General features: G+C 34.4%; 7 protein-coding genes across 11 annotated transcripts; 3 read left to right on the forward strand and 4 right to left on the reverse strand.

Moving 5' to 3' along the window:
- The first annotated feature begins 62 nt into the window (after nucleotides 1–62).
- On the forward strand, nucleotides 63–443 carry LOC116017754. The gene has a single exon (XM_031258384.1). The coding sequence runs from the start codon at nucleotides 63–65 to the stop codon at nucleotides 441–443; it is 381 nt and encodes a 126-aa protein (XP_031114244.1).
- Nucleotides 444–10,734: 10,291 nt separating this feature from the next.
- On the reverse strand, nucleotides 10,735–13,322 carry LOC116015256 (squamosa promoter-binding-like protein 8). Its single transcript, XM_031255285.1, has 3 exons — nucleotides 12,392–13,322; nucleotides 11,566–11,735; nucleotides 10,735–11,137 (listed from the first exon to the last, which is right to left on the reverse strand). The coding sequence occupies exons 1-3, from the start codon at nucleotides 13,054–13,056 to the stop codon at nucleotides 11,049–11,051; spliced, it is 924 nt and encodes a 307-aa protein (XP_031111145.1). The 5' UTR covers nucleotides 13,057–13,322; the 3' UTR covers nucleotides 10,735–11,048.
- Nucleotides 13,323–28,020: 14,698 nt separating this feature from the next.
- Nucleotides 28,021–30,569, reverse strand: LOC116017417 (malate dehydrogenase, cytoplasmic-like). Of its 2 annotated transcripts, none has more exons than XM_031258000.1 (7): nucleotides 30,368–30,569; nucleotides 29,628–29,780; nucleotides 29,328–29,503; nucleotides 28,844–29,124; nucleotides 28,625–28,760; nucleotides 28,412–28,523; nucleotides 28,021–28,275 (listed from the first exon to the last, which is right to left on the reverse strand). In XM_031258000.1, the coding sequence occupies exons 1-7, from the start codon at nucleotides 30,507–30,509 to the stop codon at nucleotides 28,181–28,183; spliced, it is 1,095 nt and encodes a 364-aa protein (XP_031113860.1). In that variant the 5' UTR covers nucleotides 30,510–30,569; the 3' UTR covers nucleotides 28,021–28,180. The 2 variants fall into 2 exon arrangements, with proteins under 2 accessions (XP_031113860.1, XP_031113861.1); XM_031258001.1 differs by having other exon boundaries at nucleotides 28,372–28,523.
- Nucleotides 30,570–32,223: 1,654 nt separating this feature from the next.
- On the forward strand, nucleotides 32,224–36,100 carry LOC116017416 (3-hydroxyisobutyryl-CoA hydrolase-like protein 1, mitochondrial). The gene is made up of 14 exons (XM_031257999.1): nucleotides 32,224–32,386; nucleotides 32,454–32,534; nucleotides 32,642–32,710; nucleotides 33,086–33,149; nucleotides 33,380–33,459; nucleotides 33,688–33,771; nucleotides 33,984–34,068; nucleotides 34,206–34,291; nucleotides 34,387–34,508; nucleotides 34,867–34,927; nucleotides 35,178–35,276; nucleotides 35,395–35,496; nucleotides 35,585–35,626; nucleotides 35,696–36,100. The coding sequence occupies exons 1-14, from the start codon at nucleotides 32,264–32,266 to the stop codon at nucleotides 35,813–35,815; spliced, it is 1,218 nt and encodes a 405-aa protein (XP_031113859.1). The 5' UTR covers nucleotides 32,224–32,263; the 3' UTR covers nucleotides 35,816–36,100.
- A 187-nt stretch (nucleotides 36,101–36,287) lies between these two features.
- LOC116016904 (elongation factor G-2, mitochondrial) lies at nucleotides 36,288–42,801 on the reverse strand. Its single transcript, XM_031257352.1, has 20 exons — nucleotides 42,294–42,801; nucleotides 41,751–41,972; nucleotides 41,151–41,272; nucleotides 40,900–41,050; nucleotides 40,367–40,438; nucleotides 39,693–39,788; nucleotides 39,503–39,591; nucleotides 39,324–39,390; nucleotides 39,138–39,176; nucleotides 38,830–38,890; nucleotides 38,584–38,693; nucleotides 38,393–38,467; nucleotides 38,226–38,294; nucleotides 38,020–38,141; nucleotides 37,734–37,859; nucleotides 37,485–37,605; nucleotides 37,177–37,277; nucleotides 37,015–37,075; nucleotides 36,791–36,844; nucleotides 36,288–36,664 (listed from the first exon to the last, which is right to left on the reverse strand). The coding sequence occupies exons 1-20, from the start codon at nucleotides 42,717–42,719 to the stop codon at nucleotides 36,560–36,562; spliced, it is 2,289 nt and encodes a 762-aa protein (XP_031113212.1). The 5' UTR covers nucleotides 42,720–42,801; the 3' UTR covers nucleotides 36,288–36,559.
- Nucleotides 42,802–44,377: 1,576 nt separating this feature from the next.
- Nucleotides 44,378–52,350, forward strand: LOC116017591 (probable helicase CHR10). Of its 4 annotated transcripts, XM_031258200.1 has the most exons (17): nucleotides 44,378–44,680; nucleotides 44,774–44,781; nucleotides 44,961–45,039; nucleotides 45,149–45,315; nucleotides 45,493–45,633; nucleotides 46,614–46,791; nucleotides 47,513–47,648; nucleotides 47,804–47,918; nucleotides 48,253–48,342; nucleotides 48,601–48,708; nucleotides 48,785–48,988; nucleotides 49,393–49,518; nucleotides 49,588–50,252; nucleotides 50,357–50,502; nucleotides 51,199–51,372; nucleotides 51,686–51,800; nucleotides 52,030–52,350. In XM_031258200.1, the coding sequence occupies exons 1-17, from the start codon at nucleotides 44,497–44,499 to the stop codon at nucleotides 52,058–52,060; spliced, it is 2,667 nt and encodes an 888-aa protein (XP_031114060.1). In that variant the 5' UTR covers nucleotides 44,378–44,496; the 3' UTR covers nucleotides 52,061–52,350. The 4 variants fall into 4 exon arrangements, with proteins under 4 accessions (XP_031114060.1, XP_031114059.1, XP_031114062.1 ...); XM_031258199.1 differs by lacking the exon at nucleotides 52,030–52,350 and having other exon boundaries at nucleotides 51,199–51,787; XM_031258202.1 differs by lacking the exons at nucleotides 51,199–51,372; nucleotides 51,686–51,800; nucleotides 52,030–52,350 and adding an exon at nucleotides 50,846–51,147.
- Nucleotides 52,351–59,445: 7,095 nt separating this feature from the next.
- On the reverse strand, nucleotides 59,446–60,624 carry LOC116015425 (ethylene-responsive transcription factor ERF034-like). The gene has a single exon (XM_031255487.1). It carries the CDS (start codon nucleotides 60,548–60,550, stop codon nucleotides 59,735–59,737), a length of 816 nt encoding a protein of 271 aa, XP_031111347.1. The 5' UTR covers nucleotides 60,551–60,624; the 3' UTR covers nucleotides 59,446–59,734.
- Nucleotides 60,625–62,240: the final 1,616 nt, after the last annotated feature.

Below are 62,240 nucleotides of genomic sequence, written 5' to 3' on the forward strand. Positions count from 1 at the left end.
ACTTCATCGACTACGACTTCTGCATCTCCGCCCTGCAGGCTCGGCCGGCGAGGGAATGCGCGATGCTGCTGCGCGTAGGGTGGACGTGCATCGACCTGGTGATAATGAGCAACGTGACGGACACGAGGCGCCACATCGGGGGCGTGTTGAATAGCGGGAAGGTGCAGCGCTGGGTGAGGCGGTGCGTGAGCGAGTGCTACAGCCTCTACGACAGGGCCCTCCTCCAAGCGGAAAGATTGTTGTGGGAGTACAATTCCATTGAATATGCAGCCATCCGCATCATGAATCATGCGGCGTTATGCGATGAATTGTTCGTGGAGGGCAGTCAAAGCATGCCGGTCCCCGGCTGCGGCGGCGGGGTGTCGCCGTTCTCGGCGAGAAATAACCACACTGTCCAGTTGTCTGGGATGGCGCTGGCCGTCATTCGTCTCGTGAAAAGCTAATTGCATGCCGTGATAGATAGAGTTGTCCAAACGGGCCCGTTAAAAAGCTCACCATCTGGCCGGGCCCAAAATATCAAAGCTTGCCCCACCAGGGTCCCGGTAGGCTAAGCTAGTTTTAATGGCTCTAGTATTGTAGCTACTTTCTCAATCTTCTGAAACACAAAGAGCCAACAGTTGCCTCCACAGAAGCTCGAACCCACTCCTATCATTTATGTGAGAGTATAAACTGGGACACCGGGTGTCACTAGACCACAAGGTCTTTGGCAATTGTCCCTCTAATATTCCTATAATTTTTTTGTTGAATTTTTCGGCCATCTATCCTCCCAAGTCTCAACAAACTCTCGATTGTAATGGACAGTTATATCCTTTTTTTTTTTTTTAAATCATATTTCAAAGTAATTTTTTTTGAATTATTGACCCTGTTACATGTAGTATCTGTCCATATACTTAAATCATATTTCAAAGTAATTTTTTTTAAACTCTCGATTGTAATGGACAGTTATATCCTTTTTTTTTTAAAAAAAAAATCATATTTCAAAGTAATTTTTTTTGAATACTATTGACCCAGTATCTGCCCACTTTCTCAACCTACTAAAACCCAACAAAGTCAACATTGCCCACACTGAGGCTCGAACCTATGACCTCCCACTTGGGAGAATCACTTCATGCCGCTTGACCACAAGGTCTTTGGCATATTTCAAAGTAATTTAACTTGGAAGAAATTCAACAAATACTGCTCCAAAAAAAAAATGAATAAAAAATAAATACCCTTCACAACAATAATTAATATAATCGAGTTTCAGTCAAATATAATTCTATTCACAAGAAGTTCTTTTAAGTGCGTTAGCATATATACATGAAAATAGTAGTAGCTATAGACCGTTCAGTTCAGCATCATTGGATTGTGATTTTAAACAAGACATACAAGAGGTTACATGTAACATGTTGGGTTTGCACTCTCTTTCAATGTATCAAAAAGTATAATAGTCATAAGTGTATAAATTTGTAGTTGCCAATATTGAATATCTTTTCTAATATAGGCATCAAGATTATATGGGGTCCGATTTTAATTTGACATATGTCACACTTCTTTCTAGTTGCATAATTCTTGTACCAGAAAATCTCAAGTTCAATTCTTGTCAATAACATCTTTGTCGAGCTTGTCGCACAAGGTATTTTGATAAATTATGCCTGTCCCACAAAGTTTTCATACTATGATTTACTGCTCTTGTGTAATTTATAAGCTATTATATAAGAACATGCTCAGATGATGGTTGCAGATTTTACACATTCAGTATATTTTAGCCCAAAAGCTGGTCAGTAGACTGTAAGAATTATAGTATTGCTTAAACCTTGACTCAAGGTCCAAAAAAAGTGCAAAATTGAGCCCAAAAGTATTACACTTGTAAATGTTATTTCTAGAAAGGTAAATAAAACAAAGTATAATGTGGGCTTCAACAGAAACTGGAGGACCCAAAAGTAACTTTTTATTGTAACTTGGATTTCTTTTATTGTAAGTTTAAAAACTTCAATTCATGACCCAAATTAAGCCCTAAATAGTGTCAATATTAATCATGTTATAATATGTTAGGCAAAGATTTAGAGGGCGAGTTGTCATTGAAATACGACGCTAACTGCTAAGCAAATATAAATAAATAAATTAATTAATTAATTAATTAAAAAAATTAATAAGTTTAATATAACTAAGTTGTTAATAGATAGTAGATTCTTTTTCCCTTAATATGGACTTGTTTGGAATTTAATTTGATTTTAGGAAATAAACTCATCGCGTTTTGATTTATAGACTATTATATTAATAATTGCGTTCAAAATCAACTAGATTTAGTTTTCCACTATAGAAGATGTGCAATATAGGGCGGCTCAACCATGTACGCGTTGACAAGAATCAAACATATAACCTTCTGATACAAGAATCAAGCCACGCCCCTTTAAACGCAAAAATGTAGTAACTTTTGTTGTAAAATGTGTCGCTTTAAATCGCCCAAATATCTAAAAGTCTTACATACATCTTTAATAAATTTGGAACATATCTAATCAAGTTTGAATTTAACCCTAAATTAAAAGAATATAAATTCTTTAATTTGATGCCCAAAAACACCTATTGACTTTGTTCCACTTTAATTTTATGCAAGGACAATGAAGATTCATATCTTAAGAATAAATACAGTTTTAACACATTAATAAACACTACATAAGTGGTCCCTCAATCCCTGCTATGAAGCTTCATTTTTGTGGTTTTCTTCTTGTCACAGTACTTGTACTTATTTTATTACGGAATATTATTATAATTATAATAATTATATATTTTTATTGCTATATGTTTCATTAAAAGAAGCAACATGTCATTAGGCTAGTAGCTTTGTTGAACATTAGATGCACATACGGTTATTGGGGAAGCAATTAATATATACTCCGTACTTAAATTGGTGTAGTGTATGTATATTTGTAAAAAACCAAAAAAAAAAAATCAAAATATTAAATTAAAACAATATGTAAACAACCCATTTTATGGTTAAAAATTGTGTTGATGGTTAAATTAGTGGGTTAGTACAAGTGTCCGGTTCTTTTAATTCAATCAAGTCTTGATCGGATCTCATTTGAAGACAATTCTTTTAAGAATGATATTTCATATAAATTGGTTTAAATTATGTATTTGAATTGGTGTATATGTATATTTGCCAAATAGGTTGTATACACATGAATTTCAACTCTTTGCCCTATAATCAAATAATATGATTTTTTTGCATTATTTACACAAGAAAAAAAAAATTATTGACGGATATAACTCAATCCATTATATATATATATATACACACATTTTAGGTCTCCATATATTTATTTTCTTTTATTTTTAACCAACTTGGTTGGCGTGAGTAATCGGACACTCTTATCCTTTAAGAGAAGTCGGGAGTGCACTTCTGAGTATGGTAATCTAACAAAATTTTTATTTTCTCCTCTTAAATTTATATAGTTTGCCGTATATAAAAATTAATAAAATCATAATTCCATCACATCCCCAGGGGAATACAAACACTACTTTGTCCTAATTTTGAGTACTTTCCTCATCCTGGGATCTGTTATTCTTGTTTAGGAATCAGTTCTGTCTCTTTAAGGAATCCAAACTATCACCTCCCCCTGAAAACGGAATTTGTGTTCTATAGAGAATCCAAACTATTTATAAATCCCTTTGATTTATATCCTATACTTGTTAAAATATATACACATAAAAATGGATGTTAAAATCTCAATTATTGATATTAGAAATTTCTTCATTATATTTAAAGGTATTTATAAAAGGGTTGACCTGCCTCTTATTAAGTGCAAATCGTACTTTTATATTAATTGCCTTCATCAAAATCAAAATATCCGTTAATAAATAAACTATTAAACTTTAAATTTTTAAAAAAGTACTCCGTACATAGTACCACAGATGTACAATTAGAATTCGAGGTGCAACTTAGTAATAAATTGTATTCATTTTAAACTGATAGACTTGGCACTAAATAAAGTACGAGATAGTAAGAGATTGGGGTAGGTGTTTTTTGAAAGCGATTATATAATATGGTAAAGCTTTGTATTACTTATTAATCATAAAAGTGATTTGAGATAAGCTAGAAGGATATCCATTATTATATATTCATCTTCTCGATTTTAATATCAATTTTAGTATTCTTTCACGTTCCTTGCAATTTAATTATCTAATTTTACCATGGGGGTGAGATAGAAAATTTATTTTTAAAAAATAGAAGAAGGAAGGAAAAGGAAAAATGAAAACCCCATTTTCACTACTGGCCAATAGACATTGCTAGCTGCCTATGTGCCTAACACAGCTGAGTACAACAACACCAATATCTATGGCCCTAAAACAAACCAATTTACTGCCGTTGATTATTTTAAGCTACACATATAGCTATAGCTATATGTTATATATATGTATATGTATGTATATAATTTTTTTAAATCCAATACATGTTAGCATATTGTACAAATGATGTGATTTATTCCGACCATAAACGAGTGGCTCATTGTTCATTTATATTGAGTTAATGTCATTTAATTTTGACCCACAAACATTTGAATAATCTCAAGATCGAGCAGTGGGGCTCATCCAGGAAAATGTGCCCTACTTGACTTGGTTAAACACGACCATCTTGAAAACATGAATGTCCATCATCAACATAAATGTGTCGGTATGGTATGAAATAGAGATTACCATCATCATATTCCCACCAAGACGATCTAGGATTGGAGTCCTTCTCTTCATTCTTAACTCTTTCTTTTTCTCTCATATCAACACTTACAGATAAACTTAACCTTCTTCCAGACGAAACACTCACCACATACCTTATTTCATTATTTACCCCAACTAAAACCAACAGTTACATGCATCAGATCAGAAATCGTATAAGTAAATGCATATGGAATAAATTTAGAGTCTGGCCCGACACAAAATTCGAAAATTGAGAGTGAGTAACTAAGCAAGTGGCTAGATAGTTTGAGTCGGTGACCAGACACCAAACTAGCTAGTGTATGTGAGGCCTAGCATTAGCGTAGTTTCACAGTTAAGAATTGAAAGCAATACATACATGCATACATGCAGAGTTCCTCTCAGAAAATCCCATCCCAAATCTTTCATATTCATGTCGTCCCCACCCCCCAACGCAAGGACACCCTACCCCTCCTCCAATCACGTGCCCCGCACGTGCCCCTGCAATCACTTTGTCAACACCATGCATGCAGGTGCAGCCCCACTTTGGCACCAATAACACCTCACAAATATCACCACGTGCCAAACCAGTTTAGTTGGTCTGAGGCACTGTGCACTCTTATTCTTAAAAGAAGTTGGAAGTTTTACGCCCCATCTCATATAAAAAATCAGTATGGTCAGCACTTTGCCTCTTAATTGAGCTACCCAGTATGAAAGATGATTAGTCTAAGTATAGTTATATACAGTGAAAATATTTTACCACGTACAAAATGAGCAAGATTTAAGGTTAAAAATAAGGTAAAAGAGAAACAAGGTCAAGCAGAAGTTCTTCAAAATAAATGAAAATTGAGCCGTGTCAGCTTTATAAATATTACAAATTTAAATATTTTTAATAATTATAAAATTGACCCATATATATTTTTTTACTAAAACTTTCAACCATTGATCAATTTTATAGACAACTGTAATCAGTTCTTACTTTTTACAAGAGAGTTGTTCTCATTTAAACTCACCCCTATACATTGTACCGTTACATACACCCCTCTCTCTATTGTCTCAGTCAACATTAATTAATTAGTTGCATTTATGGATAAAGAAATAGGGACCCCTCCCTCTCTTCTCCTTCATAGTTACTACAATAATAATTGCTAGCAGGTCTGGAAATCCAAACATAAACCATCAGACAATTTCGGACTTTGTAGACAAGTTTTAGTACGTATTGAAGTGAAAATCAAATCTATTAATGAATTCCAAACTCTTATATATGGTACAAAAAAACAGTATACAAGGAGAAAGAATGTAGTAGTTAAGTGATCCAATATCGTTTAGACGCGTGGAACTGCCTTGAAAGTGTTGATAATAACTGTCTAGTTTGGGTATATGACTTTTGATACCAACTGTAACATCCCATCCAAACTCACAGGAGGTTGTATAAACTGCCTCGAAAGTGCTGATAATAACTGTCTAGTGCACAGGAGGTTCTCGGAGTTTGTAATAAACTGCCTCGAAAGTGCTGATAATAACTGTCTAGTTTGGGTATATGACTTTTGATACCAACTGTTGTAACACCCCACCCAAACGCACAGGCTAAAAAAAGGTTTTAACCTACCATCCAAATCATTTATTCGTAGTCAATACTGTCCCCACTAAAACTCGACACATGACCTCCCATATGAGTGAGTCACTTTATTTGCACCACTAGATCACAGGGTCATTGGTAGATGGAACTGTAGAATTATACATTTTAATATATATATTTAAAAGACTATATATTGGCAGGAATGGACAAGAGAGTTATGGTGCTAATTACAGGAGGGGAGTGTGTAAACTAACCGACAAGAAGATAGAATGTGTGTTGTTAGTTATTTGCACGCAATAAGAAAGAAAGAAAGATAAGGAAGCATATATATATATATATGTTTGCATGTTTCATTATATCAATCGGAACTTGCCTTCCTTTGTCACATCCTTCGTCGTTACAAATTAACAGCATGGCCGGCGGGAAGTTGATTTCTTGATGGATTTTAGCGGGACGAATTATCGATCGAGTTGGCTGATTGAGAAATTTCAATTATCAAGATTTGATTCGCAAAACCTTGTCTTTGTCACATCCTTCATTGTTACGACGCAAATAAATTACATATATGACAACGTGGTTTTGGACATTAGTTTCCTTAGTTATTACTGTGAGGAATCGTCAATTGAGCTAGCTATTTGAGAAGGAGTCTCAATTGATCAAGATTCGATTCTCACCTCACGTACACCTACCTTTGTCACATCATTAATTATTACAAATTAATGAAATAAGATACGACAATATAACTTCAAGACGTGCTTTCCTTATATATACATGTTGTTAGTGTGCAAGTTCTTGGTCGAGTTGTGTGAATGGGAAGGAGTCTCCATGATCAAGATTCGATTCTCGCACTTGCTTTATCACATCCTTCATTATTACAAATAAATTAAATAAGATATGACAACGTAACTTTGTAACTTGCTTTCCTTATTTGTACTTGTTATTAGTGTGGCCAAATTCTCAATCGATCTAACTATTTGAGAAGGTTCTTTAACCATTACATTTACATTATTCGATTTTTTTGTTTCTTTTAAAAAACATATTAAAAAAATTAAAAATAATAATAAACATGTATAACGATTCAATAAATTCGTCGTATTTCGCAAATATGATTCAAAGAAATTGGTTTTCCGTCGTGGTTGTCGGGCCGGTGAGAGGGATGGGACTGGCCAAAAAGTGAAGGAGAAAGAGGAAAAGGCAAAGAGTCGGTCCAATTGATTAAATTTCGAGGAAGGAGGATTAACAAAATCATGTCACTATCCTTCTTCTGAAATTTCCCCTTATCCCCACTCCAACATAACAGACAATCATCACTAATTTTATATTTGAGATGCTCTTAAATTTGACTTCTTGTAAACATTATTTATTGGTCTTTTTTATGTGAACTGATCAATTATAGACAATTTATATCAATTTACATTTGATTGATTTTTTTTTATTAAAATTAAAAGACGGGTTTCAATTCACCTAAAACGTACATTCGAGTAAAATGATTAATGACAGACTTTCTCGTAATATAAGTAATTATATATACTTATATTTGAGGCCACATATAATAAAATGTTTAGTATTATAGAATACACTGAAATAAATTGAGCACAAAAAGGTGTAGCATCACTTTAAGAAAATCATTAACTAATATATTGCCAAATTAAAAACCAATAATTGTGGTTGCTTCTGCAAAAGAAATTTGTTTTTATTTTATGCATACTGCATTAGTATTTGCAATCTATAGGGTAAGATTGATCAAGTTGAGTCATGATCGAAAGACATTTGAGAGATAACTCTCTACAAAAATATTAATGTTCTATAAATATATGAGTTTAACATATTTAATTTTAAAGAATATTTCTAATTAACTTAAATATATAGATTTTATTTTTCTTGTTTAAGAGAAAATAAATTTATTTAATTTACGAAAAATTTTCAACCACCATTATTTAAATGTCTATTATGAATAAAGTCTGTCTTGTGACGTTAATTGATAAAAATTATTAAAAATAACTTAATATAAACTATTGTAAGGGATTAATTCAAGGTCAACAAGAAAAATAAATTTCTTATTCCTAAGGACTAAGGAGGGCCTAAAAATCGGAATAGGGATGCCACGAAATCGTTGATATGAAAGGTGGGTATTGATGTGGGCGGCAGAATATATAGATACATATATATAAAATGGAGTGTGTATATTGTATGTAATTAAGTGGTGGGCCCTCACTGCATAAAAACTTGATCAAAAATAGCCTCCAGGCAGGAGACAGCTTGACTCATCATGGACCTTCTTTCCACCATCACATTCACAAAACTTACTCTATTTACCACCGCTACATTTTATCATTTTTAACATTTCTATTACATCTTTAAATATTATTGTAAATGTAATTTTATCAGTCTTGTCCTAACTAAACCAATCTATTGTATCCTTACAAATATTAGGTAGTTATATTGATCAATAATAAAACTCTCCCTACAAATTCAATGTGTTTCTTTTCATGCCTTCCTTTTTACACAGTTGTTTTATAACTTTTACTCCATTTTACCGACAGTTAATGCTACCGACCAAGTTCCCACATGAATGAGCAAAACAAAAAAGGAAATTCCAAATTTCCAACTAAATAAGTCAGATAATTAGTTTGGTACTTATAAAATTTTAAATTTTAACTTTATGTACGAACTATCTATTGACTTTATTGATTTGAGCTAATAAGTTGTTAATAACATATGCTAGTTTACCTCCTTTTAGTCATTTGCTATCTAGGGTTACACAAAGCGCACATTCAAGTAACGTATGCGAGTTTTTTTGTAAATCAAAAAATAAAAGGAAAGAAAAACATGGTTATATTAATTGCTCTTTTTTTAATTTTCTTCTCGTTAACCGAATCAGACATATAAAATATGATACGAGTAATTTTTAAATTGATTTTTGTTTAATAATACTTTTGATGTAATTTTTAAATATTTAAAATTTATATACTAAGACTAATGTACTCAACTAATTAATAATTACAAACTATAGTTTTTAAATTGTAAATAATTTGAGTTAACCTCGTTAACCAACCAACATATAAAATGGGACAAGAAGTACATAAAATTGATAAAATGAGGCAAATAAAGTGCTAATTTAAGGTCACAACTTTTGTTACCATTTTATTTCATTATCATTCCACACTGCACTTACCTTTATTTATTAATAATAAATTGAAATAATAATAAATTGTAAATTTCTTGAGCTAATTCTCATTATTTAAATCGGACCAATAGAATAATACGAGAAATACATAAGATTGATAAAAACGAGACAAATAAAGTACATGTTTAGGTCACAACTTTTGTTACCCATTTACTTCATTACCAACCCTTCACTTACTTTTTTCCTCCCTTTAAGGAAAAATGATTACTTCGTGAAATATCAAAGTAGAAATGAATTGTAAATCACTTGAATTGAGTCTCATTAAACAAATGAATTACTTCAAGATAATCCAGGTTTTTCAGCTTCACTTAACCAGGTTTCCCAACTTCGCTTAATTTTGAGACTCAACATAAAACTATACACTATTACGCACATGAAATTCAACCAAAACCCAAACCTTCAAAATTCGTAACACGAACTGAACCCCATCTTGCCACAAACACGCTTAAAAACGAGTCTTAAGTGAGGCTTCACATATACACCAATGCCCGAGGTCAGTTTAGTCCACAACTTTAATTTTGTTACCCATTTACTTCGATTCATTCTCCTATCACCCTTTACTTACTTTAAAAAAAAAAAAAGATACTTCCAAAAAATATCGAAGAAGAAATAAAATATCGAAGAAGAAATAAATTGAAAACAACTTTATTTAAATATTGTTAATTAAATCATAGACATAACTTGCCTTTAAAAAAAAATAAAAATTGCACACATAACACACTATATGAAGTACATTTATAAAATTGATAAAATGACATAAATAAAGTACTAATTTAGGTCACAGCTTTTGTTACCCTTTTACTTCATTATCCTCCCACCCTTCCCAACTCACTTTATAGAAAAAGAAAAAGAAAAAAATTACTTTCAGCAGGAAATATGGAAGTAGAAGACAAAAGTAAATAATGCATTTCACCAACTAGAAATGGTAATAGAGTTGCATGAGCTAGCCTGCCATATCAACCCTTGTGGACAAGTAGAAACTGAGAGCACCAAACCTCATCCCCCACCACACATCACACCTCAAATTATTACAGTTCTCGAGAAAATCCTAACCAAGTTAATCGTTTGTCGGCTTACTAATCACAAAATTTTAAATTCAATTTTCAGTACACAAGTTAGTTTTATGAGTTTACCCAATGCATACTATCAGAGTATTAGATAGTGATTGCGATTTTCCTCATCGTCAAAAAGAAAAGAAGAGAATTATTACAGTTTTTTCCAAAATACATCATATATATTTATAACAATTAGTAAATGTTTTCACAGATTTAAGTTCATAGGTGGTGAAACACAAACGTAATTAATCATAAGAGTTAACATTAACATCATCAACCTAATTCGGAGATAATAACAATAATAATCATAATAATAATAATAATAATAGTGCTACCATTTATGTTATTACTAGTATGTAGCATGCAGTAGTAGCAGTACTACTTGTAGCTAGCTGATCTGAGGATCATTCATGGCTGAAAATCAGTCCCGCCGGCGGCCGGGGCTCTCGACGGCGTTATAACGGAAAAACTAAAACAAACCACCCATTCCAGAAAAAAGAGTGATCCGATCTGATGAGTTTAGCTTGCTGGCACCATCGCCGTCTCTCAGCTCCGTTTACCTGAAATAATCCAGTGAAATTCTCGGCGGTGAAACTGCCACCGTTACCGACGACATCGAATGCGCCCCGGAATCCGCCGGAGACCCTGCAATAGGACCGCTTAACTATCAGATAAATCACAATGACTCGACAGTCATCAAGCAAGATGACGAGTGCCTAGTCCCCACAAACAGCTCACCACAATGGCTCGATCTCGTGACGTCTTACCAATAATTTACTACCCAGAATCAATTAAGCTGTCCGTGTGTGTAAACAAAAAAACCGAAATTCTCCCACCCAGGATCCGAAATAGGAGAGAGGTAAACTACAATAACTCAACAGCAATCAGGCGGAATAACGAGCACCTAGTCCCCACAAACAACTCACCACATTAAAATAATTCTCACACTACTCAATCTTGTGATCTTTTATCCATAATTTACCACCCAGAATCAATTAAACTACCCGTGTGAGCAACAGTGTTAAGATAATGAAGTAAAAAAAAACCCTAAAAACAAGATTATTGGGGCATACTTGCAAAGCTATTGGCTGAAGAAGAAGTTGGAGGATTTTCAAGATGGTGGGGCTTGTTGGTACTAGGTTCTTGGTTTGGCTGCTGGTTTTTCCTCCTCCGCCGGTTGTGATCCGCCAGCCTTTTCCGGCAGCTTCTCTTGCCGTTATCAAACTCCGTCAACAGATGAAACCTATTCCAATATTATTGCATATATAACATATAATATGAGCAGTTTCCATATAAGAAAATGAAACAAAAGCAATTGTCTGGTACGTAAAGAATCCAAATCTGAAGATATAAAAACAAATTAAATTTCGAGTCTCTTTATGATATGTTTTGATTAAAAGGTTTAGTAATGTGTTGTTGTCTTATAGGAAACGGTGTTTTACTATAAGAAGGAAGGGTACGTAGGAGATGAAAACGGGGTAACAAATTTATGGGGGGAGACAATAAATATACGGACGCAAATGCCCTCGGGATCGCCCCCATGTACGTGTATTATGACAACCTTACCGGCCACGATCGACCAATGATTGCCCAGAAAACACTCCCCGAGGACATTTCCGTCTTTCCATTGCCGGGTTCGACCATTTCTGGTCTTGGTTACGAGGTACCGTACGAACGACCAAGATTGTTGGAATGTGAGGTGGTACAAGGGGAGGAGGAAGGAGGGGTATTATGGTCATTTTACAAAGAGTTCGACTCTCAAATTCTACCCATCAATTATACTCTCACGGCCATGGATATGATATTTTCATCTTCTAGGTCGAGAAAAAGTTGTTTACATTCGAGATTTATGAGTGGAGTAAAATTTGAAAGTACAGGTACTATTTTTCTTTTACGAACCTGCTGCATTGTTGGCAAAATCGCTGAGTCAACCCGGCGGCGATGACGGTGGCGGCTTTGGAGTGAAACTCACACACCTTGTGGCGGCGGTGGTAGTGTTTGGCGTGGGTGAGGTCAGCATTGCAGCCTTCGGCTTGGCATCTCGGCGCGTTAACGGCGCCGGGGTCCACGGCTCTGGACCGGCGGTAAAGCCGGTTCACGAAATCGTCCTCGGCGGAGGAGAAATAAGTCCGGCCGCCCAAATTCAGCCCAATCCGGCTGCTACTCCCGAACTCAATCCCCCCAACCATCGGCTCGCTCTTCGGCACCACCATGTAGCCGCCGGGAGCTGACGGCTCCAGAGACAACAACGGCGCATGAGCCGCCGCCGCCGCGTGTCCAAATGAAGCGCCGCCGTAAGCGCGTGGATCATAGTACGCCGCCATGTGATGATGATGATGATGCGCGTTGCCTTGCGCCGCCGCCGCCTGCGCGTTATGGAACTGGTGGTGTCCCGTCCCGAAATTCGCGTTTGAACCCACCACCAACGCCGCCGGATTGTCGTTGAAGGCGGTTTGCGCCGCCGCGTACGGGTCAAAATACTGGCGGTTCTGATCGGATTCATGCCCTGTTTCGTCGGAAAACATCACCGCCGCCGATTGGTTCCCCCATTCATAGTCCAACATCGCACCTTTTCCTCTGTTCTCTTGGCTAAACAAAGGGATAAACAAATATAGTCACACAACCCTTTTATTCTCTATCAAAAACATAGAAAAAAAACATCAAACAATTGTCGGAATGTTTTTTAAATTTTTTTTCTCTTTTTTTCTTTTCTTGTTTGGGAGGAAATCTGTCAGCTTTAAGGGAGAGAAGATTTTGTGGAGAAGAAAAGCTGCAGCTTCAAAGACTTTAGCTTTCAGTGATAGAGTTGAGGAGTTTTATAGAAGTAGTTAACATAATGCCCTCTTTTTCCTACTTTTTTTATTTTTTATTTTTTTTGGGTTTTACTGTACTGTTTAATATAATATATTTTTTTTTATAAAAAAAAAATATTTTTTTTTGAGGTTTTGGAATGGCTTTATGAGACATGTCGGATTACAGGGTTTCGTTTTCTTGATCCTAAATATCTTACGTTGTGGATTCCGAATGAATCATGTGAGGTGACATGAAAGGGATTAGGAATGAGAACCAGATTTGAATTGTGGGGTTAGTTTGAGATTAGGGTGGGATTAGGGTTGTATAATTGTTGTTAGATTTAGTTGGTGGGGTGGGTAGGGCGTAGGGGGTAGGGTGGGGATGGGGGGTTGCAAGAACTCATCAGATCAGATTGTCACAGACTCAGAGGGTGCAGTTAGAACTGAAAAAGAGTCATTAAAAAGACCTACTGGCTAGTGATACTGCACACTGCTCTGTTGTCCATTTCCTTGGGGGATCTGTGGTTGGGTGTTAAGTCCAACTTTTGGGTGGGGGTGGGGGGTGTTAGTTTCTCTTCCAAAAGTTGTATGGGACACAAATTAGTCAGACAATTGACTTAGTAATTATAAGTTTGACTATCTTAAAAATTGTCTATTTGTATTTTTAGTTTGAGTTAGTTAGCTATGAGCAATCTAACTAGACTGTTTTAATTTTTTAGATTCACAGTGTGAGTTTCACACAATATTCACATTTGGATAATGATTGTTGGTTTTTCTATAAATAAAAAAAAGACATGAGATTTCTGGTTTAATCTTGTGAATGGAGTACCATGTCTTAACGAAAATGCATTCAAATAGGGGTTCAATAATAATTTAATTTAGGATCATGATGCCTAAAAATGACTTGTTAGATTTTCAAAATTTCTTAAATATATACGCCTTTTTGTCTCATTTTGTGTATCAAAAAGATATAACTTTTATTTTATAATTAAATGTTTAAAATAAATACCACTTTTGATTTTGGCTGAGAAACTACCCACTCAAAGGTAACAAGCCATTTCTATTGAATTTGTGAGGGTGAGGATAATTAAAGTATGTGCTCCATCCAACTAAAAGCCTTCCTCATAGTTGGACCAAGCAACACGTGCCATAGTCTTCGAACCCATAACCTTTTGCATGGCTCTGATACCAAATTAAAGTAGGTGCTCCATCCAACTAAAAGCCTAAGCTGATAGTTGGACTACACATTTATGTTTATATTATATTTATGCTCAACAAGGATGATCTAAACATCTTGATATCATGTCTAATGGCGGGTCTTGTAGGATTTATATCACCTTTTTCTCATTTTATGTACCAAAAAATAAAATAAAATACTCCGTATAACTTTTATTTCATAATCTAATAAGAGTAAAACAAAAAATAAAAAATTTAAAACACTATATAACTTAATTGGAAAATTTTTAAATGTTGTGCACCACATTATACTAGGCGTTTGGTTGGAGGGAGATAATTAAGTGATAAAAGAATTGTAATTCTATGGGAGATGAATAATGTGAGAAGAAGGTGATAATTTAAATTGCAATGTTTGGTCTGTGAAATAGAATTAGTGGAAATTTCAATTCCAATTTTTGGTATATTATTATTATTATAAATCCAAAATGATCAAATTCCAAATTTCCTTTTGAAACTTTATATAACAAGTGTTAGTCAATGACCTTGTGGTCTAGTGGCAAGAAGTGGCGAGGTCATAGATTCGAGCCTTAGTGGGTTCGGTACTGACTCTCTGTGCTTTAGTAGGTTGAGAAAGTACTATGAAAAGATACTACATTGTAATAGAGACAGTAGTACTCAAAAAAATATATACCGATGTTAAAACATACGAGTATTTGATTGAGGTTGGCATACTAATTGGCATTCTATGTTGACGGGTAGAAAGAAGAAGCCACACTATAGGTCAAACATCAATTATAATTTAGGTTTAAAAAAAAAGAGGGATAATTTTGTCTCAAAGTTATATTTTTTCTTCCTAAAATCCATGGGATTAAAATACCAAAAGGGCATGGAATTTCTTCAAAGGGCATGAAATTCTAATTCAATGAAAATGAAGAAATTTTAATTATGCAGAATTGCAATTTCGTCCAAAAAACGAAGGAATTTGGTTACCTTCTGAATTATGTGGAATTAAGTGAAAATGGAATTGTAATTCCTTACAACAAAACGTCCCATTAATGTACATTAGTGGGTTATATATACTTTGTGTTTGAGGGTTGTACTTGAATGATAAATACAATCTAGCAAAACACAAAGTATATATAACTGCTTAATGCAGGTTAAAAATGTTGTGTATGCTATTTATTGGCCTCTAGTTAACAATCTCTTAACTACCGGTTGCTGAATTTGACCGTTCACTGATCTCCGTTCAACAAATCGTAGGGGATGACTCGATTATTTTGTCTGTGATCTCTGTTGTGATCAATCAATTCAAATCGTATAACTTTGGAAGAGTTAAAATATTATTTTTGCAATACAAATGACCAAATGGCATCTGCTCAATAATGGATGATATCTGATCTCTCTCTCTCTATCTCTATAGATATGTGTCTCTAGGTGATGAGCACTACTGAGGAGCAGAGGTCTGATAATGTTACTTATGAGGCGGCTTTGATCAGAGATTGGTTGTGCTAAGAGTGTGTGGTCGTACCTCCCATGTTTTACCAGTTTTACCCCAACAACACCCATCAAATTTCTTCAAACAAAAAGACACACATAAAATGTCTCCAGAAAAGTGATCGGGTATATAAAACATGATTATCGTGTTTAAAGATTACGAGTTTAATTTTTATAAATATTATTATAGTCGACTTAGTACGATTTATTTGTCTTTTTTAATTTACTGATTATTACACAAAAATATAATTTTACTTAATATACATTTTAAGATAGTGACTATAAATTTTCCCGTAAAATTAGAAAAAAGAAGAGGAAGATAAGATGATGAGGAGGATCTCAATGATCAATCAATCTGTATTGTAGGGTAGAGTGGTAACTGGAAAACGTCTTTTACACGGAAATCCACTGCCACCCCTCACCTCTCTAACTCTCTTTGTGCATTTCCAATCAAACAAAATCCCCTCTCTTTTTCATTTTCAACTTTAATTCCTTAACTCTTTTTCACTTCGTTTTCACCCAATAAAAAATAAAAAATAAAAACTCTTTTTTTTTTTTTTCATGCAAACAAGAATTGCATGAAATGGGACTAGACAATTAACTCTATCCATATTAACAAAGATAATTAATTAGCGAATGATGTTGTTGTCCAGTAACACTAAGTTAACTCGCTCATGTGAAAGGTTGTGGATAATTATGAACAGATATTGCATAGGGTCTCATTATTGTACAGAGAGATCCTACTAAGCACACTACCAATTTCATTATTGTATAACCTCTCATATCTCTAAGAAATTGATTATCAAAATTAATCACAACAGTTCACTTAGGGCGATATTTTATTTACCAATTCAATTAATTTAATCATTTTCTGCATAACATTAGCTCTATGCATGCTACAGTCATATAGACGTTTAGGCAATAATTAAATTGTCTTGGCATTAAAAGAAGTTTAATTTTAATTAACACACTTATTAATCGACACTTTCGAATTTTCTTCAATCATATTTAATTGAGCTAAAAGAAAAAAGAAAAATGTAACTCATTCATTGTACTAGAAGACTAAATAGCTCCAAGAAGTAGATTGGTGAAGTATCACTCTCAAGATCTTAAATATCATATGGTAAAATATCGAGCTACTATCCACAACTTCAATTCTAGCCCAACACGTTGAACTTGTTTATTCTAACCTTTAAAGTTTTTTTTAGTACTATCAACTCTATTAGAGTGTAGTATCTGTTAAATATATACTTTCCCAATCAGTTGTAGCCTAAAGAGTCAATACCCCACCATCGGAGTTAAATTCTATTCTTTTAAAGAGAGGAGCGGAGGTGTCAATTGAGCACAAAGTGTTTGATTAACCTTTAAAGTTAAATCTACTGTTTGAGTTATGCAAATTATACTCTGAACCACTAATATAGATTACTCGTCTTTTTTAATATATTATTAGTTCATTTTTAGTGTGTATATATATATGGTAGGTTTATATATGGTAGGTTTATTCAGTTGGGTTATTGACTTGATAACTCCAATAATGTTTCAAGCTCGCTTTCCCATGGGAGTAGCCTGTTAGTCTTATTGGTTTGAGCCAGACCACTCAGTTATAAGTAATCTAGGTTGGTTATTTCCTTGTGGTCATTTGACGGTTAGAGTCACAAGACGGGATTTACTCAGTGCACACCATCGAATAGTAGCTATAGGTTTCTCTTTACAAAAATAAAAATAAAAATTACAATATACTAAAATTGAATATATATCAAAATATAATGAACATACTAAAAATTAACGTTTAGTACAATACAAATAAATTTGTAATACATTAAAGTTGAACTTATATGTCAGTCATCTACTTTGCAATATGGATCCGCATACACAATATACGATTGTGTTTGAGCATAAGTTATGCTCAGCATAACCATATGTAAAATTCCAGTATAATATGTTCATGTTATCTTTTAAGTTTGGTTTTGTCAACTTAATGTATAAAGAGCAAGTCCAAAGTCTAGTACGTACCATCAGATATAAACTATTAAAAACTATACTATTAAGAAAATTCGGTACTGATGTCTTTCATATTATAAAATTTTTTAAAAATTGTTTGAATTGTATATGGTACTATGAATACATTTATATAAATAGTATACCATACAATTATGTATGCATTATGCATTTTTTGTTGTATTGGAACAAGAGAAACCAATACTAGTCGATACTTTTAATATTATACTTTTAATAATTTATTTACGATGGTATGTACTTGGCATTTGACTTACTCCTTATACATTAAGTTGACAAAACCAAACTTAGCATCGAAGTCAATGTATAAATATAAAAGATAATTAAATAACTCAGTATAACTTGTTGGGTTAGAATAACGTACTAAAAATGTATTAATACCAATAAATATCAATTCTGTTTGGTAAAATAATTAGCTTATTAGTTAATTTTGGCTTATTTGACAATTATTAGTTGTTTGACTTGATTAACAAATCAGTCAATTTTGACTTATTTGACAATTATTAGTTGTTTGACTTAGTTAAAAAAATCAATATAAGTGTTTAGTTAATTAATCAGTTTTTTTAACTCCAAAATACTAAAATTCAAAAAGTTGTTCAAAGCAATTTTTTCAATTAGCTTTTTTAGAAAAGAAATTATACCAAACAACTATCAGCTAACGACTAATTTACCAAATACGTTTCTACAATCAGTTAATGTTATCAACTAGTTATACCCTTTAACCCAATCAACTAACAAGGTATCAGCCATTTACCAAACAAGGCCATCATTTATTTTTTCCATTATTGTCCGAAAAGTTGAATCCCCAACACCAAGGGTCCCACACGTCGACCCGACAGAGCATTTAGAAAGATGTAAATCACGATAATTCAGTGGCTCAATTGACGGGACTAAACGCGCACGTTGGTGAGTGAAATACAATTTTTTTTAATCATATAAACAAATCAATGTGCGTTTTAATTGTAAACCGTTTTAAGTGGAGGTGGTATTGGGCAAGTAGGTTACAAATAGGACTTAGGAGTTGATAAATATAGTAAGCATATAAATAAATTTGACAAAACTGTATAATTAAACGAATATAAATTAAAGAAGTGATAGTGGTAAGTAGGCACGTAATAGTCATGTGACTTATACATGACAATCAATGGAATGAAATAGAATGGTGGCCTCCTATAAGGTGAGTGGAAATGAATATGGACAAAAGGATTGATTGCTTAATTTATTTATTTTTTAATTTTGGAGTACATAATTAACAAATGGCAAAACCCCATTCACAAATACACACATATATAGTCACATAAGTAGCCATGGGTGTGACCACACACTAATAGCTAGCTTAGGTCTATAGATGTGACACCCAAGAATTGTTCCTTATCAATGAGACAATTTGTGTGGAATTGTTCTATAACTTAGTCTAATTAACCACCCCTAGCAACCATCATTTTGTAATGGTAAGGGTAATTTCATTTTTAAAATGTTAGTATTTTCTACTATAATCTTAAATATGTTTTACAGTACGTGTTTACTTTCTAACTTAACAATAAAATTTTATACGTTTATTGATTATTGACTCCCTTTAAGAAAAATATCTATTTAAAAATTTAAAACAAACAAAAAAATTAGTCAACTAATGTAAATCAATGAGTAACGAAAACCCCTAATAATGGGGGAGAAAATTTCTTTACATGAGCAAAAAAATAACGTAGAGAAGAAAGAGGGAGAGAGAGACAAGTTGCAGAGTGTACAAATATAATGCTCCGTACATTGTCTCAAGAAAAAGAAATTGGAGAAAATTGTAGAGCGGGAAGCACGCTACATCCTAGTGGGTACGCATAGAGTAGTTGATAACTATTCAGTCACTTTCTATCGAGGTTGTTTTATATTTGACTATTAATATTTTGGTTGTTATTGTTGATATAGAAGAGGAGAACTCCACATACATTAGGGATGCCTTAAATGCAGGAATTGTACTCCATGCAATTGTAATTGATCAAAACAAAAATGGATCATAATTCTTTTCTTCTCCTTCTTCTTTCTCTAATAAGTCTTGTGATAAAACCAATAAGTTTTGTTTAAGATGGTTAGTTTCACATGAAACATATAATAATATTGTTTACTATGCATGGGTCAAATTAAATATATATATTTTGGTAATACTGACTCTGTTTCAATGCAGTATCAGTCAATATTGGCTTCAGTGAGGTTCGTTTTGTACTACTGACTCTGTTACAATGCAATATCAAACAATATTGACTTCACTAAGGTTCGAACCTACCCCCTTACATATGAGAGTGCAACCGGGTGGTACTAGATCACAAGTCTCGACAGTATAACTATATCTTATTTCCTTATTTTTAAAAATATTTTTTAATTATTTTAAAATTTAATTTTTTTTATTTAATAGTATTTTTAATGTAGCTTCTAAGTATATAAATTTTATAAGCTAATATTAAATTTAACATTATGAAAATTGAATTATAAACAACTTCAGTCAACTCTCATTAACAGAATCGGACACATAAAATGAGACGGGAAAGAATAATATTTTTTATGAGTTTATAGACAAAAAAATAAAATATTACATCTTAATTTTTAAAAAATGTTACATATCTCATGATTCTCATGTAAGACGGTATTACAGCATATAGGAAGATATATTGAAAATTAAATTATACAACCGCAGTAGTACATTTATTATTTTTGCGATTCCAAATCTTCTTACAAGACAATTATTACAGTTTACAGCTCTAATTATGATGACAGCGTTATGTAGTGGTCCATTGTTTCCAGAGATAGGGTGGCGCGTGAAAGCCACGCATTACTATAATCAGATAGCCATGATTGAACAGCCGCATTTATTGTCTGCACTGAAATATGTGTTATCACACACCCACCATCTAAGCTTTCCACTGGATTACCAAATTATCCCTCGCTCCTAATTGGCCAGTTAGGTGCGAACATGAATTAGTTTGAGTATTGTACGAATTTAAAATTGCATCACTTGCTTTTATATATATATATATATATATATATATATATATATATATATATATATTACTTTTGATCTCACAATTTTTTGTAGAGCGTAGCTAATGTAAGACCACATGCGAAGCTTATGTTTACAGTGCGCCGACAACGCTCAATCTATATATACAGCACTAACGAGAGCGCTAATGATATGACACTCAAATAAATATCAAAATATCATCATAAAAATTAACCCGATCAAGAATAGATGTTTGATGTCAACTTAATTACAATACATCTCTATAGTTTGTTTGAAACCCTTTACTTAATTGAACTAAGCACAAGAATTATGGTCCATACCTACGTGTGAGTCAATTTGTAATTAGGCCATTATATTCAAATTTCACACACTCTACCAATCATAGATATGTATATAAAGATTATTAAAGGATATAAAACAAAGGTTCCTTTCCCTTAGTTAAGTCAATTCAATTGTAAATGCCTATTAGACCCTTAAACCATTAGATTAAGTTAATTAAGATGCCTATGAGACCCTTAAACCATTAGATTAAGTTAATTAAGATGCCTATTAGACCCTTAAACCATTAGATTAAGTTAATTAAGAGATTTGGAAAATAGAAGCACAATTAATAAAGAGGACTTGAAGATTATTAATAGCTAAGTACTATATTACCCTAATTACAGGGAAGACATGCTTGTAGTATATGATTTTAGATTATCAAATTTTGAAGTCTTACTTTGTCACTTTAAAAATAAATAAATAAATAAATAAAAGATAAAATAAAAATTTGTGTCTTTATATTTATGCAAAATAGATAATTTCAATCTTACAACTATTAATGTGAGCATTATCTTTTTAAAAAAAAAATGTGAGCATTATTAACTCTAAAATTTTACACAAAATAATGATTTTTGTATTTGTTTTCATGGCGTGACAATATTTATAGTTTTGGTTCCTTAACTTGTTAACATAAACTTTAAAGGCCTTGAATAGTAAATTATAGTTTTGCCCTTATATTAACAAACAAGCTCCATATATACAAAATGCAAGTATGACAGATTTTGACGGTCTACGTAATGAGAAACTAAAACTACGGAGTATTACTTTATAAAAAGTTGAAAGGTTAATAATAGTCACGTCAATAATTGAAGAACTAAAATTGTTGTTTCATATAAATATAATGACATCAATATAAATATATGCAAAGCAATCATTTAAAAAAAAATCTTATAATCTAATGAAATAAATTTGATGTTTTTAAAGAAAATAACTAATAGTTTTATTTTAATTAAAAAAAATCCCTTTTTTATGGTGTGGGAAAGTGTCAAAAACAAAGGGCTATAACCTTGAAATCTATGTCTATTTTTGTTTGTTTTTTGTGGAAAGATAGGCCTAGCCCTGTGCTAATAAAGTTTGGGTATTGAATATTTCAACCTCTCCTCCATAAGGGCGTATTTAATTACATAAAATATTTGTTTTATTCTTTATCTTTTAACTCACTTTTTTATTTTTAAAAAAATTGATTTATTTTACATACGTAAATTGATATCCTCACAATTATAAAATTAATTAAAATTTATTGGATGGTGTCAACGTGGTTAATTCTGATTTTATTTTATATACGGTATTTAGTTTTTCCACCATTGTAAAACTAATTAAAATTCTCTTTGGATTATGTCCAATTTTTCTGATATACTCACCACTATGAAACTAACTAAAATTTGGCCGGATTGTATTTACAGAGTTAATTATGATTTTATTTTATATACAACACCTGGTATTCTCATCATTGACCAAGACTAATCAAAATTCTGCTTGGATCATGCCCAACTCTACTTTTATTTTATACTCCGTATATGGTATTTGATATCCTCATCACTATGAAACTATTTAAACTTCTATTCAAATTGTGTAAACAGGGTTAATTCTAATTTAATTTTAAATACAGCGTATGGTATTCTCACAATTGTGAACTAATCAAAATTGCACTCGAATTGCGCCCAATTCTATTTTACTTTATATATGATATATCCGGTATCCTCACCCATAAACTATTCAAGATTCAATTTGAATTAGGCCATCCCCAAATTGTGGTTTTTGGTTTGGTATTTGAGAAAGCTTTGCTTATGTGGAGGAGTAAGGGAGAGGAGAGAGATTCTTCACACACCTTGGAGAACATTGGTTTTTGTCGAAATTGTGGACCCCACCAAACAGCAAAATACCATCACGCGCACCAGAAGCGCCCAGTCCGGCGTGTTAATGTGTAATTTTTTTTTTTTTTCAAATTGTGTTTTTCTTCTTTGTGTTTTCCCCTTCCCCTCTCATCTTCTTAGTCAGGTCTGAAAAAACTCCTCAAAAATTATAATTATTGGAGATATTCTTACACATGTAGGATTAAATCCAATTTCATTTTGAAGAAACATATATGGTGCAGAATTGATGTGCTATAATAACAGAAATTATTTGAGGTACCAATGTACCATATAAGTGAAGTGGTAGAATTATTTTTATTTGTATAAGTTTTCCCCTGTAAATAAGTGCAAAAGAGTAGAGAGGGTACGTTGCAGTTCCAGCAAGAAAACAGAGATGGATTCATCGTATCTCTTACGTACGACACACTATTTTATTCGATTGCCGAAACGCCCACTCCCATCTCTCTCCTACTCGCTACCTCCAACTACAACCAAATATCTTCAACATCTTATTCAAAAAGTAAAAGTGTTTAGTAATACTCTCACAAAACGACTTTGAATAGCGGTTGCATTTAAAAAAATTATATATTTTTTTCTTGTTGAAATTCTGACAATAATTAATCGAAAAATTAGACGGATGATCAAATGTGATACAAATTATATAATAATGCACTTAATATGAAAATATTAATAACCAATGACCAAATTTGATACATGTACAATAGTTAAAAGATCAAAAATGAAATCTTTCCGGTACAATATTATATATTGTGTAAAATTATACCTTATACGTTAAAAATTGTACCTGATGCTTTGTAAGATGTGCTCTCTTACATACATAGGATGAGCAAAAAAATCGACTGGCCACGTAGCTGAGGACAAATAATTGAATTGCTTGAAATTTTTTATTTTTGGTTGGTTATAGATTTATAGGGTATGAAATTTAATCTTTTCTAATTATTTTGATTGATTATTACTCTTGTGACAATCTTGATAGTTGGAAATTCAATAAAAATTTACAATTAGGCATATGCAATAGTTGTTTATTACTTACAGAATTTAAAAAATTACTCCGTAGTTATTTCAATTTTCAGTTACTTAAATTAATTATTAATAGAAAGTCAATCCTTGCGCATATTATATGTACTTTTAACAATACAGTGATTATGTTGTTGACTTAATAATTATATAAGATATAAATGAAATAATCTTTCTATTTTAAACGTGTCAATTATAATTAGGGTCAGAACTCACAACGCATTAAACAAATATTTTATTCCCCTTTGAGACTTGTGATTTGGAATGAGGAGATGCAGCAACGCTGTGGTTTGGCGGACGGGTGTCGGGGCAGGGAAGCGAGTAGGACGGAGATGGCGCGACGGAGAGAGTGGAAGTTGTGGGGGACGGTAAAAAACAAATGGTGGTTTTTTTTCTTTTTTCTTTTTTCTTTTTTTTTGGTTGAAAAAAGAAATGTTTTTTTTTTTTTTAGAGAAACCAAAAAGAAAAGAGAAAAGGTGAGAGGAGAGAGAGAGGTGCGTCAGAGGTGTAGTTGCAGCATTTGGTGGGAAAAAGGCTGACACAGACGTTGACTCTTTAGTGTACGGACATGTCTTCTCGGTCGATAACTTGTGGATAGAATCATTCATGGCGCATCCTCGCCACCGGGGCCGGCCCCCACCGGGTGGGAGGCCTTTTTTTTTTTTTTTTTTTTTCAATATTTAATTAATTAAACAAGATTGTGTTTCTCATGTACTCCTCTTTAGTCTTTTTCTTATTTGGTGCAAAGACATACATGATTATTATATGTGGAAATTTCGCTTGATCTGATGTGTTATGTATGATGGTTTAATTTTCGTTATCGATGATGGTAGGAAGTATAGATTTTATAATTGTTAGATTTCTTTAATGAGAGTGTGAGTTGTCGACTCGGGAATGATTAGTAGGTTATAAGAGATTTGTTTGAGGTCCAGATACACGTTTTAGTTATAATACTTACATACCTCTGGTATGATATAATGCTCCGACAATGGTAGGCAGTCCAAAATGATTGGACCCCACTTATAAGAGGTCAGCTTGTCGAGCTGAGTCATGAATAATTGACCTGTTATGAGGGTCAGACTGGTAAGTAGAAGTTGCACTCGAATACGCAGTTTAATGTGTATTTAGTCAAGCGTAGTTATTAGAAGGCGTGATTACATATACTACATGTACTCTCTATTTCTACTTCATCACTTTCACTCCTTGATGTGGCAAAGAATGATAAGTAATTTTCATTTCGTGAGTCGCGCAAGGAAAATGTCAGCATCAAAATTTTGAAAGAGAGAGTACAAGTTTGAAGTAGAAGAAGTATTTTCCATATTTGTTACTCTTATTTATTATGTATAAATATTTTATAAGCTGTAAATTTGTAATATGTAGGCACTCAATTCGTTTTGTGCGATTGTCTTTCTGGCGATGGAGGAAGCATATTATGGAATGGTTGTGAAGGCGATCAATGGTGATTTTATGGCTTCCAAAAATTGCCTGGTCCATTGTATGAATGATCCTCATCTAGCATGCAAAAGCATTTGTGATCGAGGAAGCCCTAATATGGATGATCGAAAAAGGATGGGGAAATATTATGATTTTTTTCGGATTGTCAAATGGTTTGTAGACTGCTCAGTGATGGTTTGTCTGATTTCTCTTATGCGTATGTGTCATAGGAGAATGTTCTTCTCTTAAGCAACACTTTGAATAGTGTCTATTCGGTTTATTCATAAATCAGCAGACAAGTTTACTCATGCATTAGTTAGAGTTGCAAACTTTCAATTTGACCCCTCTGTTTGGTTATATCTTATTCCTTCTTGTATTCAAGGTTTAATTAATTAAGTTTGGTTTTTTAAAAAAAAAAAAAAAAAAAAAAAAAAAAAAAAAAAAAAAAAAACTCGATGTATTCGTTTTTTACTGTAATGGGCTCATTTATGGAAAGAATATTTGCCATATGCAATTGTTTTCTTGTCTTATACATTTATTTTTAGAATTATTTGCTGTCAATCATATCATAAAATTTAGTTGTAGAAATTTTGTTTTCATAATTTTTTTTATTATTAATAAAGTAATATGACTTACAAAATCATAAATGTTTTTTTCATACATCACTTGATAACCTCATAAATGTAATCCAAAATTCCAAATTCAATTTGATTTGCACTCAAAAAATTTAATTCTTCCTCTGAAAAAAGTTAGAAATATTTATAATCATTACCTACATGACCTACTTAATAATTTACTATGTTAAAAAATTGTCAAATAAAATTACTTGAATAGTACAAGATTTATGCAGCATAGCCCACACTATATTGTGTATAAATATAATGAAAATATTAAATTAAAAAATGAAAGAAAATAAGATGGGCTGCAACACCTTGGAAATAGAAATGAACGTCTGAACCAACTCAATAATTCAGCCCTATAGTAGCCCAAAGTTATAAATAATAGTCATAAAATCTTATCAGCGATCCGGTAGAAATTAAAAAACAATAATAATAAAATATCACCGGTTTGTTTTTAAAAAAATAAAATAAAATATCACCGGTTTCTTGCTCGTCAATATAAGCATTTAACTTTTCGTGTGAGTTGCCTTTAGTTTGAGTCAGTTATGAGTCACTTATGATAGTTTATCTCTTGTAGTTTTTTATTCGCTAAAATCATAACAGTCTTATCAGTTTGAGTCAGTCAACTATAAGTCAACTATAAGTAACTTAAGCAAATATAATGGCATGAAGTTTAACCTGTATGGAGGGAAAAGCTACGGAGGAGTTGTCAATGTCATTATTTCTCTGAAGAAAATTAGGATACATCAACACAACTAATAACATCAGAGAACAGTCCCACAACACTGCCTATATATGATAACAGATTAGATGTATTCTTATCTATGTTGCATATCATGTCTCAATGCATGCAGGTCCCCTCCACCCACCCACTAGGTTTTTTTTTTTTTTTTTTTTTTTTTTTTTTTTTTTAACACAATTACAATAACTAAAGAAAAAATTGTAATTTATACTCCTCACACATATGCCAATTATCAACGTCACCCTTAATAGTGGTGTAAATGTGGTTACTTGCCATTTTTTCTGTTTGAAAGCCACTTTTTTTCCCTTTGTCTACAAATGTCTATTTGTTTGTAGTCGGCCTATATCTCTAGCAACACAAGAATTGACCCGATGAATTGAATATAGCTAATCTAAGAAGTCTTGTCCTATCTATATATGACTAATCACATTATATTCACCCCACAAGGCCACAATAAACTTGGTATGAGAACCAAATTAAAAGTACATGGTCCACTACATAAAATTCCAGGCAAATTAAAGACACCATCAATGAACATGGAGTAAATTAAACCACTCACCTGAGCTCGCAGATGAGAGAAAATGGATCATATATACCAGTCCAGTGTGGTCCAAAAACCACACTGTCAGGTCATATCATTCAACAAAATTGCATTACATGGCCATGTGAATCACCTAATAATCAGATCATCAGCACAAGAACCCGGCCAGAATATATGTATGAACAACGTGGTATGTTGCAGGCCGACCACATATACATGTAAAAGGAAAGAAAGTTTTTTTTTTTTTTGAAAAAGGGAAAGAAAGTTTATATCTGATATATATGGGATAATAATGGAGAAGAATATAATAATGATGCTGCTTCGGGGACATTAATGATGTTCCTTGGATTGGAACATATGGATTCCTTAATTGTAACGAATATGTGCCGCATTGGAACATTGATTTTTTATTAATTTCTGTTGTGTATGTTTCATATGTACTGGGAATCTAGGATAATTTTGTACATGTATATGTTTAGAGTTGCATATGGATATGATGCTTGCAAACTGGACACCATCATAATTAATAAAATGACTGTTTCTCCCTGTAAACATAGGCACATTACTGAATTCTTATTTTCGTAAATCTCAACATATTTTTTAATTATAACAAAGTACAATTGTGTATTTTGTGTTTACACAATCCCATTATCATCAGTATAGGCAAGAGTTGGCCAACACTTTCTCCTCAATCAACTCTCTAGCACTTGCATCCATCTTTTCCCTCGAAAACGCATCAATCTTGAGACCTGCGATACATATTGCAAGAGTCAGTCTTCCAACCTTACAGTTTGCATAATTAATTAGCATCCCGCTTATCAACTGTTAGCTTAATTAGCTTATACGTAAGTTTTAGGGTCGCGAGATTTTAGGTACTATATATACCCTCCACAATTGACCATTCTCCATTCTTGCAAGTAACAGGGAAAGAGTACATTAAACCAGGTGGGATGCCATAAGAACCATCAGAATATACTCCCATTGAAACCCATGTTCCCTGAACAAAAGAACAACCACAGAAATGAACATAGGACTATCAAAAAACAACATTAATTAAACATCAACTTCTCAGAAAATTCATAGCTGCAGACACTCAACCTTTGGAGTTCCAAGAACCCAATCGCGTATATGATCACAAACCGCGCTTGCAGCAGACAACGCACTGGATTGCTTTCGCACTTTTATGATCTCAGCGCCACGCTGCTGCACCGTGGTAATGAACTCGGTCTGCAACCTATAATAAGACCAAACAGCAATGCCATTAGCACATATATATATCTATACTTTGATCTGCATCGAGTATAGGCTGTCTGTTACCATTTATCGTCATCTGCAAAAAGCTCTGCAACGCGTTTCTCTCCACGCTCGATTTTCACAGTTGCGTGGCTCGCATCAGGGTACTGAGTTGAAGAATGGTTCCCCCATATGATCACATTCTTTACCTCACTTACATGAATGTCCAGCTTCTCTGAAATCTGGGCTAAGGCTCTGTTGTGGTCTAGCCTTGTCAGACAGGTGATGTTTTTCTCAGAAATTGCAGGGGCAAATTCTCTCAGAATCAGTGCATTTGTGTTTGCTGGATTGGCCACAACCAAAACCTATGTAACATAATAAAAAAAAAAACCATAGTACAACTTTATGGTTTTCCTTAAAACCAAGATTTCAGACATGACAATCTTGATTAATGTTAAAATACAAAATCAAGATTTCAGACAGGACATTCTTGATTAATGTTACAATAATACAAAATCAAGATTTCAGACAGGAAATTCTTGATTAATTAATATATTTAGTTATTTACCTTGCAATCAGGAGCAGCATGTTGTTGCAAGGCTGAGGCTTGGGACTTGTAAATGGAGACATTTTTGGACATGACATCTTTCCTTTCCATGCCTTCTCGTCTCGGGATCCCACCGGCCATGATCGCAATGTTAACGCCTTGGCAGGCCTCGGAGACATCTGTGGTTGCCACCACGCCTGTTGGTCGAGGCACGAGATTTGGCAGGGCGGAGTTGAGTCCATGAATAAAACCGGGCCATAATGCAGGTAGGTGAGTCAAACGAAAGATAGAAGATGGTGATAAGTACGAGCTAGGACTAACCTCTGAGAAGAGGGAAAGCTGAATCAATCAACTCCATTTTAACTGCATTCAAGGACTCAGAGGCCACATCAAGCATGTGTATAATCACAGGCTGATCACCCCCTAGCATGGCTCCTCTGGCAATCATTGGCACAAGAGCATACCCAATTTGACCTGTCACAAACTAAGTTAGCGTTAAGATTAAATGCTTACTATTATGCCAAAAGTTATAGCACTGAATAAAGGGACAATTTTATTCTCTTGTACAACCACATTTTTTAGAGGCAGAGTGTTGGACTTGACCATTCAGGCCTCGGCCTAACAATTTTTCTAGCCACTTGGTGCTGGACTTGACCATTTAGGCCTCAGCCCAACAATTTTTCTAGCTATTTGGTGCAAGACTTGACCCTTTAGGCCTCAGCCCAACAATTTTTTCTAGCCATTGGGTGCTAGACTTGACCCTTTGGGCCTCAGCCCAACAATTTTTCTAGTCATTTGGTGCTGGATTTGGCTCTTTAGGTCTTAGAGCCCAGCAATTTTTCTAGCTACTTGGTGCTGGACTTGACCCTTTAGGCCTCAGCCCAACAATTTTTCTAGCCATTGAATGCTGGACTTGACCGTTCACCGGCCTTCACCCAACAATTAGCAACCACCCCTAAACTCTGTATGACTGTGTTTCGAGTGACAGCCAGACTCCATAACAGGAACCCGAAATTCGGGAAAATTAATGAATGGGGAAAGGGAAAATTATGCATGCATGCCTGCAGCACCAGTGACAAGAACAGTCACAGGTTCTTTCTCAAACGTTTTCAAGACACCCCAAATATGTCTGATCATCTTCCAAGACAAATATGCACAGCCCAACAAAACCAATGGCTTCTCAATTGGCTGAAAATATTCCATTCAATTCCCACCCAAAACCAAGAAAAACAAACGCTGAAATGCCGGCAGAAATGTAAGAAAGAAAGAAAGAAAGAAACCTCTACAGTTTAAACCACAGCACGACAACATCGTTAATATAAGCAAACTCGAAACCAGGAAGAAGCATAATGACAAATCCATGCAAACAGGAAACCAAAGACAAAACCCATAAGCTATGAATCAGCATAACATATATTCTTTCCAAAGAAAAGAACCTTATCCATCATTAATTAGCTTGCAACATTCCCTACGTGCAATGGGGTTAGTTTAGTCGTAGCTTTACGTTACATTGATGACAGTCATTATATATCCTGTATGTTATCTAAATTTGAAACATTGTATTATGAAGTACTAAAAATTAATTAGTCAATCACTGGCAACTAAATGCACAACGAAAGACAGGACTGGGTTTATCCAGAGTAGCTGATGGAATAAATTAACCCCGATGGTCTGAATTAATTAAACCTATAATAAAGAATAGATAATAAGGACAAGATATTGAGTAGGAAAGATATTTGTGTAGGACAATTACAAGAGAAATTGTGTTGATGATAGTACAATACGTGTTTAGATGAAAACAAGATGATGCAATGACAAAGTAAGTGATTCCATTTATACTAATTTTGCTCCTCAACCGCCTCAGCATGAAAAAGGGCGGGTAGTTGCAACTGACTTGATCATATATGCGCCTCACCTGACCTCACGGCCGAGCTCCAGCTAGCCAAGGCTGAGCATGGTGTGCGGGGCTCAACCATGGTGGCCAAGGCCAAGCTCGGGGCTCAGCCTTGGTGCCCTAGGCCAAGCGTTGGGCTCGGCCTCGGGGCTCTGAGGTCAATTGGATTCGCCTTGCTCCGCCTCATCTGGTCGATTTGTTTCAAATTCATCTCTAATATATTCATAGTAGTGATTGCAAATTGTTATAAAAAAATTGTATAATTATATGATTTTCTACTGATTTTTAGGGTGGTTTGAGTCTTTGACATTAGAGCAAGCAAGATTCACATAATCACATGAGCTTAACCCTTCCCAAAAAAGTAAACGAAAAAAAAATACAACTGTTGTACCTATGGAGACAAATAAATAAATAAATAAACAACAACGTTTTGCTCGTTTTATTATTATTATTATAGGGTTTTGGTGTAATTTTTTTTAAATAAATTAAGCTACTTACCCAAAAAAAATCAATTCACATTTTAATTTAATTTATCAAGTATAAGTAAGAGTATGCTTCATTGAGTAAATCTTTTTTTTTTTTAATACTTTGTGTAATAATAACACCATATTGTATAATTAATTCTTAATATAAACATATTTACTAGTTGACTTTCAGAGAAGTTAGATATTTTTACTTTTTTATTTTTTTTAAAGATATTTTTTTATGTTAGATTGTCTGAATTTATCCTTTATTTAAATTCACTAAATGTAGTAACAAATTTTTGAGACTTAGATGTATTTCAATTTTTTTTAAATCGATAATATCATTATATTTTATAGTTAAAACCTCAATGTCAATACGTTGTATTATAAAACGCGTATTGCATTGTAATAGTTATATTTTAAATTTTTGTAGAAATATAAATTTTCAAAGAGAACTTTAGAAAACATAAATATGTTGTAACACGTTGCACATGCACTATGGATTTACAAGATTTGACTGTGGAGTGGCGATTGAGTGTGGGATAGTATATATATAGTTTTGTTTATAGGGCGGAATAAGCAGAGGGAAACGGAAAAAAATGCAGCGCTTGAAATCTGCAGCGATTGTGGGGCGTTTTCTGCGCGGCCATGGCGTCATTTCTCAGCAAACAAGAACCCTCAATCTCCCTAATCATCTGCTCGTTGATGATCCCCAAGAAGTTGTTAGTTTCTCTCCCTTTGTGTGATTGTGTGTGTTAGTTTACTGGGTGCTTATGGTGTTGATTTCAGGTGCTTGTTGAGGGGAAAGCTTGTTCAAGAACTGCGATTCTTAACAGACCCAGTGCTCTGAATGCTCTGAATGCTGCTATGGTGTGCTCCCCAACACTAATTATTGGCTAAAAATGAGGTTTTGATGGGTGGGTTTGGTTGTGATGATGCCCTTTTTGTTGTTCTAAAAATTGGTGGTTTCTGTGTAGACTGAAAGGTTGCAGAAGCTTTACACAAGCTGGGAAGAAAGCCCGGGTATTGGGTTTGTGGTAATGAAGGTATTGATCATGGTTGTTGAATTTAGTGTGTGAATTGTGGCCAAGATCAATGAAGTTTTTCATCTATTGATTTTTGTGTGGGAAACCCATAGCCACTACTCAAGTGTGTGCGTTGGATAAATCCCTCTTTGTGACCTTAGAAGTTAGAACACAATGATGTAAAACAGCCTAGGTTGTCCCGTACTGGCCGGCAAGGCCAATAGGTCACTCTCACTCTCACTGGGAGTAGAACTTGTAACATTGTGGTTACCAAGTCTAATAGCTTGACCAATTTGGCTGGGTTGCTCTCAGTTTTATCTGTTGATTTGTTTTGCTTGCTTATTGCTATGGCTATTGTCTATTGAGTATTATGAGTCTTTTTTGAAACATTTGAAGGGCAAAGGCAGGGCCTTTTGTGCTGGAGGTGACGTAGTTGCAATTTATAATATGTTAAAACAAGGTACAGTTTTTATTTTTGTTGTTCCAAGTCTTTTTTTTTTTTTTTTAATTTAAATTTTTGTTTATTATTACTTTGTATAAAACAAGGTAAGACGAAAAGAAAAACAGGTAAGTTATTTACTATTGGTGATAGAAGATGCTTCCTTTTGTATTAGATGTCTCCAAAATTGTTTTCTTTTTTTTTGGTCTGACAGATGCATATCTTACATTATTTCTATTGGATTGTTATAGGAAACCTTGAAGAGACTAAAGAATTCTTTAGTTCAGCATATAAATTTATGTACATTCTTGGCACATACTTGAAACCACATGTAAGTATGATTCCTCTGTGATATGGTAATATGTTCGTAATCTGGAGTAGACGTGATTTAGCTAAACTCTGTTATTGAACTGTGCTCTTCACTTTTTTATTTGGTGCATTAATTCCAATTCTTGTTCAATACTCCCAATTATGAACTGTCATTTCCTTGGAGCAGGCGTTTCTTGGCATGAAGCTCGGTTATCACTTTATCGGTATAAGTGCATTGTTACTTGTGCAGGTGGCTCTTCTGAATGGAATTACCATGGGTGGTGGGGCTGGTGTTTCAGTCCCGGGAACATTCCGGGTTGCAACGGATAAAACTGTATGGAACTGATAGATTTAGTCTTTTCCTTTACATACATCAAGTGTTGATAATTCAGTCTTTGGTCATGTCGGGTTAGGGAAACTAATCAGTATTATTAAGTTTCATTTTGCATCCTTCCACTTGTACTGCTATTATGTTAATCTCTACTTTCATTGAGTCGTGTTGCTCTTCACAATCAAGAGAACGTGACAAGAGTCCTAATATCTCAGGTTTTTGCCACTCCGGAGACTTTAATTGGTTTTCATCCAGATGCCGGGGCCTCCTTTCACCTATCACACCTCCCTGGTTATTTAGGTAATTCCTGTGGCCAATGTAATTTGGTTTGTGTTGTTTATGTTTTGGATTTCTTGAAGAAAAGCGTGCATCCTGTTTTCGATAGAGTAAGTCTTTTTCAGTACCGACTTGACAACAGATTCAAACTATATTTGCAGGAGAATACCTGGGCTTAACTGGAGACAAGCTCAGTGGAGTCGAAATGATGGCGTGTGGGCTTGCAACCCACTACACCGTCGTTGAAGTTAGTTTTGTTTGAATTTTCACTATTTTTCATTACCTATTTCTTTCTTGGTTATTTAACATTTTCAAATTGTCAATTTTTCTTTCCAATTTCAGAGATTGCATTTAATTGAGGAACATCTTGGAAATTTAGAGACCGATGATCCTACTGTAATTGACAGCTCCTTGGCAAGATTCGCAGATGTTGCCCTTCCTCATCAAACAAGTGTAATGCACAGGTATTTCTTTTCCTTGTTTTGCTGGGAACTGTTTCGTAATAAATCTGTATCATAGCGGTTACTGCTAAGTGCTAAGAGTGCGGGGGGCCGCCTCTCAATGAGATTGCAATCGTCTTTCAATCTCTCTTTAAAAGTTGGCTGTTTTGTAAGGTCAGTCGCATGGCCTGGCGAGGAGGGGCAAAATGGTCCAGCATTTTAGAAGCGTTCAAAGATTGATTAGTCTAGTGTTGGCGTATTTAATCATCATATCTGCAACACCTAACTCAGTTTATTGTCGAAGTTTTTTTCCCTCGTACTAGGTCCTCGCTTTCGAATGATAACGTTGTGCTTATTATGCTAATTCTACTCATTTGATTAGGATCAGAACTGTTGATAAATGTTTCAGCCATGACACTGTAGAGGAAATTATTGATGCTTTGGTGAGTTAACGGCACTTTTTTTTTTTTTGGTTTTATTACCGTGTATTTAACTACACTTTTTAATACAGAAATTGCTGCATAAATCATTTTGGACATTCAGAATGTGCTAAAATGATGTCTTCTTATTGAATTATGTTTCAATGAGAACGTAGAAGATAGTCAAACATAAGCTGCAGCTTTTTTTTTTTTGTATTTTCTGCACTATCAATAAATCTTAAAGCGATACTTAAATGCAGTCAATTATTTTTAGGAAAGAGAGGCAGGCAGGACGAATGATGAGTGGTGTATTTCAGTGTTAAAGAAACTGAAAGAAGCCTCGCCATTGAGTTTGAAAGTCGCTTTGAGATCTGTAAGTCTTCCCAGCACTAGCTTTGTATCTCTCGGTTTTTGGTAGATACACTATTTGTATCTCAAGTATATGCATCTATGAACTGAGGGGGTGTGTCCACTTAATTTTGGCCTACCAGATACGCGAAGGTAGATTTCAAACTTTTGACCAGTGCCTAATTCGTGAGTATCGCATGACTGTTCAAGCGATCTCTGGACAAATTACTAATGATTTCCGTGAGGTATAATAAGTACTAAACATCTGTGGTTCCCTCGGTTAAATTCCATTGATATTTGCTACCCTACGTGATATTTCTGCCTTCTTATCAGGGTGTTCGGGCACGATTGGTGGATAAAGATCTTACACCTAAGGTAAATCACTTTGCTTGGATGCTTTTATCACTATATATATGTCTAACTTAGCATTTCAAAACCATGCAGTGGGACCCTCCAAGCTTAGATCATGTATCTAATGATATGGTAGAACAGTATTTTTCTCCACTCTCGGTATCTGAACCCGACCTGGATCTACCCACACAACAACGCGAACCGTTTCCTTAATCTAGGCAAAACGCATGTTGCCCCCCCTACCCTCGCGTAGAAATGCTGTTATTCTTTTTCCTGCTTAGCTAGGAATGAACGAGGAAAGTCAGAAAGCATCCCCGATTATTCTCCAGATTGATCATTCTATTGCTGTCTCAGAATAATATCTTACCTGTTGCCTGTTGGTGGTACCAACTTCCATATAGAAATGTGGCTTTTTATTGTCCATTTTCATCTTTGCTCTGTAGTGTGTACTGGCAAAAGTATATATAGAAATGTGAAGTTTCATATTTCCTATTTTCATCTTTGCTCTGTATTGGGGTACACAATTTGGTAAAAACTTGATTAATTGACCAAACTGATAAATTTTGATTCTTTCGACTTACAAATTCAGTTATTAACTAAATTAACTGAACGAACATTGCTATGCTAACTGATTCACAAACAGAACAAAAGGCAATTATCTACACATCAAATAGCACAAGAACAATGAGCAAAGTAGTTTTTATTTTGAATTATTTTGTTATATGAATCACACTGTTTATAGTGAAGTAGCTGCATACATCTGCTGTATACATGAATCTTTAAAAGTTTGATTCATGATCATTATAATATATAAATAAAAAGAAGATATATTTTGGAGATGTTATCAAAATTCATAGACCATATTTCGGTCCCAAACTCTAAATTGTCATAAATCCACCTAGAGCAACATATGGTTCTGGCAAAGAATGAAAGGTAGGCACTTGAAAACCACGCTATCTATTCGGTTCCTTTGGTGGCCTTGTACGCGTTAACCAGTTGTGTTTGTACGTCGTGGGAAACTGACGAATGTTCTTTGTACTCCATTGTGAATTCACCTTTTCCCTACACACAACACATTACGCTCAAATATTTATCAACCTTTATTTGATATGAAATGATGTCTTTATGCTAACACTCTTTCTTATCTCGTATGTTTGGAAAATAAAAATGGAACCATTGATTTCTCACCTGTGTCATTGACCGAAGAGAAGTTGAGTACCCGAACATATTATTGAGAGGAACCTGAAGGAAAATATAAGAATACACAACCCAGAATGAGTGATTTGAACTGAGGAAATTTGGTGAAGTTTCAAACATCAGGTGAAGGTGGAATACGAATCTCGATATTGCAAGTTCTACAAGCTTCAAGATTCAGTATTCATGTGAAAACAAGCTAAGAAATCTGTACATACATGAGCAGTGATGACAGAGTCGTCTCCTTCCTGGTCATTCCCAACAATGACACCTTTCCTCCTGTCGCATCACAAAAAATAAAAAATTAGTTACACAAATTAAAAAGTTGGTTTCCAGACAAACATAATCCCAAAGTAACTACTCCGTATTTAGGTACTGACTTGTTAATATCCCCAGTAACAGTGCCCTGAAATTCTGTTGGTACTTTTATTTCAACAAGCATCACAGGTTCCAATATGATAGGCCGTGCTGCTGTGTAACACTGGAATATAAGGTGAAAGTTGGTGAAAACATAATGAGAATTGTTTAGGGAGAAGTAGCCACCATAGACAAATATCATCTAAGGAAAAAAACCGAAACATTTGCATTTTCCTTGTCTTTAGGTGGGCAAAGGAGTAATTGCATAAAAAGATGGTATTGAGAAAAGAGCACAACTGTCTCCAGATCATCATTAAAATGAATGCAGCACCTGTCTAAAGGCATAGATTGCTGCTAGTTTGAATGCAAGTTCACTTGAATCAACAGCATGTGAAGCACCATCCGTCAAAACAACACGAATATTCTCAACTGGGTGACCAATCAGTGAACCCCTGACACAAGAGCCAAGTTGCAATCACTACAATACACCATTCATGACTTACGCAATCTTAATCCTCTACCAAAATTTCCATGTATAATTAATATAGTCCAATCTCAATATCTCATGGCAGAATCTTACGAGTTAGCAGCCTCCTTAAAGCCCTTCTCAATTGCTGGGATAAAGTTTGATGGTATAGCCTGTCCTACAATGATGTTATCAAATTCAAATTTTGTTGAGGACCCAGGTTCAAGTGGCTCCACATACCTGTATATTGAAAAAATAAATAAAATTAAGATAACAATAATACAAAGAATGCAAAATTACTTTCCTAAACTCTTGGGAAGTGAAGATAGAAACTGAAGTTGCCAATACTTTGTGAAATGAACCCAAAAAATGCACATATAGGCAAAAAATCAATACTTACCCAGTTACCCTACCATATTGACCCTGTCCACCACTTTGTTTCTTGTGTAAATAATCGAAGTCAGCACGTTGAGTGATAGTCTCTCTGAAGTTCACTCGAGGCTTTCCGACTGTTGCTTCAACCTTTAACAAGCGCAAACAACACAATTATTATAGTGATTTGAAAGATTAGGGTCAGCACCAACTATCACATGCTTGAATGTGAACCTTGTATTCTCTTCGGATTCGCTCAACATATATATCCAAATGCAGCTCACCCATTCCAGAGATAATTGTCTGATGATGAAACCATTGAGATGTTAAAAATAATGCATTTTCCCCCCAAAAAATAAGTTTTAATTCGGACATGGTAAAATGTGCAAAAAAATACTGACCTGGCCACTCTCAGGATCTAAACCTACTCGGAATGTTGGGTCCTCTTTCTGGAAGCGATTCAAAGCTTTTGAGAACTGTCAATTAAGTGTACAACATCAGTATTCTTTGACTACTAAGCAGTAACACGAGTAAGCAACCTGGGCATATTCAAACAGAAAGCATATTTATACAATATACAGTATCAACTCACTTGTCCCCCAGAATCTTTAGAAACAGGTGAAACTGCTAATGACATCACTGGTTCAGGTACATTCATAGAAGTCATAGTGTACCTAACTGATCCGTCTGTAAAAGTATCCCCTGATGACAAATCATAATTTAGAGAAGATAGAATTATAAGAATAGAACTATAATAGGCTACTGAGCAAAACATCAACTTTATTAATTCAAGGGGAGAAAGTACCAAAAAAGGAAGGTTTCACATTGGATTACGTACCTGTAGCACAATCTACACCAAATACAGCAACTATTTGTCCGGCATGTGCCTCTTGAATGTCCTAAATTGCAATCAAAGGCATAAGAATGGGTGAACTGCATGTAACAGACATATAACTATCGGAATATAAGATACTGACACTCAATTTTCAAGCAAGAAACAAACATATCTATTCAATATTTTTATATTCCTGAAGAGTGTTTGATGGTTTTTAGTGTAATTGAAATATTGAATTGACAAGTACAGTAGCAGAATGTTCTGTTTTATCTGAAATCATACAAATTTCAACAAAATAGGTAATGACAAACCTCCATCTCATTTGAATGCATCCGTACCAAGCGAGGAACCTGAAAAAAAAAATTGTAATAGAACTAAGCTGGAAATCTAGAAACTGAATATCAACGGCATAAGATAACCATGAAATAGAGCAAAAATTGAGAATTTTGTCAATATTCAATAGAATATCATAATGTTATGATGTTTTCTGGACTCACCTTGATCTTCTTGCCTGTATTCACATTGATCATGAAATCACCCTTTCTAATGACACCTTCGTAAATTCTTCATGAGAAAATGACATGTAACTTGCTCAGTCATCATGGAGGGGTGACACTATACTGCACAGATTGGAAGATTGCAGAACTATATATTTAATGCACTAAATGTCACATACCTTAAATATGTTAACTGACCAAACCGGCCTTCTTCCAATTTGAAAGCCAAGGCAACCAAAGGGCCTGTTGGACTTCCTGTTAACATAACCTGCCAACAGTTAATCCGCAGAGAAGTCAGTTCCTAGATTGATTTAATTTTTTTAAAAATGATAAGACAAAAGAAATTGATGAAGTAACAGTTTAAGTTACCTTCTCTTCACTATTGTTTTGATCAAGAGCATAGTTACCGACTTCAATTGGACAAGGGAGATAATTAAGAACACCATCAAGAAGAGGTTGAACACCCTGGTAAGCAGCAAACAGAATATCAATTACAACATGATATCAGAAAAACCCTAGAATTGAAGATTAAATTCCAACTAAAAATATAAAGGTAAAAATGCTGAAAGCATGAAATGTAATTTTTTTAAAATCACTTCATCCTGAATAAAGACATATAAGCTAATTAGACTTCTAAAAAATGCCAGGCAGCTAGTCATAAAAGAAACCCTGCGAGAAACAGTATACACCCCTCTACAAATAAAACATATAGAAGAGAGCATTGCCAAGGACTTCCGAAAAATTAAGTATCCATGCAAAATATGATTCATTGTGTTAAAAAATCAGAAGAATACAAGTCATTCCAAATTTTATTTCTGAATTTGTCAGCCATTTGGGCCAAATCATGGCACTGAATCAGAACCATGATAGTGACAATTGTTACCGGAGTAATAAAGCACAAGGATATGAGGAGCACCTGTCACTTGGATTAAAGTTATAACACTGGTACATACCGTAGTAGATGACAACCATTGAATAGAAAAGAAATAATAAAAAAAAAAAATAAAGTAAAAAAGAACATGAGGAACAAAATAGATGCTAACCTTGTTCTTGAATGCACTACCCATAAATACGGGAACGAATTCACGTGCTACCGTTGCTCTTCGTATTGCCTCCTGAACAAAGAGAAGGAAGACTATTCAAAATACAGTGTATGTCAAACGAAGCAGAGCATTGTACACATGAAAGTAAACCAACAAAGTAAAAATGATGGGACAAGAATATGAGTAATGAGGTTAACAATATAAGAAGAAAATAATTCAATTGACAACCAACAAGTGAAATGAGCATCAAATAGTTTTAAGACAAAAATATGTGAAAGACTATTTTCCTGTTTAGAATTCACTGGAGTGTTTCTGTTTCTTCCTTTTCTTTAAGGGACAAGAACTATGTCAATAAGAATGACAATAAAGTGCAACGACAGTTTGAAAAATAAGGGCAGATCAGTAAAACATCATTTTAGAGAGATCATTTAGAATGTCATACAATGCTCCAGGAGGAACAGCTAATGGTTCAAAGGATAACACTAAATGATGCTAATGTTTTTATAAAGAAAGAATGATTATTGTCCACATACCTCTAGATCATCATTTGATATAGGTTCATCACTCAAAAATGATTCAGCAAGTTTTTCATCAACCTCAGACACTGCTTCAATAAGCTCACGCCTCTTGTCAGCAACAAATGCTTCCATATCTGCAGGAATATCTTCTGTGACAACTTTCTCACTGAAAAGGTAACAAATACAAGTGAAGAAGAATAATAATGCAAAACAATATTTCTCTTATTGAGAAAAGTATAGTCAATAGGCTGAGAATTGAGACAGACCCACTGGAACCGTGGAAGTGGTAAGCTTTCATATGCACAAGGTCAATAAGACCCTTGAAGTCATCTTCTAGCCCAATTGGAACTTGCACTGCAGCAGCATGGTGCCGAAGCTTGGACCTTGCCTATATGGTAAGCAAAGTTTAACGAGCCGTTAGGACGCCAACAAAAAGGTTTTACACTTTGAAAGTATAGTGATGATTGCTAGAAAGAATCCAAGTGAAAGCAAACAGAAAGCTTTCTACAATGAGGATTCAGATTCAATTAAATACATATGAGCATGGATATTGATATTTCTGGTGTCTATATAAGCCTGACATAAGTATAAAAGCACACACATCACACAGATTGAGAGAGATGATAATTCTCTGAGAACCCATAGGAACTCTAATCCTAAATTCCTAATTTTTACAGTAATTATTTTGTACTTTTGTACATCTTAGTTTCTATGCAAATGGGTTCTCCAATGTTAACTCTTAGAATCACTACCATGGGAAAACATATTGATTTTCTTCAGCTACAATGCAAGACAAAGATGTAAGAACATGCGTGAAACAAAATTTCCAAAAGAACACTTTAACAGTGGCATAACCATTAACCAACCTGATTTAGAACTTTCCATGGGTCTGCCCCCATTCGATCAAGTTTATTGATAAAAGCAAGTCTTGGAACTTCATATCTTCTCATTTGCCGATCAACCGTGATTGACTGACTCTGCACACCGCCAACACTACAGAGTACAAGAACCGCACCATCAAGAACACGCAAAGCCCTCTCAACTTCAATGGTGAAATCAACGTGACCTGGAGTGTCAATTATGTTCACCTGCAATGGTACCAGACAAGTCTATAAGCAAAATACCACAACATAACAACAACAGTCCAGGAGACTCCCTGTCACTCAAAGTTACATTTTCCAGTTACCAAGGATCTTAACAAGGAAGTTAGTGAAGTTACTACTACTAGAATATAGCTGTGTTAACAAAACCTCATTGAGACAATGACCAGAAGATCGTCTATAGGAAATCAAAAGATCTTCCAGTTATCTGGAGACCTCTAGCAAATTAAAAGTTCGGTGAAATTAAAAACGACTTTATGTGAAGCAAAAATACTGAAATGATGAAACTAACTATATAAACTTCCTCACCTGGTAGTCTTTCCACGAACAGTAAGTGGCCGCAGACTGAATCGTAATCCCTTTTTCCCTCTCCAAATCCATGGAATCCATCTTAGCTCCAACTCCATCTTTGCCTCTGACCTCATGAATCTCGTGGATCCGACCCGTGTAATACAGTATCCGCTCCGTCAGCGTGGTCTTCCCGGAGTCAATATGCGCCGAAATTCCAATGTTCCGAACCCTCTCCAGTGACTCTCTCCACACAGCCTCCTTCTCCTCCTTCAGTCGAGTGGCGGCAGCACTGCCAGCAGAGAAGTGGCGGAGCTGGAAGTTCCCGGCAAGAAGAGCCGCAATAGGAGTTGGGGCCGGGCATTGAGGCTTCAACAGAGCTGTTTTTGAGGAGGAGCAGATTGTGTAGAGCAGCCTTGAAGCAGAGGAGCGAGTGGACTGCGCCATTGTTGGGGTTTAGGGTTTTTGGTAAAACCCCTGTGATTCCGCGGAAAATCTCCACTCTGCGGGAAGCAGAAATGTACCCTCTTTTCAATCTTACTGTTTATACATAATCACAGTAGTAAGGTTTTGCCCCCCAACTTTTTTGTTAATATTTTTGTTTTACCCAAAACTTTGTTATACAACTTTTTTCTCATTTTTGCACAACTCAGTTATTTAATTAACTCAAAATAAGTTAAATTTGTTCTTTTTGCTAACACTCATGAGATACATTGTTTGAAGAAAAATGATATATGTCCTTCAAGGTAGTAAAATTCTCGTCACATGTCTTGATTTTATTGGAAGAAGATGAAGAAAAAGTAATAAAAATTGTGGTCCACATGTTTTTGAATGAATCAAATACTGACATGTAAGCATGGAGTATAAAATGAAGTAGAATGTGTGAGTATATGTAGTATTACTCGTGTTTGAATACAAACCCTTTTTAACTTGTAGACTAAATGAGGTACGCAGTTTATTTCCTTTACCCGTCTATAATGCAAGGTGAGGGTCCATCAACTTGTATATTCAAACTTTTTTTTTTTTGTGACGATAGAAGCTGGCATTCACTACTTGTGGATATATACTAGGTAAATCTAGTTTTGTGAAACTGACAAATGATTACAATATGATATACAAACATATATTGCTCATAACTTACCTGCTATAACTAATTGGGCCAGTAAATCAATCTTAAGTCGAGCTTGTAATATTGTGTATGACATAAATCTCGCATTTCGACCTAATTAGCAATAAACTAGTTAAGTTTTTGCTAATAAAATGTTTGCACTGCCATCCCTAGTTTGTTTGAAAATATATTCAATAATTGATAAGTTACATACTGAAGGTGTATTATTTGTGACGGGATAATTGGCCAAGGTACTAGTCCGATTCGGTACGGGTCCGTCTCATTAAAGAACAATTACTGAGGAGCGGGGCACTTATGGATGCAGACGCACTTATGGAAGCGGACACATGAAAGTCAAACGGCCACCCATTACACCGAAACGGCACATTGAAAAGGGAAATTACTCGGCGGCTCCCCATCATTACTCCTCCCACCATGCCGTGATCTCCAAATGCCTGCTCAAGTCATTCAGGGTCGCACTCCCATCCAGGTCGTGGACTTCAAAGTGACTGCTTAAATCACTCAGCAAGCGGTAGTGGCTTTAGTTCAATTGGTGGCAGTTGTTCAAGATCAAGTGCCCTGAACATACGTGCAAGAAGATGGAGGGATGCGAGAGATGACACCTTAAATTGTATTCAATATAGAGTAATATCTTCTATAATATTTTTGCTATGTGCTAATTGACCTGCCATGCTTTGATTGATAAAATAAAGGGTCAATCATAATTTTTATTCATATTTATTTCCATCAATAAAATTTAAACATAAACATGTAATAAGAGCTATGCACAATATGAGTATACTTGTCATTCTCGTGAATTTTAGTATGCTTTGTATATTATAAAGAGTAAATGTTTCAATTGAAATTCAAACTTATGACTTTTCATTTGAGAAATTGATTTAGCTACAAGATATTTGACTATTTTTTAAAATTTATTTTGAATGTATTGTAAATTTATTTTCAATTTGCCCCGTCATTTTGGTTGACTCAACTCAGCCCGACTCCTGAAACTGCCACATCACTCAAAGGTCGGTGCCGGAAACGTAAAAATTACTCCGTATATTCAGTCGGTGTTTGCGTCTCAAACGGCTACTCTACTCAGAGCTACCGGCCGGCATGAATTACGAGCAGCAACTCATAGCGGCGGCGAAGTACATACACGGCGATGACTCAACCGCCGTAGACGCTCCGCTTATAAGCTCCGCCGACTTGGGAGTCAAAGCGACGCTCAAGCCGCACCAAGTTGAAGGAGTCTCATGGCTCATCCGAAGATATCGTCTCGGCGTCAATGTCATTCTCGGTAAGTGGGAGAAACTGGAAAACTGAAATTTACTTTCACAAGCTTAATTTGCTGAAACTAATTTATGACTATTTATTGTTTATCTATCTGCAGGGGATGAGGTATGGCCTTCGATTTTCTTAAACTGACGATAGTTTGTCTGTTTGCAATGAGAATGATTGAAAATTGCAGAAATATGTGGTTTGAATTTGAATTTAACGCATAATTATATGTACTTTCAGTATATTACACACATATGTTATATGTATTGTCGTTTTTGGTATGAATTGTTAATTGGCAGATGGGATTGGGAAAGACACTGCAAGCAATATCGCTCTTGAGCTACTTAAAGGTTTCACAGAAGTCTAATGGGCCGTTTTGTGAGTAGAGAACCACCTTATTTATTTTTATTTTTAATCAGCTTGTAAGTATTGAGCTTAGAGCAGCCAATTTTTTTGGATGATTATTGTATGTTTGAAAGTGTTGCAGTAATACTATGCCCACTTAGTGTGACTGATGGATGGAAGTGTGAGTTATCTAATTTTGCTCCAAAGCTGAAAGTAACCCACTATGTTGGGGAGAAAGAGCATCGCCGCAGTCTGCGTAGGAAAATGTATGAGCATGCTTCCAAGGAGTCCAAGGAGTCACTGCCTGATGTAAGATGTGGTACTAGTGTGATTGGTTTTGCTTTTCACTAGTTTAATCTGTTACTGTGTTGCGTGTTATGCTGTGATTCTTTTACCTGTTAACCACAGATCTTACAGATGCCATCATTACCTTTCTGTGTTACTTGTTATGTTGTTTGTGGTGATCCTTTTTGCTGCTTACCACAGGTCTTACAGATGCCATCATTACCATTTGATGTTCTATTGACAACTTATGAGATTGCATTGATTGATCAAGAATTTCTTTCCCAAGTTCCATGGCATTATGTAATAATTGATGAAGCACAAAGATTGAAGAATACGAGCAGTGTATGTTCTAAGTTTTTAGCTACTTTCTTAGCATTTCATATTTTATTTAGGGTCTGTATGACTGGTTATGAGATGTCAACATATCCTAATTTAACACACCACGATTGGGTCAGCATCTATGTGGTTGTGCAGTACCCTTATGCATTATGGGCTGTTCTTGTTGAGAGAATCTTACCCAGTAGGGATAGCATGGAGCGAGTTTGGATTGGAGGACCTTATATCTACTGCCCAACTCTCATCACACATAGGGAGGAATTTTAAAACATACACCTCTGACCCACTACGGGTATCCACTTCAAGATAGTACATTTTTTTAAATAATAAATTAATTATAATTACTTGTTATATGACAAATTGTATAAATTTTTTATTTCAATATAATTAACAAAATTACTTTTAATATTCTAAAAATTTGAATAACTCTATATTCACAAATTTTATTAAAATAACAAAATTATATTATATAAAATTTTCAATTTTATTTATAGATTTTGTATTTAAAAATATTATCAATATATTACATATTATTACCTTAATATTAAAATTAACATGACTATTGCATGTGTACACACACCCACACAAATATTACTTATAATTAGTATATTAAAAATATACGGTGGGTCAAGTGGAATGGTGAGTACAATCTTAAATTTAGAATTAGATTCATCACCCACTGCGGGTGAATTTTTTACATCCAAACCCGCCCTGTGCAGGTCAGATAAGGGTGGATATCTATAGGGCGGATTTGAATTCCCCAACCCCTTGCTCTTGTTTTTGGGTTAACAGATTAATTTTTAGATGCAATGACTAAAATGATTTGCAATTGGTTCCATCATTTTAAATATATAATGTAAATTATACATTGCCAGATAGTAGAACATGGTAAATACTACTACTACTACTATTGTTGTTGTTGTTGCTATTATTATTTGTTACTTGGCTGCAAGTTATATCTTATTTGCAAAATAATATTTTAACAGGTCTTGTACAATGTCCTCAAAGAGCAGTTTTTGATGCCACGAAAATTACTGATGACTGGCACACCTATACAGAACAATCTTTCTGAACTTTGGGCATTGATGCACTTCTGTATGCCTTCAATTTTTGGAACATCAGAGCAGTTCCTCTCTGCATTCAAGGAAGCTGGAGATCCTTCATGTAAAACATTTTTATCTGATATGAATCCACATCATAAGCATTTACTCCTACTTTCTTCACAACCTTAGTTCTTACTGGGCTCACATTTATTTCTACAGTAGTTTTGAATATTGAATCCTAGGATATCTGCATAACCTTACATGGATTTTTTGGCATAATTTGTTTGTGTATATTCTTCCATTGTTATTTTTCCTTCTTTTCTCCACCATTGAATGGCTGTTTTTCCTATCTCTTCATTTTCATATAATCATAGACATAAGCACTTGTGGCATGAATGTCATTTTGTGTCACAAGTTGCCTTGACAATTGTTCAACAAGGAGGCAGATTGCTAAGGGCACTCTACATTATATATATGTATGTATGCACACACTCGAATCATCTACACCAAATACGCTATAGTGTAGCGGAAAGGAAATGAAGGAAGTCCCACACAAATACATATGTAAAACTACAATAATGAAAACTGTTCTGCTCTACATGAGTATTTTGATGCATGATTCTCATACAAATAGTATGACAAAATGTACTGGCTATGAGGTGAGATAAGTAACCAATACTTATGAGTCATGACGTATTACTATATCTTTTTCTGTGAATCAATTTTATGCTTGCTAAGGTGCATCCTTCTTACTCATTTCATGTCTTTCCAAATCATTGATTGCCATTGGCAACAATCATGTCATCATTCTGTTCTTACTCCAGTTATGATTAACCTGACAGGCTATAATGCAGAAAAAGTCAAGGGACAACTCAAAATTTTGAAATATATACTTGCGGCCTTTATGCTTAGAAGAACTAAAAATCAACTGATTGAATCTGGAACTCTTGTACTGCCATCTCTTACTGAGATAACAGTGTAAGTTCCTCAGTATAGTTTGCAATAGCTGGTTTTAGCTTTTATTCTGGTTACCACCAGTTACTCAAATGATGGAAATCAATGTATCCTTATTTTTGCTAGCCACTGTAATGTTGTTGCTATATTTTGCATGCTTCTAAAAATTTCATTGATAGGATGGCACCTTTGGTGGCACTGCAGAAGAAGTTATATATGTCAATATTGAGGAAGGAATTACCCCAGTTGCTAGCTCTTTCTTCTGGAGGCTCAACTAGGTCATTACAGAATATTGTAAGCTAATAATTTTAGTTTAGTCCCCCCTCTAGTCCACAAAATTGTTTCAGAGAATAATTTTTGTTTTAATTACATCCATTGTTGGATCCAGTGCTTTAGAAAGTATAGGACTTCTTTTAAAAGTTAAAGAAGCAAAATAACATAAAAAAGTTTTCATGCTGCCATGCTGGTTTGCACTTTTGAGATTGGGATGCTTACAGTAATGTTATTCTTCTTTAGGAAGAACTTCTGCAATGCATTTTACTATTTAAGTAACTCCTTTTGAGGGCTTTTATATTATCAAAATATATTCATGCTTTCATTATGAAACTGTGATCTGCTTCTCTTCCAGGTAATACAGCTAAGAAAAGCATGTAGTCACCCTTACCTTTTTCCCGGTATTGAGCCTGAACCATATGAAGAGGGTGAGCACCTGGTTCAGGTAAGGTTATCTTCACTTTGCTTGTAGTGAGACTATTAAAGTTTTATTATTTGAACTGGAATGGAGATATGGGCCTGACTTCTGATATTCATCTGATATTCTTATCCTGAATTGAACTTATAAAAGAATATTATCCTGCATCAAACATACAGAAGACTATTATCATTTTTTTAGGGATCTTTTTACATTTTCCCTCATTTAGTCTTGTGCTTTCACCTTCTTGTGGTCATTGATATATTTGATAATGCATTCGGGCAGGGCAGCGGCAAGCTTCTAGTTTTGGATCATCTACTCCAGAAGTTGCATGCTTCTGGACATCGTGTTCTTCTTTTTGCTCAGATGACCCAAACTCTTGATATACTCCAGGTAAATTTGATACTGGTTCTGATTAAGGGTTGAGTGCATTTCTGTTCAAAATCTTGTATACTATTTTCTTATGCAGGATTTTCTGGAACTGAGAAAATATTCATATGAGCGTCTTGATGGTTCAATTCGGGCAGAGGAACGATTTGCTGCAATAAGAAGTTTTGGCCAGAGATCAGCCAAAGGAAGTTCAGATTCAGAAGCTGATCAGCAGGGAGCATTTGTCTTTATGATTTCAACAAGAGCTGGAGGGGTTGGATTGAATCTCGTGGCTGCTGATACAGTGAGTATGGCACAACTGAGTTATATGGGATTGGCAAATTTAAATCTGAACTATGAGGCCTGTGAAGAAAATATCAAACTTCAGAAGTGTACTTTCTTAAGTAAACTATTTTTTTTCCTCCAAAGAACTCCTTCCATAATTGCCAGTTGCAAAAGTTGTAAAACTGAACCTATTGCATAAGGCTTTTTATTTCTTTATTTATTTTTTATTTTTTTTAGTGTAATTAATACTCCGTATCAAATTATTGTCCCTTCTGAAATTCCTCCCAACTGCAGAATAGGTTTTTTTTTGACTGGTGCTGCAGACTGAGATTGCTTATGTCGTTATCCATTTCACCATGTGGCCCTGTCATGGGTATAGATTTCTATCAAGTATCAACTCTCTTACAAGTGCATAGGGTGCAGGTCATATTTTATGAACAGGATTGGAATCCCCAGGTGGACAAGCAGGCTCTGCAGCGTGCTCACCGGATTGGTCAAATGAAGGATGTTTTATCCATTCACTTAGTTACCAGGAGGACAGTGGAGGAGGTATGTGATATGATAATCTACTTCCATGTTTTATCTGTTGGGTTTACAGTTGAATATCAATCTGTGCAGGTCATTATGCGAAGGGCATATCGAAAGCTACAGCTGAGCCACAATATTATAGGAGAGGATACTATAGATAGGAGTGAGAAAGAGACGGAAGGAGTGGAAGCTGGTGATTTGCGATCCATTGTACTTGGCTTACAGATGCTAGATCCTATGGACATGAGCAAAGAAAACTTTGATAAGGTGGATATGAGTGAGTTAACTGCAATGGCTGAAAAAGTAATTTCATTCCGCAAGCAGCAACAATTGGACAAGTTTGACAAGAAGTTTGAGATAAATTGTATGGACATAGTCAATGGCAGTTGTTCTATCACTGAGGGAGTTTCAGATCCCGTTGATAATGATCCTGTTGAAGATGAGAATTCATATCAATCTTGGATTGAAAAGTTCAAGGAAGCATTGCAGGCAAATAATACTCCAATTATGGAGCTGGGAAGTAGGAGAAGATTAGTAGAGGAGAATCATCTTAAAGCAGAAGCTGCAAGGAAAAGGGCAGAGGAGAAAAAACTGTCTGAATGGGAAGCTCTAGGCTATCATTCATTGTCTGTGAAAGATCCAGTGTGCCCTGATGATAAGGATATTAAATCAGATTCTGGTTCTGTCCATTTTGTTTATGGGGATTGCACACTTCCCTCAAAGGTGTGTCCATCAGAGCCTACAGTTATATTCAGGTATGCATGCCCCCAAGATAGTACTTACATAAAAGGCCTATTTTTATTAGAGGAAGGTGTTTCACAAGATTGTGATTTCCTAATGGCTAACATTGTTTTTGCAGCTGTGTTGATGACTCAGGAAACTGGGGCCATGGAGGAATGTTTAATGCACTTGCTAGGCTTTCAGCAAGCATCCCTATGGCATATGAACGAGCTTCTGAATTTGGTGATCTGCACTTAGGTGATCTCCATCTTATAGAAATAAGAGGTAAATACTTTTGATTAAATTTATTCAGGTTAATGTGCTTTTAACCCAAGTATAGAATGTAGAGATGAAAGTTTCCCCACTTCCCCAGGTTAAGCAATGCCAAAAGGTTTTATTTCAGTTTGTAATATCACTCCAAAATCTTGACCGGGGAAGTCGGGAGTGAGCAAGTTGTATGCTGAGTTAGAGAATGAACTTCAACATATTTGTTAGTGTTTATTGAAGAGAAACCACATGATCACCTCTAGCGGAGATCAATGCTGAGAGAATGACAAGCATGGAGATAATCAAATTGCATCCCCTGCAATCTATCATTTGTTTGTTAAATGTGATCTTTTTTATGTAGGTTCACTTGGCAGGAGCTACATACGTAAATGATTACAGCATTATACTCTATTGATGAAGAAATAGAAGGGTGCTTTTTACCTGGACTCTTAAAGTTGAGAGCTGTCTATGAAGATCCTATTAGGAATTAAGATACAGGAAACCTTTAAATTCAACTAGTGTTCAAACCTAAGATAGTAGAAGTAGTTAACTAAAAAAAATGGAAATTTTCTCCTGTTCATTTCAACTTTATTTTTATTATTTTTATCGGAATATGCTCATTTCTTGTCAGTAACCTTATTTTTATTCATTTCCAGTCTTCTGGGAGTTGCAATGTTTCTTAACATTTAATTGGATATTATTGTTGCGGTACAGATGATTGTAATGGTGACAGTAATGACAATACCTCACCTCATATTCCTCAATGGGTTGCTTTGGCTGTTGTGCAATCATACAATCCTAGGAGAAAAGTCCCCAGGAGTAATATATCTATCCCGAGCTTAGAAGATTGCCTGTTGAAAGCATCTTATGTGGCTGCTCAGAAGTCTGGTATTTTTGGTTTCTATTATCTCATGATGTTGCTATTTATCTTATATTCTTATGAAATGATGTCAGTGCAGTGGGTTCATTTAGCAACTGCAACTTTGATTTCCAGGTCTCATTGTGTAAACCCGCCCCCACCTCTTCCCTTGATGTTTGCCAATAGAATTATTCTGCTGTTTATGTTATTTCTCGATTTCTCATCCTTGCCTTTAGCTGCCTGTGGAACACTTGTGTTTGAGCTCTTTGTTGCACATAGATGAATTTTGATTTTAGTTTTAATTTTGTTATTGTTTTGCCATTGCTATTTGGTGGTTTCAAGCATCAATCCACATGCCACGAATCGGCTATCAGGATGGGACTGACAGGTCAGAATGGTACACAATTGAGCGCCTTCTGAGGAAATATGCTGCCATGTTTGGTGTAAAGATTTTTGTGTATGTCTCTCTCTCTCTCCCTCTCTCTCCCTCTCTTGCATGTATGCTGTATGCCTGTATCTTTATGCAATTAACGATGTTATTAGGTTGCGTTTTCAAAACATTATTCGCTACAAACCTCGAAATATTATATAGGCAGTTGGTTTTCAGTTCCCTTCTTATGGTTTGAGGTTTTCAATTCCCTTCTTCTTATGGTTTTCAGACTACTTGTTGTGTTATATTCATGTAGGTATTATTTTCGACGTTCTGCACAAGGATAGGTCAGTCATGCTTATACAATTGAGAGCACATCTTTGATGAAGATGTTTGAGCTAACATCTAGGGTGGACCCTGTAAGGCTGTAAGTGCTGTTAGTATTAGGACCTGGAACTATGTATTTATATTGTAGTATCATAGTTTAAAGAATGATACAAGTATGGTATGTTTCTTAGTAGGATGTTGCATACACTCAGATATCGGTACAATCTCACATCAGTTTTGTAAGATACTATGTATGTGGTGTTTAATCTCGAGGGGCTCTCTCGTTTATTTAACTAGTCTTTTGAGATGAGTTCTTCCCTTAAATTTAAGTAACACTTTACAATCCTATTAGACATCTCATCCGAATGATTGGCAAAGAAATCTAATAATCCAAAGTGAGAGAATGGATGTTTCTCATCAATAAGTTATGGTATTCCTATGAATTTTTGGTTGTAGGAGAACATTCCAAGTGAGTATTATCTTCTCCACTCCTTTGGTTAAAAGCTTTGGTTTACATAAAAGTCAATGACTTGGGTAAAATTTGCTTTATGATTTGGTCGGTAAAAGATCATAGAGAGGTCTGTAGTTGTTATTTAAAAATGACTTGGGTAAAATTTGTTTTGACTTGACTGATAAAAGACCATCAAGAGGTAAACTAACTTAGACTATCACATATTCAAACTGAGAAGACTAATAGACAATTTTCACAAAAAAGTCAAATTTGAAATACTCCTAGCATGGTCATCCCATGATATATATGGAGAATGGACTACCATTGCTCCACGCGTCCAAAGGGAAAAACAAAATACAATCATAATAATAACTAAAGACAATAAGAAAATGATGATGAGCAGAAAATATGAGTGCTATGCCATCCAATGTATACATAGGAAAATGGTGGGTGCATTCATCATAGTAACATGACATGTTGCCATTGAACGACATATACATCTCTAATGCCAACAAAAAAAGAAAACCAATTTCAACTTATAATTATATTTTGTGGTGAAAAGAATTATTCTGATTTCTTCTTCAACAAAGCTTCAACACCATACGGCCATACATTTTATTACCAGAGAAATCCATAGTCACGTACTATTCAAGGATATGCATTAGGTAACTCCGTTCCTGTATAATAGCTCACAGAATATTTTGGATGATGCCATACGCACCCTAAGAATAATTCTTTCAGGTTACTGCACAAAATATAGTTAAAAATATAAAGTTGTTTTCTCTTTGTCAAATAAAACTTTAGATATTGTATATATTTTTGGACTACGATGTCACATTTTACAATAATATACAGAAGTTGCCCAATTATATATTCCTGTTAATCATTATGCAATAAGTTAGGGAAGATAATAAAGATTCTTAACCCATGAAGAACATATGTACATGCCTGTATAGGATATATGTTACTGCACAATTTTGAATAGTAATTACGAGTGTTTCTCATCATTAAAAAATAATTATGTATAAGGACCACGTAACATCTGCGAAGTTTTGAACTCTTTGATGGGTGGAAGTATTTAAAAAAAGCAATTGATATAATAGAAGGTGGAGTAGAAAAAATTAAAAAAAAAAATACTAAAATCAAAATAATATTACTCATTCATTTTAACAAACAATTTCACTAACATTTTTTAGTTTCTAGTATAAACATAATTTTATTGGCTCTTATTAAATTATAAATTAGTAGGTTTTTATTTTTAATTTTTTGCTAATTTGATGTGTGTTAATATATAAATATATAATTATAGATTTATTAAACATATATATGCTGCGTTTTCTGCGTGATTTGTTTGCGATCAGGTCAGCAAAGCTTAGAAATTAAATACGACAAAAGATTGTGATTAATGTGCTGCCTGTTTTTTTTTTTTTTATTAAGGTGGAAGGGGGAAACCCAAGTATTGTACATTTTTTATCAGCAGGTTGTGTAGACTAGTCTCCAATAGGGGAACCCTGCGCGATCGGAATCCAAGAGGTTGAGGATACAAAACCCAAAATATTAGGGCATAATTAAGTTGCAATCAAGAATAATCAACATTAACACATGTAGTACGTGGTTGGACGATGATTTCTTGCCCACTTGATCTGATGCATTCCGTTTTATACGGATCGTATATAAATTATTCAATCCCGATACATAATTCAACTGATTAATCAACTCAAAATAATTTCATAAGATGTGTAGAGTGATTTAGCCTTATTAGAGAACCTTCATTTGAGAGTTTATAGTGTAACATTTTCCTATTTATAGACCAATTGAGACATATCTCACTTTATTACCTCCTCTACAGGTCTCCAAGATAGGAGCAGTGAGAGGTTCTTAACAACAATGAAATTAACTTATAACATAAATGTGGAATTCTAAACTTCTCCCAAATTTCATCCTTGTGACCAATTGAGTTGTCCATGCGGGCATGTGGAATTCTAAACTTAGCAAGAAGGGTGAGTCACCAATTTGGGAACTGCAATATGATAGTGTCGATGTATACCGGTATTGATTGTATCATGTATAATTATGTATACCAAATATAATTGTATTACGTATAATTAGCACTAGTGTTGATTAAGAGTGTAAAAATTTTATAAATTTAATTAGTCAATATAAAAAAAATAATAAACTTAATTAATTATTTAAACACTTTATTCCTTGTCTCCCTCTTTTTATTTTGAATGATGAGAGAAATCAGTATCTATTATCCAATGCTGTACTAAGCACAGGGTAAATTTCATTTTAGCGTAATAGCTTGCAAATTAAACCACACAAGAGAAGCAAATTATACTAGAAAGATTCTATGCGATGAGCTCGATTGAGAGGGTGTGGCACTGTGACAAAAATCGTAAACATAACTTTTTTATACAAAAATCATGTTTCATCCACTCGGCTATTTCGATATTTCGGAGCTATTGTCTCTTATTTTAGGGTACGATGGATGTGACAATGTACGGCATTTTATTGGTGAAAAAGTTTTGTTTAGTCAAGAAAGAGTAGCGCTAACATCACCACGAGGTACATGTGAGAGTGGAGTGGAAAGAAAAGAATCAAATCACCTCTTTGCCTCTTTTTTTCTTTCTTTCTTTCTTTAACTTTAGTGATAAGAAATGAAAATGAAGGGGCAAAAAGAAAAAAAAACTATATAGAAAAAGGAACAAATGCTTTCTCTTTATATTTGTCTCACTTTTTTTTGCAAATAGTAGTAGTGACTAAGTTAAATGCTTTTGATGCAGAGTTTGCTTTAGTGCATGTTCTCTTTGTTACTTATTTTACATGCCAAAACACAATCAAAAAGGAACAAAAGCCACAAAATATGTTTGATGTCATCGAGGGTTTGCTCTAATAATACTGAGTAGAGAACCTTAATCCTCTAGCAAAATATAGTTAGCTTTAAAAAGATAAATAAGCAACTTATGTGGTGTAGATAGATAATATGCCGCAGGTCTTTTGAGATCTTTTATGATACAAACATGATTAATTTTAGTTTGTAAACTAAAAAAAAAAAAACATAAAAATTTCAAAAATTTGATAAGGGGTGCATTATTAAATGAAAGGTTGAACTTCAAAATTCAGCTCTGAATGTCCTATTGTTCTACCTAGCCTTTAAGCCGGTCCTGTGGACCAAAGGAGGTAACAAGAAATTCAACTCTGAATTGTATTATTGAATGCCCATCATATCATGTAACTCTCAGTGATATTGAGACTTACTTTACTTTTGCTTATAATAGTCAATATATACTAGTATATTTGAGTTAATATTTACAAATTTTAAGTCTTTGATTTAACATGGATCAGAAGAAGTAAATTGTGGTATGTATCATCATGTATGTAATTATTAGTACTATTGAGACTTATTTTACTTTAGCTTATTATAGTTAATACTAATATATTTGAGTCAATATTTACAACTTTTAAGTCATCATTGGTTCTATAATATTGGATACCCACATGCATAATTTTACATTGGAACTTTCAATTATTGTTTCTAGGATACACACACTATGTTAAGCTAGTGGAAATGACTATTTACACTAAAATTGTTTGCACCAATTAAATTTCGTATTATGCCTATAAATGACAGTAAGTTCGGGAATAACTTAAGAATTATATGCTTTACCCCCATCCCTAATTATCTCATGAGTAGATAAACCAAGTGTCAAGATATTTCATATTCATTAATTACTCCTAAATTGATTAACTCCATCATACGTCAATGAACTAATTAAATAAAATTATATCAATCAGTACAAGATTTGATACGAGTAAGATTACATTAACCTAATAATTGGTAAGAGAATTTTATATATAATACCGTCTATTTGGTATCACTTATGACTCTCCCGATAATTATAAATTTATAATGAGTAATCGAATCATATTTAGAAAATTTCTCCCAACAATATTCAAAAATGAGTTATATACAATGAAACCAGAAGCTGTACCTTAAATAATTAACATTTTCTTTTGGTTTTTTGACCAACTTAATCTTTTTGCCAAATTATTAAGTTCAATAAATTAAATTAAAGATATACATCATGTGGGAAAATTAAAGATGCTTCAAAGGCAACTCCAACAGTTCTCTCTTTATTTATTTATTTTCTCTCTTTATAATATAATTAATTTCTAACAATAATCAAAACTATACACAAACATTAAAGAGTCCATAATAATCGGTAAGTAGACTGCTAAGCTAGTACAACTCTTGTAAAGGTCAGGTACGTCATATTAAAGAGTTCAAGGTAATATTTTCCCCTGAATAAGAATTAAACTCTGTGTCCCCTGAGGCTTAGTATAGTTGGTTCGTCATCTGACTTAAAGTGTATGGAGGCGACAATATGAGGATTTGGATCCCACTGGAACATATATGTATGAGAAAAAAGTCCAAGAATGATGAATGTCTAGATTGGATCCCTTGTGCCCACTCATGTAGACTTAAAATTAGTCGTACTAAATTAAAAAAGGAATTAAACTCTGTGGGCACAACTTTGGTGAGAATATCAAATACGGTATGCAAACACTATTAAATTTCCTTGATGGAGGTTATTATATTACATGGAATCTATTACAGAGTATAATTTGGAAAATTATTTTAAAGAAAATAATAATGATGTCTTTCAGTACTGATATTCCAGATTATTTTATATTAACACAATCAAGAATTCAAGATGCATCTCGACTCCAATGACAAACAAACAAATAAAATAAAATAATTAATCTATATTAAAAGATCTGATATCCCAATAATTAATGCCATAATAAAAATAAATAATGTTTAATCAAGAGTATAATTAATACATGGGTCCCATAAAATGAAGTATAAAATTAAAGAATAATTAACTTCATACATTTGGACATAGCACATTCCACATTATACTACAAAATCAGTATGTCATACATTCAACTGTATGATGTAATAATAATAAATATTTATTATTGCAATTATATTTTATTTTTATGTGAAAAGGAAAATTATGTCAAGGGATTTGCTCACTTTGAGCATAATTCTCATATTGGGGCTGTCGAGATTTGAACCTTAATTTCTTCTCCAAATATTGCCTACTAAACCAGTAAGCTAAGTCCATGCAGACAACTATAATGTTTCTTGGTTGTTCCATTAGAAGGTAAATCAAGAGATTGCCTCAATTGGCCTAAAGAATTTGAACTTTCTTGCACTATACATAGACGCAATTGCTAGCAAATAAATCAATCTTATAAATTTATTTTGGATTGATTGATCAATTAAACTGTGTCCCGGGCAAGAAAAATAAAAGGTGACATTATAAGTGTAATATAATGGTAAAAGGCATAAGCATAGAAGTTGGTGATGTGTAGTTTCAAGATATTAAATGAGGCTCAAATAATTAGCAACATGTTTGGGCCCAAGGTAATTAAATTAGAATAAGAAACACTTTGGTATGCAAGATTTGATAGGGTCCATAGAGGATTTGGTTTGTCTCATTTCTTTGCCACTCATCCCAATATAATACCACCTTCAATCCTCCCCTACTAATATCAAAATACACATACACTATATATATGCAATTTAAACAACACAATAGATGATAGTGATGCCTATGTCACTCCTCACTACCAATTACTTATATCATGCCTTTAATTTCAAGTCTCAACTCTCAACTACGTAACATATATATGCATATGTACACGTTGCAAGTGTTGGGTGGAAGCCCCCGCGGAGCTAAATATGTTATTAATAACGCTAGCTGTTACACAAGTATAAGAAAATAAAGTTGCATATTTATTATCAGTTGCAAGTAAGGTTAATTCAAACCTTATGAGCTATATATATTTTTTAAGATTTTATCAAGAGTCGATGTGGAATATAATGCATCAGATTCTATATATTGGTGATGCAAAACGTAGTTTCACCAAGCCTAACAAGTATCTTTAGATTGAACCATTTTCTAAATTCAGTACATCGAAATACCTGGACCAATAAGATAAATAACATTAAACTTGAATAGTATTATTATTTTTGCTTAAGTTGAACAATATTTTAAACATCGCTATTATTTTGAATTACAGCAAACGTGTGATATACTAATGTGACACCACACCCACATTATTGACACTTCATCATACATTATTATTAGGAAGGTTTATTTTGGACATGTGATAATTTATGCAAGGTTTATAATTGATGAAAACATCTCTTTCTTGGCTGACTTTATAACCTCTAATAATTTGCTTAAACTTCAATTAAATATGTTGAATTTATAGTGAAACAAATTATGAATTCAACCAATTATATGATTTGTGGACCAATAAATTAAAGGTAGGTAAAATAAAATGTCTGTACTATATGCCTCCTTTCCCCTCAATCATTGGATCTTTGATTGCCCTAATGCCCTCCAAATTAAACTAAATCACAATTACCACCCTCAACTTTTTAATTAAAGAAAATAATATATATTTTCTCCTTAATTAGCCCAATTATTTATTCTTTCTTTCCAAAAAATTGAATTCCCAATCCCAATAGCCCCCTACTATCGACCCGACAGAGTATCTGGGAGAGGATGTAAATCATAGTAACTCAGCTGAACACGATTATATATATATATATATATATATATATTCTAGCTTAAATGCAGCTATTCTTATTCTGGGTTGGAGAAAAACATGAAAATGATTACCTTTCAATATAAAAATTCGTTATATTACTGAATAAGGTAAAAGAAATCTTGTGATCGATAGAAGCCAAAAATGTGATGTATAAAGTCATTTAATTAGATTTGAGTGGCTTCCAACCCTTGGGTGTGAAATAAACTTTGTCTCCTTCAAACCCTCCAAAGAAAAGAAGACAAAAAAATTTCATTGGGACTTATTTCAATTGGATTATGATTTTTATGCACACCAGATACACTGCACAAGCCCATACAAGAAAGGTTACAAAAAAGTTAACTGCTCTTGCCGAAATTTCACAAGAACTGGGGGACTTGTTAGCAAAAAAGAAAAAAACATTAAATCTACAAAAACTATTCTAAAGCGAATAGCAGCAAACCTTGGGAATCTTTTTGATGATAGAATTGTATGAACATGATATTTCTTGAGGGGTATTTTTGTAATTTTATTCTCTGTCGGAATTCTCTGTATTACACAAATGGTTGTTTTCTGTTAGCGGTTTGTTTGGCACGACATTATTAAAGAAGATGAAGCGGCTAAGCTAGCTGGCTAACTAGTAGGACTCCCATAAAAACGGCTCCTCTAGCCGGAAGCCGCCGGGGTCTACGCCGACCAGCTGCCACGTGGAGACGTACCGGTCATTCTGGTTTGCGCCGTCGAGGGAGAGATCCGGCAGGTCGAAAAATGTGTCGTCGTCGCCGCCGTACGCCGCCGGAGAATTTAGCGATTCTTGCATGCTCTCCGACGTTAAATTACTCGAGGATTGGGAGGTAGGCAGCTCGGCGCGGCTTGGCTCGGCTTCGATACTTCCGCTGGCGCCGCCGTGGCTTACCTCGTCGTGGTCGTCGAATGTGGTCTCGGCGGCCTTGGCGGCGGCGGCTTGGATGTCCTTGGGCGAGTTGGAGGCGGGGCGCGGGAGCTGATCGGCCAAGTGAGGGAAATTGAGGTAAGCCGAGTGGCCCTTGATGGCTAGCGCGGCTACGTCGTGGGCTCGGGCCGCCATTTCAGCCGTGGGATAAGTCCCGAGCCATATTCGCGACTTCTTCCTCGGCTCCCTAATTTCTGACACCCATTTTCCCCAATTTCTCTTTCGCACCCCGCGATAAGTCGGATGTTTCTCCCCGCCCTCGGCTTTTCTCCGTTTCTTATTTCCGCCCCCATTTTTCGCTTCTTGACCTCTCTTCGACCCTTTATTTCCCTTTAAACTCTTACTCGAGGACGAGGCGGAAGTGGTGGTGGTGGTAGTAGTGGACGGGGAATTCGAGCTGCCAGAATCCCCCGAATGCGAGGCGGTGGAGGAAGAGGAAGCGGTCGTGGTCGTGGCGGAGTAATAGTCATGGCCTAGAGCCTCATTGGCTTGTCCTCCCATGGCTATGCCTCTCTCTCCCTTACCTTATAGCAAGAAATTAAAGAAATGTGAATAGTTTTATACACTAAGAAATGGAATGTGGTGGAAGGCTTATAAAGCTCTTGCAATTCTTCAACAAATTGGGTTTAATTGATTTAAATAATGGAAAAAGAATAAAGAAAAAAGAAAAAAAGAAAAAAAAGATGTGTGGGGCCTAGCCACAAGGCAACTACAGTTCAACTAATAGGTGACCCATGTGGAAATTATATTTTCTTAATTATTTATTATATATTACTTTTATATTTCATAATAAATTCAGCCTTACCATTTACAGTAAATTTCATATGATATATATTTTTGCAACATTTGTGACGTGTTGCAGTGGAAGGACCCCCACAAAACCTTTTATTCCCCATGAAATAATTGGCAGGCTAAAGTAGGGTAATATTTGTTACTCTAGTTGTTGTTATGTTAAGTTTTTTCTCCTTTTTAAAAAAAATATATATATATATATATATATATATATATATATTTTAAAAAAGTTGTCAATTGACATCGATATTGTGTTATACTCAGTACTAGACACTCAAGTATATACCGGATATTGTTAGTACTAGTAATAACAATACTCGGTGAAACCCTCTATCTATTTCTATGTGGTTGTACCAGTAAGGCAGAAATTTTCATAAATTTTTATATTAACTTATAATGCGATTGATAACCCAGAGATAGTCAGATACCTAATAAATAATAAATATAAAGATAAGGGTATATTACAAATCATATCATATGATTTTTTGATTTACAGGAAAGTTCGCAGCCGCTATCTAAATGTACGCTTTAGGCGAAACCTGTATGTCTTTTGACTATAGTCGACAAAAGGATCACAAGAAGATAAACTAGTCTAGGTTCTTTGATTTACAGGAAAGTCCGTAGCCGTTATCTAAATGTATGCTCTAGGCAAAACCCGTCTTTTGACTATAGTCGACAAAAGGATCACAATACAAGGAGGTAAACTAGTCTAGGTTCTTTGATTTATAGGAAAGTCCGCAACCACTATCTAAAAGTATGCTCTAGGCGAAACCTGCCTTTTGACTATATTCGACAAACGGATCACAATGAGTTAACTAATCTAGGTTATTCATAGTTCACCAACCCAGGTCAATTCAATTAGGTCAGTGTTGCCACATATTGACGATGTACCATACGTGTGTTACATTAATAAAAAAATTGTAGGAGTTAACGTGCGATATGATATGATGTATGGAGGAATAGATGTACGTAGTTGAAAAAGTTGATACAAACATTGATTTTTTGTTGTGAAAAACTAACACGGCTTGTGTTGGGGATTGGCATGTATCAAATTTCTTACATTCCTCCGGGTTTTGGGTTTCTATTTTGGTTTAATTTTTGGAATATGTATGTGGGGAAATGCCTCAAAATTGTACTACTTTTATCTCTGTATTTTGTAGTCATCCAGTAATGCCAGCCTTGTTGATAACCAGTCATCATCTTCAACTTGCCCATCTTACTTGCATTTTTTTATTTTACATTATACCAATCAAAATGCAATTATTATTATTTTTATTTCTTATAATTAGTCATATATAATAATTATACGTTCAAGAATACATCAGAATCCAATGTATATTAACTGTAGAAAACGGCGCAACTCTTTTTTCTTTTTTTTTTTTTTTCTTTTTTGGTTATC

Source organism: Ipomoea triloba, chromosome 4 (genome assembly GCF_003576645.1).
Source record: "Ipomoea triloba cultivar NCNSP0323 chromosome 4, ASM357664v1".
NCBI lineage: Eukaryota > Viridiplantae > Streptophyta > Magnoliopsida > Solanales > Convolvulaceae > Ipomoea > Ipomoea triloba.

Coding starts and splice junctions, on each gene's coding strand:
- LOC116017754 (XM_031258384.1), top strand. CDS start 63: ATGCTGCTGCGCGTAGGGTGGACGTGCATCGACCTGGTGATAATGAGC.
- LOC116015256 (XM_031255285.1), bottom strand. CDS start 13,056: ATGTTGGACTATGAATGGGGGAACCAATCGGCGGCGGTGATGTTTTCC. Junction 11,736..12,391: donor TTTTGCCAACAATGCAGCAG/GTTCGTAAAAGA, acceptor ATATTGGAATAG/GTTTCATCTGTTGACGGAGT. Junction 11,138..11,565: donor TTCAGCCAATAGCTTTGCAA/GTATGCCCCAAT, acceptor GTCCTATTGCAG/GGTCTCCGGCGGATTCCGGG.
- LOC116017417 (XM_031258000.1), bottom strand. CDS start 30,509: ATGGAATATTTTCAGCCAATTGAGAAGCCATTGGTTTTGTTGGGCTGT. Junction 29,504..29,627: donor AGCTTTCCCTCTTCTCAGAG/GTTAGTCCTAGC, acceptor CTCGACCAACAG/GCGTGGTGGCAACCACAGAT. Junction 29,125..29,327: donor ATGCTGCTCCTGATTGCAAG/GTAAATAACTAA, acceptor TATGTTACATAG/GTTTTGGTTGTGGCCAATCC.
- LOC116017416 (XM_031257999.1), top strand. CDS start 32,264: ATGCAGCGCTTGAAATCTGCAGCGATTGTGGGGCGTTTTCTGCGCGGC. Junction 33,460..33,687: donor GCACATACTTGAAACCACAT/GTAAGTATGATT, acceptor TTACTTGTGCAG/GTGGCTCTTCTGAATGGAAT. Junction 34,069..34,205: donor ACACCTCCCTGGTTATTTAG/GTAATTCCTGTG, acceptor CTATATTTGCAG/GAGAATACCTGGGCTTAACT.
- LOC116016904 (XM_031257352.1), bottom strand. CDS start 42,719: ATGGCGCAGTCCACTCGCTCCTCTGCTTCAAGGCTGCTCTACACAATC. Junction 39,177..39,323: donor ATACAGGCAAGAAGATCAAG/GTGAGTCCAGAA, acceptor TTTTTTTTTCAG/GTTCCTCGCTTGGTACGGAT. Junction 36,665..36,790: donor CTCTTCGGTCAATGACACAG/GTGAGAAATCAA, acceptor TGTTGTGTGTAG/GGAAAAGGTGAATTCACAAT.
- LOC116017591 (XM_031258199.1), top strand. CDS start 44,497: ATGAATTACGAGCAGCAACTCATAGCGGCGGCGAAGTACATACACGGC. Junction 45,316..45,492: donor CCAAGGAGTCACTGCCTGAT/GTAAGATGTGGT, acceptor TGCTTACCACAG/GTCTTACAGATGCCATCATT. Junction 45,634..46,613: donor GATTGAAGAATACGAGCAGT/GTATGTTCTAAG, acceptor ATATTTTAACAG/GTCTTGTACAATGTCCTCAA.
- LOC116015425 (XM_031255487.1), bottom strand. CDS start 60,550: ATGGGAGGACAAGCCAATGAGGCTCTAGGCCATGACTATTACTCCGCC.